A 72089-nucleotide genomic window follows, 5' to 3' on the forward strand; every position below is an offset into this window, starting at 1 on the left:
TGACAAAGAACACCTGAGAAAAATTTATAAACACTATACCAGCACTTCAAAAGGTTCTGAAAGACATTCTAGAAAAAGATTTTAAAAAAAAAGGATTACAACTTCATGAATCCCCCCAAAAATAAATACATTAGACAAGACAAGCAATTAAACATATAAGGAAAAACAAGTCAACATCAGGAAAATAACACAAGAATAAGTCAATAAGTATCAGTTATAACAATCAATGTTAATGACTTCAATTCACCAATCAAAAGAAACAGACTAGTAGAATAGATCAAGAAGCAAGATCCAACAATATGCTTCATAGAAGAAACATCTTTAATTCAAAAAGAAATTCATAAACTAAAAGTCAAAGGATGGAAAACAATAGTTCATATGACAAGAACCTGGAAAAAAAGCAGACAAATTGGATTTCAAACGAAGGCTGATTTAGAGAAACAAAGATCACTACATCCTTGTAAAGGGAATAATCCCAAAGGAAGAGATAACAGTCATAAATATATATGGACCAAATATTCGCCTAATGAACTATATAAAAGAGAAAAGGAAAGAGAAATGACAGTCCCACACAGAGACTAAGCTGAAAGTGAAACTTTAGCTCCAGGTCTTCAAGATTCTTTGTAACTTTAAGATCATTCTCCAGAGAATGATGTGCAGGGCTCTGTACTCTAACAAATTTCTGTGGAGATGGCTCTGCATCTTCCTTACTACTCAAGTCATGTCTCAGCTTTTCTTTGAATTATTTTTGACATTAAATGCAATTCTGTCTTTCCTATTGTCTTTTCTTTGCACAATAATCCATAATTATTCCCTCTGCTATTACCCATAAGGCCCTAAAATGTCTGCATATATAATGAATCAACCATTATCTTAGCAAGCTAGTTGTTGTTGGTTTCTTTGTACACAGATAAAGCTTTGGAAATCTGTCAAAGTCTTTAGGTTTCTATAATAGAATTTTAAGTATAGTGTCTTTTTTCCTCTCTGTGTTTAACATTGACCTCAGGCATTGGTGGCTTTTAAGTCTACCAAATTATTATCCAATTAACATTCTTAGAGCTATGTGAATGTCAGTCCTCAAAGACTGTGGTTTGTTTGTCCTGGGATCCTTGAGTTGCCCTCTTCCCATTTCTCTTGCACACTTAGTCAAGACTTTCACAGTTTCATGACTTTTGTTAACCTTCTAGATGTGATATTTCATGAAGCATCTCATGCATGGTCTGGAATTTTTAAAATTGTACTTGGCCACCTGCAACACTAACAGCAGCAGCTTTGTTTAGGGTGGCACATCACTCAGGAAAATTTCAGAGCGAGGTGAATTTAATCATACTGATAATACAGTAGGAAGCTATTTGTAAAAAAATATATTACCAGATAAATACCCAATGTGGATATCAGGGCGGATTAGTCCTGCATATCATTTTAAAAAAGAAAACTACTTTGTAATAGGAAAATTATTTTTATATCTCTGATCTCACCTGCTGTATTTCCCTTCCATTCTCTGATAATTTTATGCTCTTATATGAAGAGCAATTCCAAACTCCATTATTGTTCCACGCTCTGACATTCTCATAGAAAATGAGAAACTACCATTAACCTTCCCTCCTGCTCATAAAGTTCTAGAAGAGAATCAGACCAGAGAATCTTCTGACTTAGGGTAAATTTTTTATTTTTTTTTACATAAATCCTCTAGGCAGGAATAAGAAAGAAGTATTTCAGACCCAATTCCAAAAATGAGGCTTGGAATTGCTCCCTGTGAAGAATGGGGCAGCTGCCAATTAGCATACCCATAGGTCTTCTTAGTAAGCTAAGTAATATTTTCTTTAACAAGGTGACTGAACAAAGCACTTACCTATCACACATGAGCGTGATTCACCCAATAGGAGAATAAAAAGTGATAAAGATGGATAGACTATTATTTCTTAGAACCTCTTCATAAGGCACGAGGTTATAGCACTACAAGAGTGAACTAGACCATGCATTTAACCAAGTTCCCTTGTAGGTAAAGAAGGTGAGATCTAGAGAGTTTAAGAGAGGTAACTAACTATAAGATCATGTGGTTACTTAATGCCAGAGTCAGTATTAGAACTAAGAATCTTAACCACTTATTTAGGATTTTACTCGCACTGGGAAAAAAAAAAAAAAAACAAAAAAAAAAAAAAAAAAAAAACAAAAAACAACTCTAATTGACTCTTCGACCATTTTCATAGCTTAAAAATTTAAGATAGAGCTTTGCTGTATTTTAAATGCTTAATTATGCTTCAGATGTTACCCATATCTGCTCCAATTTGAAATGCTCGTATATGTCAGTGTAGACAGGCTCTTATAATTTTTTTTTCATTTTTGGTTAAATGTATTTATACTTCCAGGAGTGAAAGGGTAAAGTATTCTATGAATATCACAGAAAAAATAATTTGACTAAAATATAGTATGATAGAGTTTGAGATGTAGCTCAGTAATGTAGTGCTTGCCTAACATATATAAGGCCCTGGGTTCAAACCCCAAATATATACATATGATGTATATTAGGTTAAGTGGCAAAAAAATTGTACAATTTTCTAATTGTTTGGGTAATATATTTGTCAGTGTACATTTGCCAGTTTAGGAGATTATATCTGCAAATTCTAATAGTGTGTGAATTGGCCTTTGATGACAGACTCCAGAGACTGAATCAATTGGATTTTAGTAGCAGTAGGTACTGAGATGGTGTGTTAATAGGAACAGTAAAGTAGTACCTTTTTTAACAACATCCTCTCCTTTTAACTTAGTGCCAAATAAACACAAGTCCTGGGAAGAAGATTTAAGAGGAGAGAAAAAAAAAAAAAAAAGAAAGAAAAATCCCTAACAAATACCAGCAGTAACACATAAAGTTCATCAGGAGTGAAGGTATATCTCCACTACCAGATCCGCAAGAAATAAATGGGGCCCACTAACTTTTATAGTGCTTGCTGTAAAACGGACCACACAGGCTTTCTTTTCTGGAGTCTGTAAGTAGTATTTTAAAATCTATACAGGGCTTTAGCACCTATAATGACTTAGGATGTTCAAGGATAGCTAAAGGAAAAGGTACTCAGCATTTTCTACACACAAAGTTAAAAACAATTTCTTGACTGTGAGCTACTGTGACCCAAAGGACTGCTGCAGGCCCAAGCACCAGGGGTATTATTTTCTACTAGTCCATTATCTACATGAGCTTTTTATGATGTGGCTCATCAATTACCCCTATATAAATTCATCCTCCAGCCCTAATGATTGATATAACATTCCCCATCTTTGATAACATAATTTACAGTACTTCCTTTCATCTACAAATCTGCATAGGTTTTTTACTTGAGGTATGATCCTATATTACTTTAATTTTTCGGTGGTGTTCATTTCAAGAGCTACACCCCAGGATCACCCTTACATGACATCTCATTTTCCGTACAATATGTAAACACTATGGCAATCTGTTAGCCAACCTGATGAAAGGCAGTGTTCATAGAGAGGCCAAAGACCTGCTGCTGCTCTGAAGGGAAAGTCTCCCTTACCCTGTTCCTGTCCTCACCTACAATGGAGACAGTTTCTGAAATGGTTGTGTTCTGAATGCTACTGATACAAAACTAATTCTTATGTAGTTAAAATCTGATCAGCTGAAATTTGGTGGAGGCTTGTACAGCTGTACAACCTTTAGTTGTCTGAGAACAAGGCAAGGGTCCTAATGCTTAATTGGGTAGAAAAAAAACCCCACATGTTCTCTGTTCTGAATACCAAATTCCCACTATCATTGTATTATCCATCCATGTCCTGTGTCGTGATGGAAGTTTGACAGGAATATCAGGAGAACCGCACAGACTCTGTGCATGTGCAACAATTTATGTATACATCATTTTTAACCAGCTAACTTTAAAAATGTGTCTTTGAAGGCTGTAATTTGATTCTAGAACTTTTGCCATGAGAAATGCCAATGAAGTCACTGGAAGATATGCATATAAGACATATTTAAGTCCATATGAAACACTTAAACAGTAGAAGACTTTCAGGGCACCCAGTGAACAGCTTTTAACCAAAGGCTGCTGATGTCATGGAGCATTTTTGATAGCAAAACATGGAAATTAACAATAAATTACTTTTGAGTAGTAGGGGAAACTTTTTTTTTAACTTGTGCTTAGTCTGAAATTTGTGATGTTCCCAGGAACACCTTCAAAAGTTGCTATAGAAAATGAAAGACACTTTAATTTTATTTTTAAACATCAATAGAAAAACCTAACAAGTCAGAAATAGGAATCTAATTACATTTCCAGCACTAACATAATCCATATGTAGCAAATAGCCAAGGCCAAAGAGATTGGGAGATAAGGATTTTACATTCCAAATTCTGAACCTGGTTAGAACAGAGAGTAAGACAAAAGAATCCTACCTATCTCATATACTAGTAGAACAGAAGAAAATGGAGAAGCCTGTATGCACCAGTGTAAAAGAGAACTCATCCAAGTGGCACAGACTGATATGGAAACCATATGGTAACAGAAAACTAGTGTCCAGACTGAAACAGTGACAGAGACAGTCTCCATACCTATTGCTTACCTTGGATTTCGTAAGAAGAAACTGAGAAAACAAATAGAACTATAATATCACTACTACATAATATTACTTAGAGTATTTTTGTCTATTGCTATCTTTTCTTTCATGGTTTCATAAATGTATACAATTTATCCCATCAGTCTTCTTTTTTGCATCTCCACAACATATCCCCAAAAATATTTTCCAAAATTTAATCTAAACATTTTGAAAAAGAGAAACTACCAGTAACGATGGCACACACCAGTTATACTAGCATTCTGGAAGACTGAAGCAGTCAGGATCACAACTTCTTGCTTACCCAGAATTAGCAAGACCTTGTTTCAAAATAAAAAGGAGCTGAGGATGTAGCTCAGTACAAAGATCCTGGGTTCAGTCCCCAGGGTGCAGATAGATAGATAAACAGACAGACAGAAAAGAGGAGACAAAGTTCTATCAAAAGTTCCCAAATAGGGCTGAGGATTTAACTCAGCCGCATAAGCATCTGCCCAGCAAACCTGAGGTCGTGAGTTCGATCTCCAATACAAAACAAAACAAAAAAAGTTCTCAAATAATGTTTCCCGTCAACATATTTCTGTCAATCTGTCAATTTCCCATTGCTACAACCAAACATCAAAAGCATTGCAATTTAAAGGCAAAAAAAGTTTGTTTCTGTTCAGTTTTACAGTTGTCTGCTCCAAGGCAAAAATGGTATAGGGGAAGGACATGACTGCATAACTTATAGTCACCATGCTATTCAACTCATGGTGGCCAGCAAGCAGATACAGAGATGGAAGACACCAGGGACAAGAATATTCCCTTCCAGGTCAAGCCTCCAGTGGCCCACCTGTTCTAACCAGTCTCCATTTCCTAACAGCACATTCAGCTATGTACACATCAGTGGATTAACACAGATCACTGATGGGACGGCAGACCTATTCATCAAAAGCCAACATCTTAACACATGAGACTTTCAGGAGACATTTTGGATCTAACCATAAAACCATGTTAGCATGTTACATAAAACAATGTCTAGGGGCTGCCGACTTAGCTCAGTGACATAAGGTCATGAGTTCGATCGCTGGTAGAAAAACTAAAACAAAACAAAAATGATGTCTGGCTAAATCCTAGCCTTTTGTAGATGTATCTTTCATTATGCTTTTATACTGAGAATGTTAGCACATATATTAAAGCTATGTAAGCCATACTACATGGCCAAGTTGAATCTTAAAACCAAGTTGCACTGTTTTTGCATTTAAAGTGAGTATAATATTATCATTGTGATATTATTTTATTCACAAAAGGGAGCTGCAAATTTATTAGTTATAGAAACACAGATCATGGGAAGAGGACCTGTAGATGGGAGGTAATGAAGAGGCAGGCAGAGGTAGGGGAATTAAATGATTAAGATGTGATGTGCATATGTACCAATTCTCCAAGAATAACATAATTATTATATTAATTTTAAAAATCAGGAAAAGAAAACACAGATCAAGAATGTAATTCATTTTTCCTCTCCTAAGTGGGAAGAAATCCTGAAATTCTCTGAAAAAGTGCTTCTTCCATTTTGCAAAACTGTGTACTTATATGTAAAAGTATCACAAACTTGTACAATTGTGGCAACAAAAGAGCTCTCTTTTTCACCCACATTTACCATTTTACCACATTTTTACCTCTCTTTCCTTCTCTCTTTCTCTCCTGAAATATTTAAGAATAAATTTCACCTTGAATTTATACAACAGAAAATCATATTGTACCCCATAAATGTGTACAGTTATAACTTGTCAATCAAAACTAACAAAAAGATTACATTGTATACAACATGCCCCTTTACCACAGCAAAATTACTAAAATTAAACTTAACAGGAATATAATATTGTTTTCTAATATGTTGGTCATATTTAAACAGCATGAATTTTCCCAGTAATTCCTTTTGGCCATTTCTTATTTGTTCATGAATTGGATTTAGTTACATCCCTCTTTAATTTAAATGGTTATTTCACCATTCTGTGTCTTTCATGACAGGGAAATTTTTGAAGGGCATAAATCAATTATGATTTAATTTTATCAAAGGTTTCCTTGTGATCAAATTCAGGTTATACATTTTTTTCAAAAAATGTCAAGAAGCATATTAACAAAGTAGCATTGTTTTGTTTTGTTTTGTTTTGTTTTTTTTTTGGTCTAAGTACTATATCAGGAAGCACATAGCTCTATATTGATAAAATTTTCTCCTTTGTAATTCATAGGAAGTAAGTGGATTCATGCCTTGTATTTATATAAATAATTTATAAGTTCATCAAATTATACTATTAGCTATAGGATTTACTGATGAATTTGTTGAAATCAATTATTATAATAAAAATTGCAAAATGAAAATGGTGATTTTTGTTAAAATGCTATCATTCTCCTACATTTATTACTTGACATCCTACTATCAGGAAGAGTTTTCTTCTATCTCCTTTATATTTTTCATCAATTGATTATTAGTAAGTCTCATCAATTCTAGTATTTTTCTCTAGGCTATAACTCAGTACTCTCTTTACTCATTCTTTTTTTCTTTTTGTAACATGAGGGATTGAACTCATGACTTCATGCTTGTATCTGCTTACTCATTGAAGTAGAAAAACTTTCTCAAATGTGGCTCATGTGAACACTTTAAGCTAACTGTAGTTAACAATCTCTATGACAAAATTCTGATGTAATTTATAACCCAATGTTCTAAGGACCACTAATTTGATACTATAGCTATTGCCAGTATATGGGAGAGGAGGGAACATTTCTATTTTCAGTTACCCAAGTTTGGGTAATTCTTGGTTAAACAGAGACAAATAGATTTTTTTTTTTTTTTTTTTTTTTTTTTTTTTTTGGTACCAGGAATAGCACTCACAACCTCATGCTTAGCAGGCAAGCACATATGCCATGGAGCTAAATCCCCAACCCACATATAGGTTTATCATAGGAAATTTTGTAACAGAGCATTGATGGGACCAGTTCTTCAGAACATTCTTTATTAATGATAAATTCATTGAATCAGAAAGGAACTTAGAAAAAAAAAAAGTATTTAAGAACTGGGTATGGAGTTCCGGGAATGAAACATGTGTAAGTCGAACCCCAACACACATGGAAGATTTGCCATGTCACTCCAAGGTGGTAAGATCACGCACAGCATCCCAAATTACCAGAAGACACATGGGAGGTCCCCCACAGGCCTAACTGGGCTGCATCCAGAGACCTCCAAGCAGCTAGCATGGGCCTGAATTCAGTTCTGGGAGACAAATGCGCACCAATTGATTCCCAGCAAATGTGGAAATATTTGGAACATTGCTCCCACGTGGTAAGACCATGTCCAGTGTCCCAAATCACCAGAGAATACAAGGGAGGTCCCTGCGGGCCTAACTGGGCCACACCCAGCAATCCCTAAGCAGCTAGCAGTTGAGCAAAAGTGGACCAGGTGGTTCCCAGCACACAGGGGAAGCATTGGAACATCGCTCAAAACCCAGAAATATAGGAAAATGACAAAACAAATGACCAAAATGCAATCTTAAACTTCCAGGCTAACTCATGCAAACCTTAAAGACATGGAAACAGAAAAGAATGTAAGCCATGCACCAGAAATTCCTGAAATGATAACAACTGAAGTAAAGGAATAACTCCAGGCAGCTACAAAAGAACTCGTATCAGAAATAATCTTCCAGGTAAAAGAAGAAATGATAAATGTAATGAATGAAATGCTGAACACATCTAAAGAAGGCATAGTTAACAAATGAGACTAACAATGAAAAAAGATGAAAACTCTGAATGAACAACATAAGAAACCCCCAGAATGCATGAAACAGATTCAAATAGATATACAGAAAATCAAAAATTCCATCAAGTTGGCAAAATTGCTACAACAAAAGAATTTCAGACCTCAAAGACAAGATTGCAGCTAGTGAACAGGAAAGGAAACATCTTCTAAAAATGAGAAGAAATCAGGAAATAACAATCCAATAGTTGCAGGATAATGCAATAAAAAAACCATCGGGTTGCCAGGTATAAATGAAAATGGTGACAACACAAATGATATCAAGAGGCTGTTTACAGAAGTAATAGCTGAAAAATTCCCAAATATGAGAATAAAAACTGATACACAGATCAGTGAAACATATAGAACTCCAAATAAACATAATGAAGATAAAACTATATGCAGATATATAATAGTCAATATCCCAGAAATCTAACATAACAATAGAATATCAAAGGCAGCTTGAGAGAAGAGAAAGATAACTTATAAAGAAAGCCCATCAGAATCACATCTGACTTCTCAACATAATGAAGTCAGGAAGAGCTTGGAGTGAAGTATTTCAGATTCTAAAAGAAAATAGATTCCAACCCAGACTGATGTGCCCTGCAAAACTGTCCTTCAAAATGGATGGAGAAATAAGACATGACAAAAAAACAGCTGAATAACTTTATGACCACCAAATCAACCCTGCAAAGAATACTGAAAGACATTCTAGATACACATAGGAAAAACCGACTAAGCAAGGCGAACAATTAAATAGAGTGGAAAGGTAAAGAATTGAAAGCAGAAAGACAACATGTCAAAAGGAAGCCAATATATATCAGTTATAACCATTAATATAAATGGCTTCAATTCACCAATTTAAAGAAACAGCCTGGCAGAATGCACACATGTACTAAGCTAAAGTCTAAATGGATCAAAGATCTAAATATTAAAACAGAGACACTAAATCTGTTGAAAGAAAAAGTAGGTAGAAATCTTAAAAACACAGGGTTATGTAGAGAATTCATGAACAAGAATCAAACTGCATGGGAAATACTTCACAGAATTAATACCTGGGATCACATCCTATTAAAGAGTTTTGCATGTCATAAGAAATCTCCAGCATAGTGAAAAGAAAACCCACAAACTGGGAAAAAATCTTAGTGAACTGTCCCTCAGACAAAGGACTTCTGTCTAAAACATATAAAGAATTAAAAAAATCAGACCCCTGAAATTCAAGGACCCAATCCAAAAATGGGCATCTGAGATGAATACACAATTCTCAGATGAAGAAATACAAATGGAAAATAAATACATAACAAAATGTTCATTATCATTAGTCATTAGAGAAATGCAAATTAAAACAACACTGAGATTCCATCTCACTCTAGAAAAAATGGCCAGGATCAAGAAAATTACCAACAACGAATGCTGGACAGGCTATGGGGAAAAAGGAATTTTTCTGCACTTTTGGTGAGAATAAAGACTGGTGCAACCACTGTGGTGATCAGTCTGAAAGTTCCTCAAAAAGCTGGGATTGGAAGTCCTATTTGACCCAGCTATTCCACTTCTAGGTATATTCCCAGAAGAACTGAAAACATCATACCACAGTGATATATGTGCACCCATGTTTATAGTAGCACAATTTGTAGTAGCCAGATCTTGGAAACAACCTAAAGGCCCATCAACTGAGGAATGGATTAAAAAAAAAAAAAGTAGTATTTTTATACAATGGAGTACTACTCTGCTATAAACAATGATCATGTTGAGATATTTATAAGTAAGTGGATGCAACTCAAGACCATACTCATAAGTGAAGCAAATCAAACTCATATGTGTAAATACCATATAGTCTCCCTAGTGTAAGAAATGGTAAGAGTACATAAGTTATAAAAAACTCAACAAATATAGTGAAAAGATAAAAAAATGCTTAGAGGGGAAAATAATATCTCAGAGAAAATGAGGAAAAATAAAAGGAAGGGAAAAATTATATAAACCCACTTAAGATAACTAAGATGATTGTGCTACAAATTTTATAAGTTCTTTGAACAAAATAGTTAACATTCATAGGATTGGAACAATTGTACTTAAAATTGTATGGTGATCTGAGGAACTGTTGAAGATCATTATATAAAACATCAACCTCAGTTATGTTCCTACCATCTTGTTTTGAAGGCCTATATTGTCAGTGTTTTGGGCTTTTTGCTATTGTTATTTATTTGTCCTGTTTGTTTCATGTTTTTCTGGGAATTTGTTTTGTATTGTTTGGTTTGGTTTGGTTTGGCTTTTCCCTCTAATACAGAAAGGATAGATATATATGTAGAGAATCATGCATCAGTAGAACTTCTAAAAGTTTACGAGAATCTATTATATAATGCATGATGAATGGAACAGATACTTATAGAAAAAGAGACACTAAGGTACCCAGTGGTGACTCTGTAACATCATGCTGTGAAATCCAGCAATACTATTATTATTTGATCAGAGTGATTTTACTCTGTTCTGTATTGTTTAATTTCAGCATACATGAAGGTATGGACCGCTATTTTGAAGAGAACAAGAGACATTATGGAAGCCACTGTTGACCTCCCTATGGTCTGGTTTTAAAGACCTAAAATGCCTTCATCATGCTGTTCTGATCAGTCTAATATTATTTTGTTTTGTATGAACTCATTGTGTGTGAAGATATGGATAACTATTTAGAAGAAAACAAGAGCCAATATGATGCATAGTGAAGATCTCCTGTTGTCTTGCTTTGAAATCTGAGTCTCTTACATTGTTTTCTTCTGATCTGTTTTGTTCTGTTTAATTTTATCTTCTTTAAAATAAAATTTAAAAAAACTGAGTGTGGTGATATATGCCTGTACTATCAGCAGTCAGGAGGCTAAATAGGAGGGTTGCTGTGAACTGGAGGCCAGCCTAGGCTACAAAGTAAGTTCGAGTCCAGCCAGCCTGGACCTTCAAAGTGAGACTCTGCCTCAAAAAGACAAAAATAAAAGTAAATAAATAAAGTTGGGGTCAAGTTTTTTTTTTTTTGTTTTTTTTTTTTTTTGTCTTTTTCCTTTTTATCGGTACCAGGGATCGAACTCACGACTGCCTGCTTGCAAGGCAGGTGCTTATGCTGCTGAGCTAAATCCCCAGCCCCTGGGGTCAAGTTTTGATGTAGAGAGTGGAGGAAAAAATAAGAAATTTATTACAATTACTTATTACCCTTTGAATAAAGTTATATAATTTCTAGAGTTAATATTTCTGATAAGAATTGTCATAAAAGGTTTTTTACCAGTATCTGAAGTAAAGTCTATATCAATAATATCTACAGATATGACAACCAGCCAGATACGAAATTGAAACAGTGAACATTAGTTTGGTAAACTTACTTTCCTTAATGCTTGAACAGTGAATCTAGAACTCTAGGATACTTTAGAATTCCCTGGACCCTTGGCTGATGGATCATTCACGAACTCTACCTCCAGAGGGTCTAATTCTGTGTCCCTAGAACAAAGCTCAGTAAATTATACTTTCACCACAAAACTGAGTTGATTCTGGAGCAGACAGTCCCTGGCCACACACTGAGAAACAATATTCTGCAGAGGCACGCTTGTTGCCATCTAGTTTGCTGCATTAGTTTCCTAACTTACCACAAGGAATTATTGCGAAAAGAAACACAATGCAAAGAAAAGGAAAAAGAAAGGAAGTCAGCATAGCTTTAAATGAAACGTTTGAAAAAAGTTTAACTACAATTCAATCCAACTTCAGAAACTGTGTCTCATCCGTTAGTTCATTTCTATGTTGCTCTGGATACAGAAGACTCTGTTTTTTCATTTTTTATATCTACTGTCAGCTGTTCAAGGATAAATAATAACAATATATGGCATCTGTTATTTTTTTCAATGAAAGAGTTTCCTTCAGTTTTACTGAAGACACCAGTAAACGAGCATTCTTGTAGGTTTAGTTCTGAAAACACTGATCAAAAGAAAAACATGTTTCCTAGGATGCTTATATCTGAAAATAAAGATTCAGTAGTCTCTGTGAAACTTTAAGCAGGAGAAGAGAAAATACAGGGGATATATACACACATATATATGAAATCAAGACTACTCACTTCTCTTACTAAGTCTGTCTGAAGAAGAAGGAGGACTATAAAACAGAATATTCTTAGCTCTAGTAGTTCTGACTGAACACGGTAAAGCTTTTTCACACAGGAACGCAACTGTAATGCTCCTTTAACAGTATTCTTCACGAGCGAGTGTCTTTTGATGAATTTTAAGCATTGTTTGTTTTTCTTCCCTAAACAAAGAGGCCAAATGCAATGCCTGTATTTTGCTTTCTTTAGTGCCACTATTGTGCAAGGACTCACTCAGCAAGCTAGGGATGGAGTGTGTGGGTAGTGAATACAAAGAGGCAGCAGGATCCAAACGCAGTCTCCAAAAGAGGAGGCTGTCTCCACACTCCGCGTGACATGGAGCAAAACTGTCTTTTGTCAAAATTAAAAAGCCTGACCTGCAGATCTTTAGAGCAGAAAGAGATTTCCTGTGAAGGCGACATCTGGATTCTCCCCTTCCTCGTGCTATTTCTGCTGTTTGTACCACTGTGTCCTATATTCCCATTTCTTTGCCACAAATATCAAAATTCAAATCTGAAAATATTTTTTCCTGCCTTCCTATGATAAATAAGGAAGGGGAAATCTTATGACTTCTCCAGTGGATATACTCATCTTATTTTAAAAGGCTTACAGGCCCCCACTATTTCTTCCAGAAATTTTAATAAGCATATAGAAATAGCCAGCTGGCAAATCCTGGGAATATCCCTCCTCCCTGTTCATTTTATAGAAAGATCCTGTGGTCAGGAAATATAAAGCTTTCAACACATTGACCACAGCTAGGATTATAGTCTCATATGTTAGAGCTTTTTTCCCACTGTCTTTTTCTGGGTGTTGGCAATATCCAGCAGTCCCTCTTAAGGAGGTCGAGGTCACCTTCACCCTTCACACCAGGAAGAAGTTCAAGATTGACTACACTAATGAGGAAGTCTGGAATTGAGGCATTACATGTAAATCCATCAGTGTGATTAAAGTTAGCATGCACTCTGCATGTGCTTGGTAGTTTCAAAGGGCCTGGCTATTAAAATGGCTTCATATTTTTATATGTTTTGGCACCCTCATAAAAAGACTTAAGGAAACAGAATTTTTTCTCCGTTGCTACAGATGGACTAAGGCAAATTTATGCTAAGGAGCTATAAAACAATTTCAAACATCTTATGTTCCTTGATAAATCAAGTCAGTAGCTCTACGGAACACTTTTAAATGTGTAAAAACATATTAATAAGGTTATAAACAAGTCAAGGCAGATATTTGGTGTAAAACCTATTAAGTCACAAATAAACTAAAACATCATGTTTTTATTTAAAGAGAAAGAAAAAACAGGAAAAAAAGGGTAGAAACAATACAGAATTTCAGAAAAATAAACAGAAATCACCAGTCTATAAGTTACATAATGTCATCTTAGAAATAGTTGCTTGAGTTACAAAATTAAAATATACAAAGTGATATTCAAATACTGACACTGCAAACAGTTTTGCTCAACAATCCAAAAAGAACTTAGTAATATATTTATCAGTCCTACACACTTGTTTTTTATCTTGAAGAGGGTAAGATTAAACAGAACAAAACAAAAATGTCATTATTTTAGAGTGTTTTAAACTGGAATTTTTGATTTACCAAACATCTCACTAAGCAGAAATTTGGCTTTTGCTGTATCAATGGAGAAAAGACTTGCTGAAAAAAAAATGAACATAAAAATTACGTGGAAAGGATATAGACTATTCAGGAATAATATAGTATCGTTAGTGTCTTCAAGTACTTGAGGAATATTCTTTCCATGTAGAAAATTTAGAGTATAATTGCAAAGCAAGTATGTTTATATATTAAAGTATGCACTCTAAGAACTTCTAAAAGAAATCTTTAATTAAGGCAACTTTACTTCTTTTTTATACTTGAAATAGGAAAATCTGAGTACTTTTAGTACTGTATAATTTAAACTTCTCACAAATGTGTGCACATTTTTGTTTAGGTAATAAAAATTAATAAACATTTATAATGTATATTGTACTATAACACATAGGGCTAAGGCTTTTTCAAGTATTTTGGGAAGATAATATTTGTAATGGTTGTGTGAGGTGTATGAACACATATTTATATTATAATGTAAGTACGTCAGTACAAAATGATAGAAAAATCATTTTACTTACTAGCTCTGCTAAAGTTCTCAACTTAAGCCTAGATTTCCTTACCTATAAAATGAAGAAAGGTGGCCACGTGTGGTGGTGCATGCTTGTAATTCCAGCTACTGGGGAAGTTGAGAAGGGAAGATTTTGATTTTCAGGGCAGCTTGAATAGGTTAGCAAAAGCCTGTCTCACAAAATAAAGTGCTAACTCAGTGGTAAAGAAGGCCTGTCTAGTATGCCTGACACCTTAGATTCAATCCAGAGTACCAACAAACACAGACAACAAACAATCCAAACACAAAAAACAAGGGAGATACTTTTTCACCCATCTTACATATCAGACGTGTTAAAAGAAACAAATCACATAATGCTTTTCTCATCTAAGGAATCCTCACCTTTGATTTGGAAGGAAATTTTGATGAATATATCAACATATCACAGTAAAAATATCCAGATACGAGTTTCAAGTTCCATTATTATCTGAAAAGTATACTACATTCTGTGAAATAAAGCTGACTGTAATTGAAGCAAACTATGAACACTTACACATTTTATTTACCTTTTAGGTAGCACAGCAGAGAATTGAAACTATAAGATTTTTTAAAAATGTGTAGAAATCATCTAGATTTTAAAAATCTTTGTGATTGTGTGTGTGTGTGTGTGTGTGTGTGTGTGTGTGTGTAAGTGGATTTTCTGTGAATGTTTCACAGATGCACTGGATTCAAAAAACACAGGGTGGAAAAAAATAGAAAGAAAACAATATGCCCTTCCCCAAATCCTTGCTCTTGGCTCATCTCCTGTAATCCAGCCAAAAATTATATTGGAGACCAGTACACAGGAGACACTAACAGATATATTGTACTATGTTGATTCTTGGAGAGCTATTAGTTAATCATACTTTTATGGCTTGTGTGCCCCCAAAGTCTCACGCAGTCACAGGTGACTGTGGCTTTTTGGAGGTGGCAGGATCTACAGTGTGTGATGCTGGCATTAATTCATGGTGCAATGATGGAATTAAGGGTACAAGGACTAAAGTGTGAGTATAGCCTGAGAAATATGTAAGAATTAGAATGAGGGCTAGGGCCCCTGGGATCTCACTTGCATGTTGCCATCTGCCTGTCACATACTGCTTTTCCTCTGAGATGTCCCTCTTCCATGCCACCCTGCGTTGGAGCCAGTTGATTATGGACTGAAACCTCTCCAACTGTAAGCCAAAATAAACCTTTCCTTCTTCAACTATGAGTATAGCATGATTTGTCTCAGTAATGAAAAAAGTAGCTAAGATACATACCTAGACTTACAAATGCAGAAACAATACCCTTGTCCTCAAGGGAAAAAATACCATAAATTTAACAAAGTAAAGGACTAGATCTATATTTACTAATGAATCCCTAGATACTAGAATGTCATAACTATTCAGTAAGAATATGTGAAGGGGGCATTTGTTGAACGAATTAGCAGCCACTATGCATTAGTAAATTTACGACTGCTGTAACAAAATTTTCAGCATCAGCAATGTAAAGGATGAAAGGATTAATTTGGTTCACACTTTCAGAAAGTTCAGCCCATGTGTGGCTAGCTGACTGCAAGGCAGAAACAGGATGGGAGAAGAGCCTGAAGGAGGAAAGCCAGTCAATACACAGCAGCTAGGAAACAGACAAGGAACAAGAATATATCTGCCCAGGTCACGCCTCACAGGCCCACCTATTCTGACCTGGCCTTACCACTAACAACAAATTCAAGTATGTATGGATGCATCCACTGATGAATAAGCACCCCCAAATCCACTCACTTTCTAAAAGCTCCACTCTGAACATATGAAACTTTTGGAGGATGTTTTAGATCTGAACCATAACATTCTGCCCCAGCCCCCAAAAGTTCCATGTTTATCCTATTGTAGAAAATGTATTTTGTCTACTACAAAGAAATGCCGAAGTCTTGACAGTTTGTAAATGTAAGAGTTTAACGTCTCTTCTGATACTCGAGTCAAACTTTTAGCTATGTGCACTTATAAAAGATAAAAAGTTAAATATTTTTACATATAACAAGTGGACAGTTTATTTTATAAAAGAGGAATAGGAAGATAGAAGGAATGGTGCCAAAGCCAGATTAAAAACCAAGCATCAAGTCCTGTAACTGGGTTTAGCACCAGGCGGCTTGTGCTGAGATGTGAATCCCAAAGGACTCAAACAACCCTACTCCTCTAGTCTGTCTGTTGCAGCCAACACGGCCTCTCTTTCGGGCAGGCTCAGTTCACTATTGGTGGTTTCTCTCCATACATGTTCCATATTTCTGGCATCTCCAACGTCTCGGGAGTCTCCACTGCACCTTTAGCCTTATTCTGACAGCTTCACTCATTACCCTCTCAAGGGCACACTGTCTGATCCCCGAGGCATTCCTTTGAAATGGGAATAGAAACTTTCATGATCCTGCAATTCTTGCATTCTCAATGCCTGAAAAACAAGCGTGGATGACAAGGTCTGAACTGACAGCAAATTCAGCAGCAACCAACCCTTCAGTGACAGCGATTGCAGCAGTCTCTGAGAGTCTAGATGGCTGAACATGGAGGGACACTTTACTAGGCAGTCCTGAGAAAGTAGAGTGACCTCAAGGTCTCTTCTCAAAATAGTCTTTTAAAGAAGCTTACCTTTTCACACTTATAAACCTAGGATGGGTAGGCTTTAGGTAATTTGTAAGATGTGGCCAAACCATTCTTCATATTCTCCCAGAACAAAATGCTTAAAGTGTTTTTTGTTTTGTTTTGTTTTGTTTTGTTTTGTATTGTTTTGTTTTGTTGGTACTGAGAATTGAATCCAATACCTCCCCATAAGATAAATCCCCATCTTCTTTCTTGCATTTTATTCTGAGATGGGGTTTCCTTAAGTTGTTGAGTTGCCCAGGCTGGGCTTGAACTTCTAGTTCTCCTGATTCAGTTTCCAATGTCCGGCCTTTACAAGCATGTACCATCATGCCTAGCTTGGCTTGTTTTTAACAGCACCAATCTATTCAGAATATACCTTGGCCCCAACTCTACATATGCTTCCTTTCTGGCCAAGATATAAAATTTGTATAACATTCTGTTCTACTTCTTGCTCCTGATTCTTACTATGGATCTAACTAAAAATAGCCAGAAATACTCATGTCACACCCCGAAGGCTGGAGTGCCTTAAAATTTCCTCTACCAGATTAACTATTCTCCCCTCTTTACATTCAGCCTCACATGAAGTTTTAGGACATGAGCAAAAACATAGACAAATTCTTTGCTGTAATACATATGGCCTCTAGTCAGTTTCTAAGAGAGTCCTCATCCCACTGAAACCTCAGGAGTCTGGTCTTTATTGTATGTATTTTTATCAATTGTCTGTAATCTTCTGAGCTCTGCCCAGGATCACCTATCAAGTTCTGCTTATAATAGTCTAGGGCTTCTGCAGCCTGCATTTCCAAACCACCTTTACAAGCTAGTTCCAGAATCAGGTACAGTCAGAGCAATGACCTTATTCTTGGCACCAATTTTCTGTATTAGTCATTTGCCCATTGCTGGGACACAAAAACCCAACATCTGCATTTTTCTTTTACTTTTTAAGACAGGATCTCACTATGCATTTCAGGCTGGCCTTGAGCCCTTGAGCTCACTTTGTACCCCAAGCTGGTCTCAAACTTGCAATGATCTTCTTGCCTCAGCCTCCCAAGCTGGGTTTATAAGTATGTGCCACAACCCTCTGTTTAACATCAGTAATTTAAATGAAGAGAAGTTTAATTTGACTCATGGCTTCAGAGGATTTAGTCCATGATCTGCCAGCTCTAAGGCAGCAACAGCATGGCAGAGGCGACTGGCAGAAGAAAGTTGATTTACCCATGGCATCCAGGAAACACAGAGAGAAGGAAACATCTATAGACAAAAATGACTTACCTCCATGTGACTTACCTCCTTCAACAGGACTCCCTAAAAGTACATTCAGCTATGAACTCACCAGTTGATTAATTCATTTATGAGTCCACAACAGAGCCATGATCCAAGCAGCTTTCAAAAGTCCTACCTGTAAAAACATGAGATTTTTAATAGATATTTTATAACTAACCATAAAATATTAAGTTTTGTGCTTTACATAGGTTGACTAAGAACCCGTCTCATATAGACAGACTTATATAGAAATATAGAATAACAAAGTACCCATTACATAACAAATATTCTGAGAATAGAAACAAGGTTTTATTATCCCAATTGCAAATCAAAATCATGTAAGGGCCAGTAATAGTGCTGTATATCTATAATCTCAGAACTGTGGTAAGCTAAGACAAGAGGATTGCAAGTTTAAACCCAGCCTGGGCAACTTAGGGACGTCCTTTCTCAAAAATTAAAAAAAAAAAAAATAAAGGGAATGGGGACATAGCTCACAAAGGCCTGGATTTAATACTCTGTATCTCAAAAACAAACACAAACAAACAAAAATGTATGTGGAGATCTTCTGAAGAAATACCCAATGTTTCACATCAAATAAATCAGATGATGGAACAATGTGGACACACTAGTATTTTTAATTCTTACTGTGCAACTCTAATGTGTTAAAATCATAGGTGCAAAAGTTCACAAGTATAATTATACCATAAGAGAAAGACGTTAGAAAAGAAAATTTCTATATTACCTTTTGGTTCTGTTCATGCCTATAATTCATGAAACTCAGAAAAGTTCTAATTTTCCCCTTCCAAATTTCCAGTATAGTGCTTCTTCTCCAGGGATAATGATGTTGTTCTTTTTATTCACTACTATTTCCAGTCTATTGAAGTTCTAAATTCCAAGGATTTAAAGCAGCATCAGAGAGGCTTAAGAGTCCTAGATCACACTGTACTGGGGGAAAAGATCCAGTATCTCAACCTGAAGCAAGACTGAAAGAAAAGGGGGAAAAATTGTGGCTCTTAAGTAGATTAATTAGTTCATATTATCTAAATTTCCTTCATTGATGGAATTCTTCGTATGTGTTCGTATTCAAGAATGTATTTTTTTCATGATTTAATGAGAATTAGCATGATATGAGAAGTCCAGGCATTATTTTTGTCAGGTTTCACACTCCTAGTTATGCCATTTCACATTTATTTATGATCAGCAAACAATTTAGTTTACTTTCTTGGAAAAGGAATCCGTTTCGTCGTTATCTTATAACCCTGACATTCCAACCCTAGTCAAGCTGGGCAGACAAATTCCATCCTCTCCTTAATAATGCCAAAACTGTTATACCAATATCTGTTTTTTAAATATTTATTTCAAGGCCTGAAGGTGTACCTCAGTGGTATAAACTGCTTACCTAGCATTTGCAAGACCATGAATTCCACCTCACTATACAAACAACAGTATCACCGAAGCAAAATACTTCAATCTTAGATAGAATTTTCATGTTATCTTCACAAAAAACTATTGAAATATGTGTAAATATATTATGCTAATATCTAAAGTTAAAACCTAGGCCCTAAGACTCAATGTGGAATAGCACTTTGGAACTACAGTTCACATGCAATTGTATCCAAAGTACTGTGCATACGGTTAGACATGTCACTCTCTCAAAAGCTGAACAATGCAGAGGACAAGAAGGAAACATGAAGAGAGCACTTCTAGGCAGGCATGGTGGCCCATACCTGAAATCTCAGCACTCAGGGAGACTGCAGCAGGAGGACAGCCACTTCAAGCCCAGTGTGGGCAATTTAGACACTCAGAAAAACCCTGTTTCAAAATAAGAGAAAGAAATAAGAAAAGCACTAAGAATATATATAGCTCTGTGTGAGAGCATCCAAGTTGAGCAAAAACATTTCATTTTCTGAGCTAAGGAAAAGCTAAGCCGCTCCCTAGTGTTTCTAATCTTTGCTTATATATGCCAACATTAAAAATCACTTGGGGTGGGACCAGAGATGTAGCTCAGAGGCAGAGCTGATGTCTAGCATGTGGAAGGTCCAGTACCACAAAAATAAATAAGTAAATATCACTTGAAACTAGGTGCCGTGGTGTATACCTCTAATCCCAACACTATGGAAGGCTGAGGCATGAGGACTTCAAGTTCTGTCCCAGCCTGGGCAATTTAGCAATTTAATAATGACTCTATGGAAAACAATGACCCTATGGGGGAAAAAAGAGATTTTTAAAGACTAAGGATGTTGCTTGGTGCAAAGGTCTTGGAATTCATTCCTAGTACCATTTTTTAAAAATTACCACCACCACTTTTGTCACTCTTAGCATCCAGGTAGTTCTGTTTGGATAAACAGTGAAGAATGAATAGATAGATAGATAGATAGATAGATAGATAGATAGATAGATAGATAGATAGATAATCTTTGGGAAATAAATCCAAGACCTCTGCACTGACCTATATCCCTACACTTTTTTGTTCTGAGATAGACTCTTCCAAAGTCATTAAATTGCTGAGACTGAGAGCTCCAACTTGCAGTCTTCCTGCCTCCAGCTCCAGAATGCTGGGATCACAGGTCTGCTTCACCACATCCAACTTACACATTACTTGTGATGAGAATAAGAAGCCTATAGGAATTTTATTGGTCTCCAGAAACTTTTTACTGCACAACTACTGCTGGTCTAAATGTATGTCACTAAGTAGAACTCTGTGTGCATAAAATAAACAGGTTGCTAGGTGGTAGAAGCCAACTTACAAAGGTCCTAATATCACTGCTAGCTTCCTTCATACTTATTCAAGTATCACGTAAATTAATGGATTAAAAAGACATGACCAGACTAACAGGACAGGTTATTCCTAAAGTCAGCATACTTTTAAATACCCCATCAGTGGATGTAACAAGTATATTCAAATAGATTCAATTCAACTGCACACTTAAAGACCTAACCAAAGCCTGGGAGAATTTATGACCACTACAGTATTCCCTGTGTAAACAGGAGAGTGCAAACTGCTCCCTCCATCCATTTATATTTTATAGGTCCTTTTCTGATACTGATACATTTAATATACTCTACATGATCTGTAAACCCCTTCTTATATGTCCTGTGTAGCCATATGCTCTCAGACCCCACTATATGTCTGGAAATTGGAATAGATGCAGTTGGAGATTTAGCTCAGCAGCACAGCACCTGCCTGGCAAGCAAGAGATTGTAAGTTCGATCCCTGGTGAAAAAAAAAAAAAAGGAATACAACAAGCATCTAGCTGGCATCATGAATTATATTATTAAACCAATGCAGGGTATAGATGATGGCAGGTCCAAAGGAGAATTAAAGTCACCCCCACTTTCCCCCAAGCCAAGAAGGGCCACAAAGGACTTAAGTGATTATAAGGTTAGAAATGACGTTTTCAAGTTCCCATCTGGAGGCATGTTTGTTTCTTGCTGTGTAAGTTTGCTCCTGAGATCTTCAATGGCCTGTTTTGAAAGGGTGCTACTGAAACAAATGCTTCTGTCTTAAGGACTTAAAAAAAAATCATTGAAAACAATGTAGGGATATAAATGTCTGTGCCCACAGCCACGATAAAAAATGCAAAGTCTGGGCCACCTTGCCTTTAATTTTCTAACTGCTGTTTTGTAAGGCTGTGTCATGCTTCTCAGTTCAAACACGCTTGGGCTCTTTATTATTCATGGACCTTTTTCTCAGTCAGTGGTGTTGAATAATAAAACAGCCCAGGATCAAATGGGCCAATTCTCCACGCCTGACACCAACTGCTACTGTTCGCTGGGCTCTGCCAAGCGTTGCCTCTGATAATGAGTGGGATTTGGTTAAACAGTAAATTAATGAATAATGAAATATCCAGGTTGATCAGTTAGAGAGCACGCTTGCTTTGCCCTGGGCTAAATGCTTGGGGCAGAAATTACTCTCAAATGGCACTTGCCTGGCTGCTGGTCTGGATAACTATTTTACAGCCTATTGCTTGACAGAATGCTGGGGAGGGGGAGTCAGTGGGGAAGAGGAAAGGAAGGACAGAGTTATTAACAGCAAAAGAAGGGAGAGAGGAAAAATAACCTAGTTATCACCTTGTAGGTTTCCAAACTGCATGTGTAAGAACAAAGTCACAAATATGATCTGGAGAAGTCATAGTTCCAAAATTCCCAACACATGTTTAACATCAAGGAAAAATGATGAGTGAAAACAGTCTTCTGTGTGTGCCTGTGCACATATGTGATTAAATGTAGTGCCATTCAACTGCAAATTCATGTTTCTATGTAACATTAGAGTGACGACCTACATGAAAGTCACCCAGTAGTCAGGTGATGGAAAATTTCTCTCCTCATCTTAAGGTTTCATCCTCTGGTTCTTAGAACTCTCCTCTACAAATTTTAGAACATTACACATAACATGACTTTTCTAAAGAACTTGTCATAAGAAAAAAAGATGTCACTGTAACTGGGACTCTGCAAAATATCTAAGTATAGAGACAGAGATATAGACTAAAGAGATTTTGCCACTTTTAAATCTTATATTAACTTCTCTCAAGAATTTTCACTGTTATGTAGTTTGATGCACGCATATGCACATAATCTTGCTCTGCAAGATCAGAGATGTATCCTCTACAAGAAATAAGCTTCAGAGCATTAAAAAGTCACTGTAGAGTGCCACAAGGACATCCTGTACTGAGAAAATGTGTTATTTCTATCTTGACATTTGTTTTGGACATAAATTTCTCTAATTGGCTATCTCTGGAATATCTTATTCTTTCAGATCTTTGACCCTTTCAATTGAGCTCAAGATTAGTCAACTTCGAAATTTTACAGGTTGAAAGGAGAAACACTTCTCAATAAAGAAGAAGTTGTTTCTTTTTACTTCACTTGTTTGGGTTTGGTTTGATTTTATGTGGAAAAGAAAGAAAGGGTCTGCATAAAATTGGCAGGAGGGTAATAATATACTCAAAACCCTAATTTAGCAGTCTTCCCCACTTGACGTAAACACAGAACAAGACTGGAGAAAGATGGACACAACCTTACACTCTTCCTGAAGATGTGACAAATGTATGTGATTTTTAAGTGCCCGTGGACTAATAAAGATGAAGAAAAGAGCAATAGCAGTTACCTATAGAGTATGTGTACATAATTCCACTGCATTCCTTAGGGCTTGGGAAGTGGCAACACTCAGTGAATGTTATTCCTCTGTCTTCCTACGACGCAGTCTCATCAACAAAGTTTTAACCTCTCTGCACTGGCATGCAATCCCTCTTTCAAGAAAAAAAAAACAATATTAAAATGATCTAATTGTCTTTATTATTTTCAGACACTAGTCACCAAACACAGATGTTCACTACTGAGAATTAAAGAGTGTGGGGAAAGGTCACAGGGACCCAGGTCAGCTTGGCCCCATGGTCTTGACTGGCCCTTATCATTGTAGAAGAAAAAATATTTAGATTGAATATAAAAGTGAATAAATCAGGGCTGGAGATTTAGCTCAGTGGCACAAGCACTTGCCTGGCAAGTGCGAGGTCATGAGTTCAATCTCTGGTACAAAAAAAAAAAAAAAAAGTGAATAAATCACTTAATGGTTCCACTATGATGGTAAAGTTCATGCTTATGGTAATAAAAAATAAAAATAAAAAGATTTTTCCTCCTTAACACGTCAGACCTTCTCAGCAAAGAAAATTCACATTGGTAAGCATTACTCTGCTGTGGCAGGTTGTGGTTTAGTCTGGACATTGGAGTTTCCATATCATGATACTGGGTATGTGCTGCTGGAGCAGTAAACAATCCTGACTACAATCTCAAAAGTTCTCTCACCTAGTCACTTGGCGAAATCATTTATCAGGAATGGTATACTTACACAAAATTCATCCAGGTCTAAGATTGATCTTTGATCTTGAAAGTTAGCACTGGCATAGGTGGGGGTGATGAGGCCTAGCCAGTAGAGCACTACGGTTTGATTAGGCTTGATGTTTATTTTCTTTGTACTGGCTTGGATTTTCCCAGACACTTTGCACTGCCCTTACCTGTCCTTTTTCGCGGTAGTAGAAACTACCTAAAGTCCCTATCTCCCCACAAACTGGATTTACCGGTCTCATTCTTTGTCCAAGTGAACAGCCATCCTCTTCTCCGAAATCAGACTCCCTGACCTTTTTTGAAGATCTAAATGTCAGCTTCTACATCAGGACCTCCAGGTTCACACGGTGAGTGTCGAGGCTCACTGCTCTGGCTGGATTGGCCATGCCAGTCTCCATCATAGACCAGCAGATTTGGGAGGTTTGCACTGACTGCAGTCTCATTTACACAGAAGCTCCTCTTCCCAAGCCTCTGGACCCCACTGCTCAGGTCCCAGTTTCTCTGCATCCGCCCTTTGATAAATGTTGGCATAACTTTGGACATTTGGTTGTTGAAGGAGACAAGCCTTACACCCACCCACCACCGCTTATTCTACATATATCAAGGCCATGCCCTCCTCCCAGTTAAATAAACGGCTCGGCTCGGTGAACATGCAAAGGCTAATGACATCTGACAGCCACATCCTTGAAACATTTGCTAATATCTTGGGGAACCGGCACGGCTGGGACGTTAACTGGTCGAGTTGCAGATGACTGCCAGAGCTGCCCTTCATGAGGCCTGGCAAGTCACGCTTTGATAAGTCTACTGGCCATTATGGGGCTTTTCAAAACATTCAAAGAGCGTTTTTATGCAGAAGCCTCTCCGGCTCTGGCCTGAATCATCTCCAGAAGGCTGCAGCTCTGCCCAGAAAAAGTAAAGTAGAGTGGGCAGAAGCCAACAGGTTTTGAACGAGTGGGCGAAAAACAGCCCCCTGACCTTGCTAGCCTGTGACCTGCGTGAAACGAGCTGAACTTGTGCGAGAACACTACTCGCTCGACCTAAGCATAAACTTCTTAGAAAATAAAACAAAAAGGGGAAAAAAAGGCTGCCCACTTTGAGTCATTTGCGAATCCAGCGCCCTCTCCCCTAGCGCGCTCAGCACAAGCCCCGGCGGGGCGCAGGCGCCGGGGCAGAGGCGAAGGGTCGGGTTGAGCCCTGGGCGCCGAGGCTGGTGCGCAAGTGCGCGTGCGTGGGCGTCGGCGCGTGCGCGCTCCCGACCCGCTGCCCGGCAACCGCGGCGCGCGCCTGGGTGCGGGCGGTGGGCGCCGCGCGGGGCTGCGCGTGCGGCCTGAGAGCGGGCGCGGCGGACGCCGCCCTGGGGGACATCCCTGCGCGCTTTCCGAGCCTCCTGCTTGCTGTGGAGGCCGCGTCCTGGAAACCACGGGAAAAGCCAGCGGGCTTGCGCGAATTATGACCTTGGGAAGAGGCCTGGAGGAGCCCAGACCCGCGACGGGACGGGAAAGGCGTTTGACTGATTCTGTCGCGGGGAAACCCGTGGGCTTATTTATGAGGCTTGACTCGAAAGCACTGACTGCCAGAGAAGTGAAAAAGGAGCTCACCCCAAGCTATGAGAGAAGCTGCAGTCTCGAGAATGATGTTTATGACGATATAAATCAACGCGCGGCTTGTGATGGGGAATATGAAGAGTGCGAGTTTGGGAGAGAAACAAGGAAACAAAATCCAGAAGGAAAAATGTGTTTTCACCTTCCTTTTCTTATCCCATCCCTCCCCCTTCGCGAAGTCTTTCCTTGGGGCGGGAGGGAAGGAGTGAAAACACTTTGTCATGGGGAGGGTCCACCAGAGTCTTCCCCAAGTTTACTTGAGGATCCTTAGAGGGCCAGGGAATATATGTAAATAAACAAACTTGGAAGATTTATGGGAAAGAATTCAATTTTATAGGACTGTATTTATAGAGTCAACGCTGGCTCACTTATAAATACATTAATGGAAAGCTAAAATTAATGGACTTGTGAGCTGCACGTTTAATTTCTGAGACTTCAACATGACATATAACCTCCCAGAAAGCTGAAGCCAGGAAGGCAGCTCGCTCTGTGAACCTTAGGTGCCCTCAAGAAGGGCCACTCCTATAAGGCCAGCAGCTCTCTGATGGTTCCTACTTCTGAGGGCCCCATGGAGCTGTGGCTTGCAAATGAAAAAAAAAGAATGTGGCCTCCTTTAAAAAAAAATCTTGTCTTCTTCTCAGCATTATTTTTAGTCAAGCCATCCTGGGCTGTGAGGGGGCTTCTGGGGCACTGTAAAACTAACACCTAGTCAGGCAATCAGCTGGTGGGCAGGGGCAGCTCCATCAGCGGGTCCAAGCTGGTTGCTGGCTGGTCACTCTATCATGTTAACGCCTTACAAGGCCGTGACAACAGGGCTGGAGAGCTGTGACCAGCATCCAGCGACCTTTTGCTGGGCAAGGATATCCAGACCCTTTTTGATTCCTCTTCCATTCTTCTTCAGGTCTTTTCTACAATTTTTCCCTCCACAGTTTAGCTCCTTGAGGACCTCGGGTTTTATGTGGTGAAGGTGATTGCCTTACCTTCTTGCCAAATGATGGTGAGGGATGCCTGGTGCCTGGAGTTTACCAGTGAAATAATACATTACTTGTCTCTGTCCAGGAGTGGTGTTAATGGTCTGTACGAAAACTTGCAAAGGATATGGAAATCACCCACAACTACCTGTGTATAGTTCCAGTGATAACCAAACCTACACCCTGCAAAACAAATGGAAAGGAAACGCAGTGTAATACAACTGAGCCAAAAACTAAGGCATACATAGTACATATTTCCTTTATGCCAACTGACTCAGACATAATCACACTCCCTTTGGGTTTTTTTTTTTTTTCCTGTCCTTGCCACTGTTTTTCTAATTCTTTTTTGTTTTGCTTTCCTTTGACTTCATTCTTTATAATTCTAGCCATGATACCTTCCCTTTTTAAATTAATAAGAATAGAAGGGGGAAATCTCACATAAAAAAGCTTTTTGGTCCTTCTGTCTTTACTGATAAGTCCAAATGGAAAAAATTGACCTGAAAACCAGAAAATGTATATAGGGCACATAATGTAATTAACTGAGCACCAGCTGTACTCTAAGCACTTTCAGGTAATCAGATCATCAAGATGTATTTTTATTGTATTTAAATATGGATGTATGCTGCTGATTCTGTTTTTATAAGTAAACTTGTTAGTGTTGGTGAAGGGAGCAACGATTCAGAGGTGTATCTTTGACAGATGAATGCCGTGAGGATCAAAAGAAGAAATGACTTGTCCAAATTATAAAACATCATAGATGACTTTGCTTTCCTGGTCTTAGAAAAGATACCCTATTCTTGGAGTAAAGTACAGATTGAGGTGTTTAGGCACCACGGTTTATCAGGGACAGGGTGAAGCCCATTAACCCAAATAAAACTTGACTTCTCTAAGCTGCCTTTCAGCCTAAAATAAGAGCTTTTTAAAATATATGCAACTAGCTGGGTGTGCTGGCACAGGCCTGTAATCCTGGCACTCAGGAGGCTGAGGCAAGAGGATCTTTGCAAGTTCCAAGGCAGCCTGGCTACAAAGGGAGCTCAAGGCCATCTTGAACTGCATAGTGAGACCCTGTCTTGAAAGAAAGAAAGAAAGAAAGAAAGAAAGAAAGAAAGAAAGAAAGAAAGAAAAGAAAGCGGAGTTATGCAACTTATTTATCTTCCTGATCAAGGGAATATCCCTCACTTATTTGTGAAATGTCTTGTATTACTGATAAAGTCGGGGTCAGATTCATTCCTGAAGGTCTAGTTAACTTATCCAAATCCCAGGTAGTAAAGTGCAGGACCCCAGGCCAATCCTGTAGATTCCTTTCCTACACCATCTGCTTCTAGAAACACCTTATCAGTGTTTCTCACAACATCAGCAGTAAGAGGACAAGGTCCATCATATTTGATTTGGACCCAGAACCCTTTAGTTACCTGGAAGTAAATTAGAGTTCTCATCAAAGGGCAAAAGAAACCAAAAGATGCAGTTAACGTGAACTTTCATTACAAATCTGTGTAGGCATAGGAGACAAGACTTGTAATTTAAAAAAAAATAAAAAAGCACTTCTAGGAAAACAAGTGCTCCTTTGTCTGATAAACAAAATTTATTGTATTTCTGCTATAAGAAAAAAAACACAGTATGCTTCAGTGAGGGGGTAAAAGGAAAAAAACCTCTTGCTATGTGTCTTTTCTATCTATACAGTTCAACTATATCCATATTTAAGAAAGTGAATATGGAAACACAACAAAAACACAACAATCTTTTTATTTATGTAAATCAGATCAACACTGGACAATAAACCAATTTCTACCCAATACCATAACAGCTTGTCTATAAAGAACAGAAAAATTCAGATAGGATTCTACCTAGGGTCAAGCGGTTTTATTTTTAACCACCCATTCACAGAGGTATAGATTCACAGATAAATAATCCCAAACTACTTGCTCGCCATATTTACACATTCCCTTTAAATTAAGCATAAATAAATATATACAAACTTAACATGGATAGCCTACAGAGCTCTTCTCATGAAGAGACAATAGACTGATATTTCTCCATTGTGTGGCAAAAGCAATGTTAGTGAATTAGAGATCAACCCAAAAGAGGAGTAGATTTTGGAATTTTAAGAAGGATGGAGTTCATTCCATTAAAAAAAAAAACTAATTTCAATATTTCTCTTTTTATGTCAATGATTTAATATACATCATCAAAGGAGGGAGAACACTTTTGGGCTGTTGAGGCAACATCAGATGGTTTAGGGTTATCGTTTCCTTTCCACATAACATATTGCAAGGACAGGATGTCAGATGCGATGACGAATTTTCTATGAACACTCTAACTAGGAATGCGTTGTACTGGAGCGACACTGTGTACATAAATTCAGAGTTTCAGGTTTTCCATTGGACCAAAGTTTTCATAGGATATGAAATAATTACTTGAGAAAAAGAGTGGTTTCCTTGGCCAAAGAAAACAAAAGTCAAGTCTTTGAAAGCCTCTGCCATTCTTTAGGTGGGGGTGGAGAAAGCTAAGGATGTGAGGCCAGGAAAAAGGAAAGAAACCGCCAGATAATTCGGAAGAGGGAAGAAAGTTACTTCCCACGTGGAGAGGGGAGAAGTGAAAGATCCCTTCCAGACAGAAAGCTCACCCAGGACATCCTATGGCCTTTCCCTTGAGATCTTCTCTGTAGCTGTACACAGAACTGGATAGCCAGTGGCCTGGAGAGGATTGGAACCGCCAGAAGAACTTGCAGAGTGGCAAAGGCGCGTGTAGCGCTGGCAGGGTTAGACTCCTTCCTTCTATCCTGAGACCCTATTTGGCTTGGGACCAGGCCTTTGGGAGGAGGCAGCCGGCGGGGTTAAAACGTCTGGCAGGGTGGGGCAAGAGCGAGCGCAACTCACCTGTTTGGTTTGAAAACAAAGCTCAAAGGGTCTTGCCTTAAACATTTTCCTTGACTTAAAAGGCAACTCTTGTGTTAATCCTACTGTTTATTGATTTATAAGCCCAAGGAAACCAAACCTTTTAATAACTCAATTATCAGATAAACGTAGTGGTCCTAGCAGACGGAAAGCAGGAGGGTGGGGAATCCCACTCGGAGGAGTAAAGGAGGAAGGGGAGGGCAGAGGGCCACTGTGCGCAGCTGGCTGCAAGGTGAGGAGGCGCACACCGGCTGGGACTAGATTACCGCCAGGAGGAGGACGGGGCAAGAAGGGAGTCTGCATGGCCAGCTAGGACCACTCTTATCCATCTCCCTCCAAGGAGCACGAGCTTGGAGACAATTTCCATCCTGACCGAGAGGACAAGGGGAAAGTTTCTGATTCCTTGGGCATTTCTAGGCCACTCTTCCCGTGGGAGCAGGCGCTCGGAGTGACCGAGGGGAGCAAAGGGCGAGCACAGCCCTCGGACCCCTCCCGCCTGCAGCCCTCGGGGCGCCGCCCCTTTACCTACTGGAGCACGGGGCTTTCTCGGTTGACCTTAGCCTTTAGGGTGAGACCGAGAGCGCGAAGGGCCCATGCGACCGGCGGCCCCTGCAGTGGCTGATTCTATGTCCTCAACATGACTGGGCGCGAGTGGCCCACAGCTCTCAGGACCTGCACAGTAAGAGCAAGGCGCGTCCATCGCGTCTCTCGCAGGTCACACGCGTGGGACGCGTTGCCCTGCAAGGAAAGGAGACGATGGTTTTCAGTGTGGTTCTTCCTGGCCCTCTGTAATCCGAACTCATCTAACGCAAGCGTCCAGGCTCTCGGACCAGGTGTGGGCTTCTCAACTGGGCAGAGACAAGGGCTACACTATCCATGTCTTGATCCCGGCCTTTGCACTCTTCTGAACACGTCTAGGGCTGTGCCCTGCACACCCACAGGCCTGAGGAGCTAAAGGTAGAAGAGGAGCTTTATTTGGGCCCTGTAGTCACCTGAAACCGGATCTCTAACAACCACTCCCCTCCTCCCCGCCCCCAGCAGAGCTCTCAGCAGGTTCCTAAAACCCAACCCTCCCCTTCACCCCAGGGCAGAATGGGGGAGGTGCAAAAATGAGAGACCAGGCGATGTAAATTGGTCCTGTCCATAAATTCTGCAGAACAACTGAATAGTCAGCAAGGTATGTTGCAGAGATCTTGCATATTTTTTTTAAAGAGGTGCTTACCTGCACTAAATTTAGAGACCTGTCTCACCAGCGCTACCTCAGGGGATTTCTCACTGCTCTTGGGAACCTTTGACAACGGAATCCAGATTTTATTTCATGATAACACTAAGATGGAGCCCCAGAAAGGATCTGGGCTACCAGAAGTGAGAAATATTAGATGCACAAAACTTTATCCACTGGGAATAATCACAATGGTAAAATTCAAAGCTGAACTACATTTTTTGCCTTTGACTATGCGTTATTTTATCATTATACGCCAAAACAAGTGCACATCTGGGCAGGGAAAGTGGCTCGTTCATAAAGCATCTTGCAATAAAGCAGTTGTAGAAGCATCAGTTTGTGTCACCCTTTTCCCCACCTCACTAGAAAAGCTGCCCCCTATTAAAACAGCAATCAACAAAGAGCCTGGGGAAATTGAATCTATTTTAAGTGAGAACAATACTGTTAGAATATGGGGTTCCAAGAACTCCTACTCTTTTCCCCTAAAATTCACTTTTCATGGCCCTATCCCCACTGGGATTCTGACGTTAACGATGTTAGCAAGTAGACTCAAAGCTGCTTCCATCACATTGGCCACTTTCTCTATTATTCCCTTTGAGCTTCTTTAAAGAAGTGCACCTGCAGAATTCTGACACACAAGCTTTGATTTTAAAAGGATTGGATTTTTTTTTTTCTCAGTACCTTATAGATTGTGTAGAAAGCCCAAGTCCTCTTTGAAGAAGCTCATAAACCATGCGGGCAGAGCTTTGGAAAACAGAAGAGAATGAAATAGTACATACCCCTCCAAAGGGACTACATACTAATCAACATATTCATACTGTGTTTCGTTTTGGTTTGGTTTGGTTTTTACTATAGTTCTTAAAACCGGTGGATGACACAAATTTTGTAACAAATGCAAGATTCTCTGTATGCAGATGCTGGCAAGGCTGATAACTAATAACATTTCGGAAAAGAATGGATGATGAGTCTGAATCAGGTTACTGGTCCGGATTTTCCGCAGCCAAAGGAGCCTTTGCCCAGCCAATGGCACCCAAAACTGTGCCCCCACCCAGCAGACCCTCCCTACTTTGCAAACCGCCAAGGAAATAGGCACGGTGAGTTAGAAACATAGGCTGGGCTGGGGAACCAAAGGGACTAAAACCAAGCCAAAGGGCTAATCATACTCATTTGCATCCCGGAGATTCCCAGAACAGTATCAGGAAGGAGGGGAACCATAGAAAAGGATAATGAAGAGTGGGGACTGCGACAGTTTCCTAAAAAAATGTTAAAAATTAAAAGTTCGTGTGTCTCAGTCAACCAGCTTTCAAAGCACTGACAACGTTTCTCCGATTTTCTTCCAATAAGTTAGCGTTTTCTCATGTTTAGTCTTATGTTTGTTTTCCAAAGGGGGAAATCATAGTTTTCTTTTATTATCAGTATTACTAAGCTCGAAAGAACCGAAGTGGAAAATCCGGAAGGTGGTCTCCAAGTGTATCTTGAAATAGACACAGAGAACCGATATTGTTGCTCCGCTGTATGCCTCAGGACTTTTTTTAAAAAAGTTATTTAACTTTCTTTTTTAAAATTGTGATTGTATGTGTATTCTACCTAATATAATTCTTCCAAAGCCAATCCAATATTTTAAAGCTAAAATTATTTTTTTGTTTATTTTCCTTTTGTATTTAAAACATTTTCCTTCTTTTTTAAACTTTTTTTTTTTTTTTTTTTCATTTCCTGTGTTTCTCCTCCTTGTCGCCAGTTTTACTACCTGGGCCTTCCCCAGACGTGTGCCTGTTAGTGGTGGTGTTGTTCAAGAACATCTTGTCCATGCCTTTGAGCGCCTCGGTGAGATAGTTCTGCAGGGCCGTGAGCGCCGCGCAAATGGCTGGGGCGCCAAAGCCGTGCGTGATGAGGCTGAAGTGCGTGAGGCAGCTCTGGATCCCCGGCTCCAGGATGGGACTGGGCCGGCTGTTCCCGATGGGTGTCCGGTCCTGAGCCAGCAGATCCGTAAATTCTTTACAAAGTTGCCTGCGATGGTGTGGGGAAGAACAGAAAATCACTGTGCATCGTTGTCATTGGCATTAGTAAGGAGACTCTGAAACAAGCCCAGAGGCGCCCGGTTGCTGCAGAGGGCGGCTAATGTAGGCGATTCCGCTCTGTTTCCTTGCCTTTCCTAGCTCACTCCCTTGCAGAGCAGCTGGGACTGGAAGGAAAGTGGGGGTGGGGTAGAAGGTGCCCCTTCCAATCCCAAACTCTGCCTTTTTATTTTTTTTTAATTTTTTTCTTTCAGTCTTTCCATTGCAAGACCACATAGGTTCTGCTCTGGGAAATTCACTAGGCTTTCGCTTTTGATTTCAAATATTCTACAATTGTGAGCACCTACCTGGCATTCCTTTGAGTCCTTTTCCCCTCCTCTGTGCTGCCTCTCCTGCTTCTTGGTGATCAGACACAAAAAGCCCTGAAAGATTTAGGCCCTGGGCCACAAGCCTGTCCCTGGCACTGAAGCAGATTGCTGGAGCCTTGCATGGCCCAAGGCAAGAAACTGTTTATTCTAGGACAGAATGCTGATTCCATTCAAAGCAAAAACCTGTTTACCTGCAGTATGTGGAAAGAGAAAGATTTTCTTCTTTCTTAAGAAAAAAAAATTGCTCCACTCTCTATTTTGCAAACATGGACTAATAAAAATCTGAAAAGATTCTCATATAGTTTAACTAAAATCTAAAGGTAAACTTTTAAGACACTAGGGAGACCAGATTTTTATTTGTTGAAGGTTTTAATTTCTGCAAGGCCCCTACAATTTAGAGAGATCCAGCCTAAGAAATCCTGTGTGCCTAACTCTGGATTGAGCTTATTTGACAAATTTTTAATATAAGAAATGAATGGAGGGCTTTAACCCTGCCTGTCAAATGGTTCAGTTCTGCTGGCACCCCAAAGGCCACAGCATCTCACGGATTGCCAGACTTCTGTCTGCTTGCTTCCACCTGGCCTGGGCATCTGAAGATTCTAAAAGAAGCAAATCCAGGGCAGTGCAGCTCTTGAGTAGACACCCATGAAACAGCCTAAGAGACTTGGCAACACTTGGTCTGGCCAACAGGTAAGCAGGGCTGGTTACAGTGCTTGAAGGACTCTGGGGTGCCCTTTCCCCAGGTGGGCCTGCTTTGGCCAGGGTAAACAAATGAGGAATGCCTCTTCCCTTACCCCTAGCAGCAGCAGTAGGATTGTTGCTTGTAAGACTGGTGGGTGGGTAGAGAACATTAACTCTCTTTCTCCTGTTTCCTGTCTCCATTCAAAATGTTCCATATAACTAGGAAGAAGCAAGCAGCTGTTCTGACCTCAGTGGGACAGTTCTTCATCAGGAGCCACCTCAGAATCACCAATGAGGGCTCAGAGATACACTCCCAAACCCTGACCCCCATCAATTTCAATTCAGAGGGTTAGGGGAGAGGTCTGTGCATAAAGGTCTTAAGAAAGCTCCCTAGATGACTCTGCTACTCCCAAATTGCAAAGTACTGGCTTAAGAAAAGCAAGACTCAGGTAGTCAGGAGCATCCTTAGGGAACTACAGAGGCTTTTGCAGAATCCTATTATCTGACTTACACACTTTGGTTTTATTTTTATTTTCCCCTAAAGTATCCTTCCTCCTTTATAAGGCACAACAGGTCTCCCAATCCCAGACACCAAGGCAGCGGGTCAGAGAGCAAGCTACTGACAAAGATCTGTTGTATTACTAGTGGTACATCAGAGGGAAGCCATAAAAATGGGTAGGTGCCAGGTTTTGATCACTGGGAAAGATGGTTAAACTCTTTCCTTAAGTTTGTACTCATTACCAAAGTGCCAAAAAGGAAATTCTGTAGTGAGAAGAACAAATGCTTAGAGTCAAACATTTTAAATCTTCAAAGCCCAAACCAGAGTCTGTAAGCAATTAAAGTTCTGGGACATTAATATTTTTTGACCCTGCGGAAAGGGGCAATCAAATTCCAATCACGTCTCAAAAACATCTGGACAAATTTGAGCAAATGATTTTTCAGCCTTCCATATATTTCTTTAAATTACGCTGTCAAACGAACAAACCGCGTCCTGGAGCACTAAATAAATGAGAGCCCCTGTTTAGGCCCAGCCCGCAAGAGAAACGTGCGGGTGCACGCCGTGCCGCCCACTGCAGGCCTGAGCCGGCCATAAAACACCAACAATATGACACCCAAGCCAAAGACAGGAGTAAATCAAATAAATAGAAAACCCACTGTAAAAGTTCAAATGAGCTCTAGACCTAAATTTAGCCAGAGATTTACTATTTTCCCCTCTGGAGTTGCAGTAAATTTTATGAGTCTATGGAAGATGACAAACAGCAACGTTGGAAACTGACTAATTAGAGCTGTGGGTAAAGATGGGTGCAGGTGGGTGACACATAGACACCTGGGCAAGCACACCTGACTGTATAGAGATGGTAGGGAGACAGATGTGAAACCCAGGCAGTAATACACACCTTCCAGGCTGGTCCTTTTCTGAGGACCAGCTTGTCAAAGGTCTGCCCAACTTCCCTGGGATTGTAGAAAAGAGCTATAAAAAGTCTTCATTCAGTTTAATAAAGCCAGAGGTGGCAAAGGAGGACAGATAGGCATATAGCCCATGGATTCTGCATCCTGGAGGAAATCTGGGTGGCTTCCTAGTCCTGGCTACACTGGCTGCACGCTACTAGCAAACCACAAAAAGGAACATCTCTCTTTCTCACAGAGGATTCTGCACTGCTTCAATCCACCCATCTTCCACCTTCTCTCCAGTGGGTGGCCCAGCAGGATGGGAACCAGGGATAGAGACCTAGGACTTGAGATACTCACTTGGTTGCCAGCAACATATTCTTTCGAGAGTGCAGGTCACTAGGATCCGTGTGCTGCCGATTCAAATACTCAGAGACAGCTTTAGCTGGAAACTCTGTTTCACAAATATACCCAAAATCTCGAGCTAGGTGGACAGCTTCTCCTGAAAAGAAAGCAGCAAAGAATTAGCACCCAGCTCCTGAACATCTCAGGGCAGCAGTCATACTGGAGCAACTCTGTCAGGATTTCCAGCAGAACCAAGTGTTGGGGGCAAAGGCAAACATGAGACACATACTAACAATAAAGAAGATTATGAATCTTTAATTAAAGTCATGAGGCAAACTTTACTCCTGCTGTTCTTTCCAGCCTCTCCTTGAGCCAAGTCCTACCTAGGCAATCCCAGGAATAGCTAGCTATGAAGTTTTCTACAATGGGAAAGGTGGGACAAATAGATTCCAGAACCTACTTACAACTGAACCTAGACATTTGGCAACCCAGATACCATCTTCTTTTTAAAGCATGGGTTAAAGCTGCTTTAAATAAAATCTAAAAGTCACTACTTTCTCTCTATAATTGTATTAGGAAAAATCTCCTATTAATAACTAACACATATAAGCAAATCCATTTAACTAATGTCCACAGATATTTATAAATATGTAAATTGTGTATGGAATGAACATTTCTATTCAGCAATGAGAACCGTTCCTGTCACCTTTCCTATTAGCTAGCTTTCAAGTCTCTGTCATCATCCTCCTACTTGAAGAGTTTCTATTGCACAAAGACGCAGGTTCCGAAAAATGGGCATGGAAGGTATTCCAGAGCCCCTTTCAAATAAAGCATTATTACCTGTTAAAGCACAGCCTTAGAGGTTTTAGGAAAGATAGCAAACATGAAAAAGAGATATGTTGAATTATCCCATAGCTACATTATTTTTCAGGAGCATGACTTACTTTTAATCATCATTATCATAATACCAACAAAAGACTTCAGGCATGGTGTTAAAAGGATTCATAAAGCTGAAAATGCCCACCAAATAATGGAATTTCATTGGGATTCCTAGCGTCCTCTTTTCTCCACCAGAATCCCCTGTCTTGGGCTAAGATTACCTTGACTGTTTTTCAAAATGAAGATTGTGACATTAGCAATTCCCTGAAGGGCAAAATGTGAAACCCCCAGGCTCAAAATCGACTGCTAATAAGCGTGATCTGGAAATTTGGTGGCTACTGCCTCTAGAGAGTAAGTTTGGGCCAAACAACTTTGCCTTTAAAATGGTAAAGTGCAAACAAAGTATCTAACTGTGGTGACACGGTTGCTGGTTAAATATCCCGAAAAACCCTCCTCCAAAAACCAATTCCCTACAGGAGTGTCATAATGTCATATCTACTTAAAAGAAGAAGAAGAGGAGGAAGAAGGAAGAGGAGGAGGGAAAAAGCAGAACTGACAAAGTAGACTCTAGAGAAAAAATCTTTATCTTTCTCCATCAGGACCATCTGGCAGTACTTTCTGTTTCCCATTCCACAAATTCCACTACAGATATTCTTGTACCCGAGTATGCCGATGATCTTATTTATGACATGAAATAAATATCATTCCCTAGCCCAAAGCTATAAGCAAATTAGGTGATTGTTACAATTATGACCATTTAATCTGCAAATGATGAACCTACATTGAGGGTCATACTTAACTCCCCTTCATGTTTTCTGATCACTTCTTCCCAATTTTCTCTTATGCTTTGCTGGCCTTACTAAATTGTCAATAATTCAGAAAGTCCCAGGTAATCAGCAACAGATAAGGCTGTGGGAGTGACACGAGTTTTAAAATGGTCATTACAGACCACGAATGCAACATGTTTTATAGTAAGAACAACTCAGAGGTAATCCCTAGGAAGGAAGGGAAACAGATGATTGCTGACACACTCTTTTTTCAAGAGTTCATACAGTGGGTTTTTCCAATGCTCTGTGGCAACATAGGTGATCTTTGCCTCATCTGGAGACTTCACTTGCTCATGTTTCAGAGTCTTGAAGACCTTATATTGTGAGTCCCGTGGCCTCTCTGCAACCACTGGCTCCCTCTAAGTAAAAAGAACTTCGAATTTCTCTCAAGCAGTCGCTTGACATCAACTCATAAGGAAGGGCACAAAAACTGCAATGATTTCCAGTTAATCGTGAAACATGGAAAATGTCAGCCTCCAGCCAACAGTTAAGCTCAGCCACACATCTTGCTTACCTTCCACCAAGGAGGTGAGTAACGTGACGTTCGCTGCCTTGCGCCTGCCCGCGGGTAAATTCAAACCGATTTTTTCTAGCCTTTCTCGCAAGGATCTCCCCCCATTTTTCGATTTGGCTCTGAAATCGCAAGAATTAACATTCTGATTAACCTCAGAGTATTCCTGAAACAAAGTTTAGACTTAGCAATCTAAAGCCCAGTGGAGCTTGAAGAGGTTTTAACTTGAGGTTAGCACTTTTCCCCCTTCATTTTGGTTATTTGCTGATAGTTTGCTGAGGTTTGCTTAATTTCTGCAATACAGCACATTAAAAAATTGAACTTTCTTTTTTTATCTTGTGAGAAAAAAATGATAGCAGATGGGAATAATTAAGATGTAGCGTGTGAGTCCTGAAAAGGTAAAAATCACACGAGCATTTGTGTGTATGTGTGTGTGCGCTCTCTCTCTCTCTCTCTCTCTCTCTCTCTCTCTCTCTCTCTCTCTCTCTCTCTCTCTCTCTCTCTCTGGCACGTGCACGCACTCCTAGGTTGTCAAGGAGCCGATGAAGAGAACAGAAACCCAGCACAAACAACTCTGCTGGAAAGGAGGGCCCTTCTTTGGTTCAGAAAGGAAGAGGCACTTCAGAAAAACAGGTAGATCTTAACGGGGAAAGGTCAAGAGTTGCTATGTATAATGCAGTTGTTTTGGGAGAAGAGGAAAGAGTAAGATATGTAACTAATGACAATCATCATCATATCAGTAAGACTAACAAGACCGTGAGTGGCTATATGATAAGCACTTTCTACTAGGGCTATCTTATTTAATCACTTAACAAAGTTCACACACAGGTGCTCAGGGAGTGACTGGGGATTTCTCCACTTTCAAGTGCAAATAACTGGTTTGAAAGCTGAGACTTAATAGGGCAAAACAAGTGATTTTATAATAAAAAGGTTCCTAGGTCACACCCACTTCCATAATATCTCCCAAGGCTCTCCTTGCACGTGCTATAAGGAAATACTGTAACCTCTCATGCTGTTCTCAGGCTGTCACTTTTAGGAAAGAAAGGGACTTTCAGCCTCTAACTTTATTTTGCTTTTGTTAGGTTTGTTTGGTTTTTTGGATCTAGGGATTGAACCAGAACCTTTGCCCAGCCATACCTTTGTTATTTTTACTTTCTTTCTTTCTTTCTTTATTTTGGTCTTTTTTCCTTTTTATCGGTACCGGGGATCGAACTCACGACTGCCTGCTTGCATTTGCAAGGCAGGCACTTATGCCGCTGAGCTAAATCCCCAGCCCCCAGCCTCTAAAATGGATTAACTTGGATAGTTTTTCCTCCGAGTCACTTTCATATCAGTGACAGTACTAAAGGATTCTGATGTTGGCAGGGACTTTGGGGAGAATTTAAATCTTTTTTTTTTTTTTTTTTTTTTTTTTTGGACTGGGGATCCAATTTACGACCTTGTGATTACCAGGCAAGTAGTGAGCCACTGAATTAAATCTCCAGCCTGAGAATTTAAATCTTAAAAAAGCCACCTCTTCCTCCATTTCCATGAGGAAGAGTCAGTGTATAGGCTTGACTTTTGGGAAACACTTAAGTGACTCCAACTAATAATTTTATTTCTTCACTGGTGTAATTGTTATTAGTGGCTGTGTCATCGAAGGGTTATGGAAATCCAGAAAAGTTTTCTTTTCTGGAGCACAGTGCAGCACTGGGTCCTCACACCAATTTAGCCATCACCACTTGTATTTTTAAATATACAGTAAACTAAAGAAACATCAGAGATTACAGGAAAGGCATGTAAGGAGTTGCTCTGTGGAACTTGTTTTAGACGACTGTGTGAGTGTGTGTGTGTGTGTGTGTGTGTGTGTAGGTTCAAGGTTGCACCCTTAGAAGTCTCTGCATATTGGAGGGAGCCGGTACCAGGTAGAAAACAGCAAAGTTAAAGGTTCCTAGGGCCGAACGCCTGCATCGCGTCAGGAGACACGGTCAGGGCTGCGTGGCTCTCAGTAGCTCTGCACAAGCTCTCCGCGCTTCCCGTTGCTAGGCAACTGCATGGAGCTTTGCGACCCTTTGGGGTCTTTTTCCACCCCAAATGGCAGGGAGGCGGAAACCCTTACCTTCTGAGGACACCACCGAGCAGAGACGCGTTGAGGCATTCCGGGGGCGATAGCCGTCTCTGAACCTCTCCCACCGTTACTTTGTACTTTGAGGTTGAACTGAGCAGGGACAAACGACCCGGGACCGAGCAAAATACCTCGCCGGTGTTGACCGACATGCCTCCCAAGAAGCCATCTTTATTCATCATTAGAGAAGTCACAGATTTAGGTGGAACTGGAACTAGAGAAATAGAAAAAAATGTGCCATAAAGGTGACCGAGTTTCAGTCTTGGTGACCAGCTGAGAGGCTGTCAATGCATGACTGCTGCGCAGACTCCCAGAGGAAAACTGGGGCGCTTGTTCCAGCGGGCTGCGGTGCATTCAGAGCGCTGTGAGCAAACACGGAGAAGCCCGCACCCCGCTGGAAACTTACTCCAGGTGTGTCGTGGACGCCTACATGTCACTTGCTGCACCATCGATTGTCACACGTTAAAAAACAAAACAAACAAACAAGAACATCAACACTCAACCCCAGAGCTTGGTTTGTGGTATAAAACTGAGCGAACCCTGCTTTCTGATGTGCTAGCTCTACAATCTTAGAGACACCTCATTAAATTCTGAATCTCAGTTTCCTCATCTGTCACCTGAGGATAACAGTGCCTGTCACATTCGTGCTGGAGTCAAAGGCGATTATCACCATTCCGTATGCAAAAATGGCACTATAATCAATGGTCATTGAAAAACTTTCTTCCTGCTGTTACTGGACGCAAATCTATAATGAAGAAGACAGAGGGCGGGGCTCAGCAGGTGTCATGTTACAGATAAGTAACACGGCTGACCTGGGCAGTTAGGCCCAAAGAAGCAGCTTATCTCTTTAAAATGAGCTGAATGCTTTCCTGTGTAACAGCAAGAACAGAATAACTTAGAAATGAACTCAACTGCTCATCTCCAGTGAAAACAATTCTGCGTCGACATGAATTTTGTTTACAAATTAAAGCACCGGCTGGCGACTGTTAGGCCTGCTTATGATTTACAACAGGTGCGCTGATCAATCAGCGGATCACTCTAATTCACGTGAGCAGCAGTCTTGCCTGCCCCAGTTGTTTCATTTCGGCAAGTAATTGATAACAAATCGCACTCAAGGTATGTTTTATGCAGAAGTTAATAAGACCTGACAGCTGGTTGCCACTGCTACCCTGGTACATTCAGCCTCTCAGCCTGTATTTCTGTTTAATTGTGTTTCAGTGTCATCTGCACGTCAGGAAGAGGCTGAGCTCAGTGGTACCAGAAGGCTGCCAGGGGAACAGTAAATAATCAACCTTCCAGGTCCCTGGCAGTCTTGCTCTTAGCTTTCTAAGCTGCTCCTGTCCATTTGCTTTCAGTAGGCTCAGAAGCCACTGGACAGACAGCTTCTGATTCAGTTTGCTCCAACCCAGTGTTGGTCTCCGAAGCTAGCTTCTTCCCTTGGGATTTGAGGCCTGCTTGTCTTAATACTATACACATTTACTACTTTAGGAAATTGACTGAAACATGTATCTAATGTGAAAAGGGAAGCTTCCACCCCTGTCTTTTGAATAAAGACTGTCTCGTCTTTTAACTCAATACCAAAAATATAGCTTCTTTCTACCATCTGAGATCTAGAATTTCATCTCAAACAAGACATATAACCTCCCTTGTATGGATTTCTGTAACAGTTTAGTCTATTATAAATTCCCAACATTCAGGCCTCTGTGATCAAAAGCTTCTAAAAGCCAGGTAGGTGCCCAACATTTTATTTACTGAATTACATTTGGCTCTATTCAAATACTTTGTAGAAAAGAACTTTTCCAGAGACTAAATGGGTCAGTAATGGATTTCCTTTTTACTATTTCTTGGTATATATGTTAGAGTTCATCATGCCAAAAATTTTGTCCCAGATGGATGTAAATGTTAGAGGTAACAGGAAGGACTTCTGTACTGAGCTTGGCTGGGAGTGGGGGCTGTCAGAAGAGGCTTGCAATGTGATTTCCTTCACAGTATCTTTAGTGAGGCTACTTCCTAGATGAGAATCAAGCGATTAAAACTTGAAATTATTCTTGAGTTATTATTGAAGCCTATAAAGTCATTGAATGGAAGAGGACGACACTGTCATTTAACTTGTATCATATTTATTTTAATCTATTATATTTTTCACAGCATCTCCTATTCTATAGTTCAACTTCATATTCAAAGCCTATAAACAAACAATTTATAGTCATGAGACCAGCATTAGGTACATTTCCAAGAAATATTTCCCATAAAACATAGACAGCCCTTTTTAGTTTTAACAGGATGAGAACTACAGGAATAAATTGTAGAAAATCTCATTTTTAATACTCAGCTATATTTTATCTTTAAATATTACTTAAAATTTTTAGCAGCAAAAAAGTCTCCACTGAACTGAAAATATGAAGTTCAGTTCCCGCTTCCTAGATTGGATGACCAAATATAGGAATTTTACCTGTCCCTCAAGTCCCACATGCCAAATCTCTTGAAAAGCTTGGCCTTTAGAGACCCTTTATGATGCACCCTCTAATTTCACTATTGTTAATTGCCTGATTTACCTGAGAAGAGCAGTTTCCTTTGGGGAATGTGTATTGCTCCAGCCCCTGGGCTGTATTGTACTTCCTGTATTACACATTATCACCTATGTACCCCCAATCAAGTCAGACCCTATCAGCACACTGTCTTGGGGGAAATTCTTTCCCCTCCAAATCACAGACAACATGAGTAAATGTGATTCACATTATATTTCCATTTTCTAATTTAAGTAACAAAATCATGTCCCCCCATTCTGTGTTGTATCCTCAGCTTCTAAATATCTCTCCTACCTGGCTTAGTACTGGTCCCCTGGACTAGACACTACATATTTCTTGTTCCAGTGTTCATTTAGGTCTGTACTCTGATTCTCTACCTTCCCCTCCACTCTCACACCTGTTTAGCTCAGCTGATTAACGCTGTATTTTATTTCCTTTGTCTTTTCCCTTCTGCTTTTTTTCCAGCTTATCAATAATCCCAGAGAGCAACAGGGACCGGTTGATTTGTTAGTAATTATAAGCACACTGTTCCTGTTCACTGGAACCCAGAGATGACTGAGATAGGTTTAAAGCAACAGCAGGAAATGGTAAGGAAATGGAGCATAGCAGAACCCAGCATGAACCTTTCTGTTCTTTATATGTTTACAATTTTCTGTGCATATATTAAAAGTGGATTTCCCCTCTTTGATTCTCACTTGGGTGGCACTACCAACTTCTGAATGCAACACCTACATAATTCACTACTCTCTGTTTTTCACTGCATTATGCTAGTAAGAAAAAAGCAAGTTTAAAAACAAACAAATATTTCTTTACAGTGAGTAAAGTTTCAAAAGAGACAATGATTAAAGAATATTATTCATTAGTGGACAGTATAGAGCTAAAGTGTTAACAGAATAGCTTTTAATGTCTACTTTGACCATCAATGACAAAATCTGCTGGTAGAAAAAAAAAGATAGAAATAAACCTATTTTATACATTGATATGATGAGGCTCTCTGATGATGCACTGAGTCTGATTTAGATATGTGAACTGAATGGGGAAAAGGCATGAAGTTTAACATTGATTTAGACTGGCTACTAAAAGTGAAGTCATGACTTGCTACCAGCAAAGAAGTCTTTCCTCCTATTTACATCATTCCTCATCTTTCAAAGGCTAAATTGTACAGTAAATGCATAAATAAGAGCACTGAAATTGTGGAAAGACAAAAGAATTCCCACAAAGAAGGGAATAATAAAAAATTGCAAATGTTCAGGGTTACCTTCTAAGGACAGAGTCAAGGAAGCTAAAAAGTGAGATGGCTCTCATCACTTAGTGTGTGGGACCTTAATGAATCACTTATCATTTTCCTGTCTCCACACTTGGAGGGTTTCTGCACTTAGGAAGCTGGAAAACAATGTTTAACCTTTAGTTTTAGAGCTCTGTGAACTCTGATCATTCCCTGGAAGAATAGAATTTATCTCAGAGTCTGTAGTTGATACATAACAATTAGCGTCCAAGTCAGCTGGAGAATTGCAAATGTCTTCCTTTAAGAGGAAACCTAAATCTTTATGAAACTCAGAGAGACACTTGGTATTTCTTACCTTCTACACCAAAAGAATCTCAAATGAACCCATTGGAACGGAAATTTGGAAATGTCTTTATCCCCTTTCCCCAAGAAAATCCAAATCAAGCAATATGTGTAGAGAAAGAGCCAGAACTGATGGCAAAAAAAGTGGGAGAGAATGAAGGTTGAACTGAAATTAACCAAACAGGATATCCCTAAGACCAATAAAAATGCCCCACAGTTACAACACTTGAACCTTGGACTCCAGCCACACTAGTCTTTCCAAGAAATCTTAGCATATTTTCTGCTGTCTAAGGTGTCAAACCAACTGCATATTGGCCTGTGATTGCATCAAAAACTTTTTATTAAAGTTTAGGTAAGCCTTTTTTGCTTAGGCTATATGGTGGTATGGATGATCATTTATATTAGCTGGGCACCCCCTCCCAGATTCCTAATCTTAATGGTACTGAGAGTTAAGAATGATTTTTTAATGTCTTGTTGGATTTTTAGACTGTTAATGTACCGAATCCTTCTCATTATTACTTTATTGATTGCTCATTGACCAGCCCCCTTCAAATCGTATTAACCACCCTCTGCCGGTTTAGATTAGGAGAGTTTAAAAAAGCACCTTTCATTACTCCCCCCCCCCCCGCGCACACACGCCTGCCATGGAGTTGAGACTAGGCAGCTTAATGGGAACTCTAATGGGGCAGCTAAGAAGAGAAGGGCCACGGTCCCTGCCGATTGCATTAATAGCTCAAAGGGGGCCAATACAGAAAATTAGCCTTAAACGAGCTCTGGAGATCTTCAAATGAAAGAGCCATTTATCACGCTGGCTACCTTCACTCCACTCGTTTGCTCTCTCTACTGGGAACAACTCATTTCCTCTTAACTAAATTACTTCAGAAATGTCAGCTAAGCCCAGATAGCAAACATAACATGAGAAGGAGCATGTAATCTATGGGGTGATATCAATATGGATGAAAAATCAGACTGGCTGAATTTTAGGAGGTCCCTATGTATAATGAGTGAGAGACAGAGAGAGACAGAGACACAGAGAGACAGAAACAGAGAGAATATGAATATGAGAGATCGATTAGGATGCCCAAGTCTTCAGGCTTCATAAATGTAGAAGCAGAGCTAGAGAGAGATTCAAACCTTAACCAATTTCTGGCCTTTTATTAATGAGGCAGATTTTTTTAAAAACTTCTGTCTAACACAAATAATAAATAAAAAAGAAAATAAATTAAGCAACTAAGTTCTGTGCCAGTTGTTCAAATTTAGAATAACCAGAAAACATTCTCACTACTTTTACAAAATTAATTTCATAGAGAACCCCTCATGGGGAGGGGCACTGGCAAAGACAGGACACCCAGCCGGGAAGAGGTAACTAAGTGAACATATAGCTTTATTTTAAGTGGTTCATGGTGAGTTAGAAAGAATAAATCAAGTACTTATTCTCATTTTTGCCTAAGGCTCCTTAAAGATAAAAATATATTAGGATCTTTTCTCCATGTAATAAAACAAATATCAAATAATGGAATTGACCTTAACATTTGCATTCATATCATGTCCCCTGAATCAATTAAAGTGACAAGGTGTTACTTAATATTTTAAGATATATACTTCTCTGAAAAGCTTTTGGGGACATTAAAATTACTCCAGCATTTCCAAAAACAGAACCTGCAACTTCAGTCATTATTCTCCAATTTTTATTCCCACAGATAACCTTATCTGTAAATATTTGCTATGTAAATAATCACCTGTTTTGCTGACAAACATATGCAAGTCCTGCAACCAAACTATCCTACATCTAAGAATATTTTCAGCTTCATTTTGCTAGGAAGGCTAAATTTCAAGTATTTTACTGGCCTGCCTACTAATAACATTTCTGATTGGTTATCTGTTGGGCATGTCCCACTGCCAGCCCCAAATGATGTTGCTAGGATACGAGCCTTGAGCTAAGTGGTTTGAGCTTTCCATTGAAAGCAGAGGGAACACAAAACAAAACGAAAAAGCAGAGGAGAAGCTCCTCCCTCACCTCACTCCAATCAACCAGCAATTAAACAGAAGACCCAAGAGGAAACAGTGAAAGTGGCTGTCAGCACAGCTCCAAGTTTCTTCACGTGAATACCTTAGCAAACCCAAAAGTTGGGATTGAAAACCAAGAAGGTACTGTCTAAAGGTGAGATAGAGAGATGTTCAGAACAGTATTTAAAATAAATAATTTTCTTCAAATCTCACAGTCCTTTAGCCTATTCACTCTGAAGCCAAGCCACATCATTTCAAATACTGCTCAACCTGCCCACCTTTCAAAGCTCCTCATGCCTTCATTAAAGAAGAAAATTTAGAATATCCCACCATTCCGCAGTTCCACAATCCTCTTGTCCCAATTTGAATCTGGATGGCTTACTTTCCAAAGCATCTTTTTTCTTTTCATTCTTTTTGTCAATGTCAAGTGGCTCACGCAAATCCTAAATGACTGAAGCTGGGGATTGTTGACATCAAACATAGGCATAGGCTTTCTCCAGCATCCAGAAGAAAGGGTTACAGTAGTTAAAATTATGTTTTCAAACACCAGTTCCTGTGATAATTAAAGATTGCAGTGTTTACACATTCAAGCTCCTAAATTTGTGGCATGTGAGTGACATTCAGGCCTTTTGGCAGCCACACTAATCGCCAGGCATTCTCTCAGTGATTGTCAGAGAAGAGAAAAAAATTAAGCAGCTGCAATATGCCTGAAATGAGTTATTGTAATTACATTTAATTAGTTTAATTAGTTAATTATTTTGCTTACAGCTGTACAAGAGACTGCAAACATTTGTTAATATCACATGCCCTTTAACAGTATGGGGTGATTCCACAGCCACACTAAATCATGAGTGTGAATGCAGGAAGATTTAGATTCGTGCATAGGCTGTCTCGGCTTCTCAGGATGCACACATTTAGCTACACATTTGGCTCAGCTACAAATAATAATAAAAAAGAAACAACTCACAAAACATACAGAAGGGAAAACAAAATTACTTCCAAAAAATCAAAACAAAAGCAAGGAAAAGGGAAGCTGCCTCAATGACATACGTTAGCTTAGTAGAGTTTACTTATCAATGAAATAATTGAGGCACATTTTTGAAACCAGTGTTTCCCAGCTAATGCCACACGTGAGGAGAGTTCATCTAAGACACATCTAGAATGACTACCAGATTCATTATAGGGAAAATGGCAATTGTTTGTGCCCTTCTTTTTCTCTCATCTGGGTTTCTAATCGCAGGTTTTCACTCCCTATTACCCCATTTCCTTGTTCCTGAAATGCCCTTTTATCTTAGTCTGACAGCCACTGCACTGGGGTTGTAAACAACTACTTATAAATATCAAATTCCTCCAAAGTGAAAGCTCATGATAAACACATTAAAGCACAGGAAAACTTCGCTTACTTTTGGGAGGAAAAATCCATACCTTTTTTAATGACAGACTGGTCCAATAGATTCATGCCGCTGTTATTGGCATCTTCAACTGACTGTGAATATAAAAACATCACTATTCAAATTGACTGGATATTAAAGAATTGCACACATAAATCATGTCATCCTATCCTGGAGTTTCTGTTATTTCCATTTATATTAATTCACAAAGAGAGGTTTCATTATTATCATTATTACCTCCAAATCGACATAGAAATGAAATTCACCCAAATTATAAATTCTTCCAGTGGAAGAAAAGGGAAAAGGAAACTATGAGAGACATCTGGGATTCAATATTGGTTAGTTGTTATATAAAACATCAACATTACACAGATATATGAGCTTTTATATTATTTACTTTTATGAATTGGGCAAGTTTGGCAACAGCTGAAAGATTTTCGCCCATATTAGTTAAGAGCAATTTTTGTCTTCCATTCTAACCCGGTCCATTGTAACCCCAGAGCCATTTTACAAATACATAACGGTTTACATTATGGGATTTTAATTAAAGCCTGAGCAATTTGGAATGAAATGCAAACAGCAACACGTAGAAACGTTTGCAAGGCTCCAGACTGCGCGCCCACTGGACTCGGAGCTGCGAACTGCACGGCCAGGATCTGTGGAGGAGCTGCCTCGAGAGCTCCCCCTCCCAGCCCTGCTGATGCTGCTTCCCAGCAAGGAGCACACCTGTTTGGAAGGCAGCGAGTACAGACACAGACACACAGACACACGCAGGCACACGAACAAACACAACAACCACCAGGATCCTCCCCGCCCGCACCCAGGGAATCGCGGGGAACCTGGGTCTTCTGTGTCAGTGTCATCTCGAGAGGGAAAGTTTGACCTCAGCATCGGCAGCGCTCCTGAGCGCAAAGGGCTGTGGGGTTTCTTCCTGTCCTAGGTACTTGAACAGAGTTCTACTGGCCCTGTACTCCAGGGTGTCCAAACGCAGCTGCCCTGCCATCCCTGCCTCCACCCCAGCGAGAGTCAGCGCTAGGCCTTTCTGAAACCCGCAGGGCTTCCTTGACCCTCAGGAACTTAGGTTGGCACCAATCTGACCCCTCGCTGCGGAGCAATCCGAGGAAAGGGGCTGGAGAGCGCGGTGCTGGCTGGCAGACTCGCCCACCCACTCCTGCAGCGCCCCGGACAGGGTGCGCGCCCACCCCTCCCCGAGGAGCCCAGCTGGGACCCGGGCGGATCTAACCACCAAGGAACGCGCTAGTTTGATCCCTTTTAGCAGTGACCCATCTGCTCTCAGGAAGGTGAGCAAAACTGTCTCGGGGAGAACTGTTTTCCGTGTGGCAAGATGCAGCGCAAATCTGAATAAATAGTAAAGAGCTTTTTAAAAAAATATTTCCTAGCACTCAGCCGTCACCTCCCGGGGCGCCACGCAGCGCACACACCGCACGCCCCCGCTTCGCCCCTTCCGGGCTGCAGCGGCGGGACCCACGCGGGACCGCGTCCGCACCGCGGACCTGGCGCACCGGGCCGGACGGGTCCACACCTCGCCCGCATGCTGGAACGTGAATATGTGTACACGCCTCATCAGCGACGTGGGGTAGTTGTGGTAGTTAATGAGAAGGCTCTTGTCTGATTTTCTATCTAATTACGGCCGCCTGCTGGGTTTTTGTACAGGATATTCACGCAGCATGCTGGCGCTTAATCGTCACAGGGAGGATCGTAAAGATTTAATTAGGACTGCATGCGGAAGCGCGGAAAAACAACTCAGACTCGTAATTACTAGACTTCTTTAGTTAAAAGTGATACCAGGGGTTGCTTTAAGACACAAGGGTGTGTTTGAGTGTGAGTGTGTGTGCCTGCACGTGTGCGTGTGTGTGTGTGTGTGCGCGCGCGTTTGGAGGAGGTTGACTTAGCATATTTATAGGTTTACAGTCCTGGGTGGTAGAGGGATTGTAAAGGTGGGTGGACAGCAAAGACGGGTGGATGGAGAGGTAGACGAACAACTAAACGCATCCTGAGCTAGGTGTCATCGCACTTGGTTTTTCTGCCTTTTCTATAGCCCGTTTTTCTTAGTTTTTAAACACTGTCCCTCAACCCCCGCCACACACACGCACACACAATGGGTGAAATGTACCATACCAGGAACCCAAACAGCGATTTGCTAGTTTAATAGCCCCTGTGAGTAAATTGAAATAGAAATTGACAGGGTTTTATAGTTTCATTTAAAAAATATTAGAAGCATTTGGTTAATTAGCTCTCCTTCTCCTCTCTCGCGTGGCGGTGGCCCTGCATGTGTGCCTCTGGCTCGCCCCCAACCCTTGACCCACCAGCCTGGGCAGCACCCTCAGGGGCTGACTGGTCTGTGGCTGCAGTATTCGGAACGCACCCCAGACCCTGGAGACTGAACAAGTGCCTTTGAGTCCAGGCCAAGGCACTCTCCTGTCCCTTTTAATGACTGGACAGGTGCAGCCAACTCGTCTGAACCCTCGCTGCAGGGAATGTGAAAACCCCCAACCAGCTTGTGTAACTTTAGCCCCTGCATTCCAGATCCCTAATTTGGAAACAGATTTTCTAGACAGACAGAGCAGGCGAATCAGTCTCTGGGTTTGGGTGTCTGGTCCTACACACATTCTCTCCTCTCTTTGTCACTTTCCCTGTACCCTGTCAACCTCATTCTGGCCTCAGGAGGTCTGTCATTGAGAGGGACACAGGGACCTTACCTGCCCCAGTTCTTTCCCTCCTAGGACAAGCACCGGGTGTATCTCTTACAGCCCTTTGCACTGAGGGTCTGCTGAGGTCCCACAAGCCTCCCCACCTCGCCGGGCCATGGGCTGGGATAAAGCTGGAGGAGGAACAGGGAAGCAATTGGATGGGCACAAGATGTGAGGAGGCCTTGGCCTGCTACGTTTCTGTTCTCTACTGCTCTCTGTACCGGAGTACTGCACTCAGCCTCAGTTTTCTGTTCTAGACCTTTTCTGATATTTTGGTAATGGTGATGTCCAGACAATTCTGTCATTAGAATACCAAACAAACAAAAAACAAAACAAAAACAATAACTGAACCCAAAGCAACCTGCTGCCTCTTTAGAAGGAGGAATTCCTGAATTTAAGGGTCTGAGCCCTTTGGAGGCATGCAGGGCAGTGGTGACAAGGCCAGTGTTAGCCACACCAACAGTAATGGTGATGAGCTGGTCCACTCTCATTTTCCAGCATTTTGAACCCTACTCAGAAAGGTTAATTTAAAAGCTTTCCCCCTGAGATACATACTACCCAAATGTATTAGGATAACTATTTAATATTCTCCTTTCTCATATGATGTTTCGAAATGTGTAGTATCTCCAAACAGGGACAATCTCAGTTGAAACAAAAAAATCACCACTCATTACTAGGGGTAAATTCAACCACAAATCAGGTGATATCATTTTCAAAAAATAACTAATAAGGGAACTTCTTTTAAAACAATAAAGTGACTCCTAGACCACAGACAGACAGTATTTGACTCTGTCATTACATTTTAAATGTTTAAAAACATATTTTCTTTTCAGCAAGATAAAGAAGAATGATTTGTGCATCCGTTTTACATTTGATTTTTCTTTACTTCACAAGTCTGTCTCAATGATGCATGATATCTACAACTGTGCCAATGAGATCGAAGTGTCAATTAAACACTAGTCAGGCATATTTATCTTTTGCTGGAAACTATTTAAATTAGAGGGGAAAGAGACCTGCTCAGAATTACTCAAACAGTTTTTAGGAATCATTTCTTTGATGTTCCTTTGTTTAAATTAACCAACGATTCTCAACCAAATCAGGCTCCATTGTGTCGGTTGCAGATGGGATAGTGGGTGGGTAAGGGGAGTGTTTTGAGCCTTTTGTTTTAAGAAATAAACACGTGATGCCTCTTCAGCTGGGCTGGTGGCAGTGGAGAGAGTATTGCTGGGAGGAGGGGTGGACCGAAGAAGGAAGGTGCAGAATATTACTCCACTATCATTCAATAGACCAAAAAGTGAAAAGAATTTCAAAATGGTATCTGTGCTCATGGACTCACAAACTGAATTGCGGCCTTCTAGGTCTGGCCCTTACAAGTATTTCATCTGCAGGTAGTGACTGTCTTGGAAAGGCTCTTTGGTGATTGGAACATTAAGAGCAAGACAAACAAACACAGCTCACCACTTTCTTCCAGTGTGCATAGTCATGCTTAGCAAAACCTCTCAAATCTGGCAGGAACGAACCACTGGAGCACACCGAGGGCCTGTGCCTTGGTACTAGAGTCCTGGTCTCCAGGTAGCCAAGGATTCCCCTGCCAGTTCGTGGAACTAAGCCCTGTGTGATGTGTGTGGGTGACTGTGTATCTGTGCAGGCCTGTGCATGCTGGGGGTTACTAAGCCTGGGAACACAAAGTAATAGAGAATAGGAGTGAGATAGCTGAGGGACAACAAAAAATGCTAGCCTTGATTCTAATGATCATAATGTATCAAATGTTTCTTATTTTTCTCCTTTATGATTTAATTTTAGATTCTGGGTTTCACAATTGGACCTCCAGAAATCACCCCTGCAGACTCATATACACTTTAGACAAACATGTAATTCCTGTCCCACTGGTCCTGATTTAAAAGATGAGAATAACTTTTCTCCAAGGAGTAAAGCTGCCTTTCCCCAACCCTGGGGGAGCATTCCTTGGTTATCCTCCTTTTAATTTATGGTTACCTGGACATCTTCCATGCCGGGGTGGCCAAGGCCGTGCAAGGAGAGGCTGTCGCCCATGCCCGCGTCCAGGCCGTGGTGGGCCGAATGAAGCAGCACGTCGGGCCGGCGGACCGAGTGGTAGTCCCTCCGGGGGTCCAGGCCTGAGAGCTGGGGCAAAGCTGCCCGAGGTTGAGGAAGCAGGGAGCCAGCTTCGGAGCCCACTTCTTGCCGCTGCCGTTGCCCCCAGGGGTGCTGCTGGGGTTGGTGCAGTGGATTCAGGGAGTAGGGGTCGTTGACGTGAGAGTAGGGGTCTTGGCTCTGGTGGTAGGGGAGCGGCTGGTAGGGGGGCGGGAAGTAGGGCGGCTGGAAGTCCGAGGACGGGGTGTGGGACAGCGGCGGGGCACTCGAGTAGGGTCCTTGGGACACGGAGCCCAGCTGAGAGAGCCTTGAGCTGTGACTCGGGACGCCATCGTGCCGGTCCTGGGAGAAGAGAGAGGGAAAGAGACAGAGGAGAGAGAGAGAGAGAGAGAGAGAGAGAGAGAGAGAGAGAGAGAGAGAGAGAGAGAGAGAGAGAACACAAATGGAGAAGCCCGGCTTACTTACACCCTTCCCGGGACAGAAAGAGTCTAAAACTCAGACCCCAGATTGACCCAGGGCCACATAATTTCAGCAAATCCAAACGGGGAAAAGGAGACTCACCCACAGAACTGAGCCTTCTTTGGGGAGTACAAAGCAAGCAAAAATGGGCAAAGAAACTTTGTGTGTGGATCAGATACCAAATACCCTAGGAGCTTTACTCATGGCGTTTTAGCTCTTTTTCTCTAACTCTTCCTGGGGTCCAAAGCACAACAAATAAAACTTCACAGTATCTGCTGTGCTTCAATCCTTGCTAAAATCCAACCTGTGCCTTCCCTGATCAGGAGTGCCTTTCCTAACCTGGTGGTTTTAGGCTTAGGCGCTCCAGGGGAGCTGCCTGATTTGAGGTCTCCATCACCCCTCTCTCCCAAGAAAAAATTAAATAACTTAAATAGTGTTTGGAATAAATCTGTTTCAAAATCATATCCTAAGTCCATGTTCAATTGAGTTGTGGTTTGCAGGAGTTATTTCTAAGCTTGCTTTTCTGTATCAAATGCTATTATACTTCAGGGTGTGAAAATGAAGGACCTGAGTTTGGGAGGAGGAAAAGCCCCAGACAACTTATTGTTGGTCCTCTCTGGAGTGTGACCAAGTGAGAGGAGGAGAAGGGGGAGGTGTGTGTTGGGGGTGTTTTAGTTTCTCCCTCTCCTCTGTGGAAGTGCCACGGTAGTCTCCATGGTTCTTTTTGCCGAAATAGTCACCTAAATTTCCAAACTGCACTGACAAGTACAAAGTTTTCCAGTTCAGCCTCCCCCCTCTCCCAGCTGACTCATGGAGCTCAGACGGAGAACACACAATACAGAGAGAAGCAGCTGCAGCCTCGTCCAATTATGGTGCTAAATTACCAAGCCAAAGGCGCTCAAAGAAAGACACACAGAGTGAGACACACACACAGAGATGCAGAGACAGAGAGACAGTGGAGAGAGAGCATGCAATTCTGGTACAATGCGAATCCAAACTCACCATGGATGAATAGGTGTGGACTAACATCTGGAAAAAAAAGCCTGGTTACTGCTCAAAATCAAACAATGATTTAAAAAAATTCAAGGAGTCCAGCAGAGAAGAGAGCTGGACACAGGAGCCGAGCTTGAGGTGTTTCCAGGACAAGCCATCAAAAAAAAAAAAAAAAAATACCCCCCTCCAACAAGATTGGCGACGCCTGTCACACACAGGCAGAACTGTTCATCTATCTCCTGGTGTCTTTTTGGCCTCTTTTCTTCTTTCGTTCTTCGGGGCTCCAGATACAGTCCTCTTCCACCCGAAGCTGGGCTCAGACTGCTTGGGCGCCCCTTCCTCCCTCAGCTTGCCTACACCGCCTCATAATAATTGATATTCATGACTATTAATATTACACGAGTACTTTAAAGGGAGAATGGAGGACAAATGGAGCGTGAAGCAGCGGCGAGCGCAGAGCTCCCCACTATTGTAAGTGACGTTCATTCAGTGGAGAATTACTAGATGTAATCAGACGAGGGGGCTGGCAGAGGCAGGCTGGGGAGAAAGTTTAGCAGGAGAGAGGCAGAACTTCAATTAACTGAGCCGGGACACGCGTAAAGCAGCCTCTGCTCCTCGGACCAGGCAGTGACAGAGCCGCACCGGGGTTTGCACAGAATGTAGGTGCCCTCCTGTGTGCAGGGAGACTTTCCCAGTGGGAGGAAGGGATTGCCCTGAATGCTTTGTGTGCAGATTACAAAACAAAATAAAAAGGCATGGCCTTGTCATTTGGAGGGGAGAGGAAAGTGAATTGGTGGGGCCGGCTGTTTCCAGTGACGTGTGCAGACTTTTTGCTGAACATGGAAGGCTATGCTCAGTTTTTAAAGGAAAGAGAGGAGATGGGGCTCCTGTTCCCGAGCAGCCTCTCCTCACAGTGCTCGCAGTAGGCGATTTTTACCTCGATTTAGAATACACGCCATCAGTCTCCAAGTCCTCTCCACTTATCCTTTTCAGCAAAGCCGGGGGCAACAGAAAACCTTTTTGGGTGTTTCAGAACCCGTTTAACTGGCCTGACTGCCATTTCTGTTAAAGTTCAACCTTAGTCCAGACTCAAATAGGCTGCTTCCATCTCGCTGCGGGTTCTCCGGGTTTTTGAGCAGAAAATGTAGGCAGCCGGCCACAGCTTCAGCGACCCCCCCCCCGTTTTGTCCCGCTCCCTTTCCTCTCCTCTCTTCCCGTCCCCACTTCTCTGCTCCCCCTTTTTTCCTCCCTCTCTGCTTCCCTCTCTTTCTCTCTCCTTTCCGGTTTACCGTTTGTTTTCCATAATGAAAGAACGAGGGCCGCGCTGATCACCCTCTCCGAGGGCACCTAGAGCTGTCTACACCGGGGCCCCTGCACTCGGGGCGCTCCCATTCTTTGGGGGGTTCCTGTCCCCTTCGTTCCCGGCGTCCCGCTTGTCCAGGAAAGAGAAGGAGGCAGAAGCGAACACCCCCGCAGGCGCGGCTCCGCGGTGCAGAGCGCAGCCCCGGAGGGCGCGGAGCCCGCCGGGCTCCCCTTCCTTCCCTGCTCCCCTCCGCTCTCTCCTCGGTCTGCCCCGTCCGCCTCTGCCTCCCCGCAGCCTGCTGCAGCTGGGCTCCGTCCTGCAGGCTGGCTCGGCCGCCCGAGAGGCGCTCCGGGCCGGGCCGCGGTCCGGGCGTCCTCGGGGCGGCGGGCGCGTTGCTCCCCGGAGCCCAGCGCCCCCTTGGCGGCGCCCGGCTCTGCCCCGCGGCTGGCCTGGAGCCGGCTGCCCGTCCTCCCTCCTCGCCAGCTTTTCTCCTCGCAGCGTCCTGCTGGCCCGTCCGGTCCGCCAACCCCTTTCCTAGCTCCGCTGCGCCCTCTGAATCCCGCTCTGGCCCTCCGGGGCTCCCTGCCTCCCCGGCCTCCCCGACGTCCCCGTCGAGCTTCGCCTCCCTCCTTCCCCTCGCCCTCCCGGGGGTCCCCTGAGCGCCGCGCCGGAGCGGGGTCCCGGGCCGGCAGCAGCCGCCCGCCCGCGTGGCCAGGGCCGCCAGGGCACCGTGGCCCGCCCGTGTCGCCCGCGGGTGTCGCCCGGGCCGCGAGGGTCCCGCGAGTGCAGGGAGGCGGCCGGGGCGGGACACCCGGCTCAGCATCGCCTGCGCCCGGAGACCGCGCTCTGCCGGGGCCGCTGACCCGAGAAGCCCCAGAAAGCGAGACAACAAAATAGCTGCGCTCCGCTGCCCTAACCCCGGGCTGGGCTCGCCACCCACCCGGCCCTGTGCCTGGCTCCCTCGGACTCCCCGGGCTCCGCCGGAATGCGTTTGCTACTATTTCACAGATGTGATTGAAAATAAAAATTAAAAAGTCCCCGTCTGTTACAAAGGAAGCCTGAAAACCCAATTCTCTCCCGTGCTCAAAACGAGGAGAGCCCCTGTGGTTAGCAGAATCCCTGTTTTTCCCTGATTGTCTACCTACAGTAGCAACGCATTCCCCCTTTATCGCCTAAACAGGGAGGAGGAGAAGAAGGACCGCAAAATAAAAGAAAAAAAAAAAATCTCTCCAATTAAAGTTGCCAGATTTCCCCTTTAAAGTCCTTTTTCAGAATTGTGAAGTCTCCCCACAGCCAGCTTTTCTAAAAGTTACAAGAAGCTGAGAAAACCAACCAGCAATCTACAAGTAAATAGTTTAAAAATATATATCAGTTGGGACGTCCAGAAGCTCAAATTCTCTATCTGCAAAGCTCTAAAATGCATCTGGGGTGTGGGCTCACCTCATAGATATCTTCGTACTTGACATTCTCCACGAGCTTCCAGAGCATGATGGCAGCCTGGTCTCTAGGAGGTGAGTGCATTCATGTGAGGAGCAGATGTCTGGCTTCTCAGGACTCCGCTGTCTGTAATGATCCATCTATAATTGGAAATGGGGAATACACACCAAATCCGACGCTCCTCTCCCATCGCAACTTATATCTGTTGTCTCAAACAATAGGCTGGAGAAGTAAGCCTCAGCAGAGAGAAAAACATTATTGCACACACAGGAGTTAGATGCAACCCACAGACATATATATGTTATAAAAATCATAAACACATATTTTCACGGAGATACCCACACTTGGTTATATAAGCACTTCTGGGTCACACAGAACCTACAGACTCTAAACGTGCATTTAAAAGAGATAGCTGTTCAGGGTGATTAATATGAATACATACATTTAAAACCCTCTATATTGAAAAATGATGAATCATTGTAGCCACTAACTAAAGTCTTTAACAATTTACAATGGGAAGCTACAGACCATCAGCCCCTAATTTTTAATGTAGATTTTCAAGGGGAGATCATCCTTGATATTTTAAAACACGAATTTTCAATTAACATGTACTCAGGAAAAAGTTATTTTGAAAACAGGAGTCAGTGATTTTAAGGGCTATCTTTCGCAGTTGATAGCTTTGTAACTTTTGGGGGAAAACTTTTACCTATGTCAGTGTAGAATAAAGAGCTAGCCACCACAGTGACTATTTCCAATATTTTAGTGATTTTACTCAACACATTTGGAAGCTTAAATATTGTAGAACACCTCCATCTATATAGCTTGTTGCTCTAGGGGCTGTTTGTGTTTTAAACGGATTCCATGAGCCATTTCTCTTGGCTGGAGTCTCCATTTTATGAAGTTTTCTCAGATGTTGCAGGCAACATGTGCACACATCCAGTGTTCATTTTGAGCCTTCTTCACCGAGGCTGGGTCGTTTTTTGTTTGTGTCTGCTGTCTATAACTCTCAGTGCTTTTAATCAGGGAGACTCAAGAAATGGTCACCTGAATCTCTGAGACGGTTTAAATGGAATATGCTTCAAAGAGATAGTAACAACACATTCTTAGGACACACGTTTTTCTTCAGAATATTTTTCTTGAAAGAGTCATTTATATAGTTTATTTTAGGAAAGCATTTAGCATGAAGAACGAAGTTAACCAAACCTTACAAATAAGCTCTCCCTGAGACGCAGGGCTGTGAATCTCATCAGGCAGTGAGGATTCACTGCTTCTCTTTCCCCATCCCTCTGTTTGTTTCTTCCTTTCAGGGTGCGGAAGGCTCCCCACAGCCGCAAGGAGGGCGCCTAGGAAGATCTTTGCCCTTGAGGCAGAAAATAAATGACAAGAGGGAATGAGGGGGGTTGGGGCAATTTAGGGTGGAAGTTATTAAACCTGATAAGAGGGAATCTGTGGAGCACACTGTCTTTAAATCAGTGCTCTGCGCGCTGTGTTGGAGCCGGGACCCAGGTCCTGGAGCAGAGGGCTCAGGGCCACTCCAGCGGCCCTATTCGGAGACCGAGCAGATGCTTCGCATAGTGCACAGCAAACAATGCTGCTGATTCTTCAGGTCACTTTACCATAAGTCACATGGCAAGAACACAAAGGTGCTTCAGGAAGAACTTCGTATAAGCCCTTTCTTGATTTCTAGTTCTCTCCCCTTTTTTGTTTTGTATCTTGTTATTCTTTCATTCTTCCCTCACTCTGTCCCTCCCTCCTTCCTCCTTCCTCCTCTCTTTTAATTTTCTATCTTAAATCACACAGAATCTAAACAGGTTTCCCACTAGAAGCATCCCCCCTCCCCAGCTAGTTAGGAGACGAGGACAGTCTTCCTGATCTCGTGGTGTGGTGAGACTTGAAAACGATTCTACACCCTCCTTCTAGAGCTGAAATCAGTCGGCTCAATATTTTGGAAGATCGCATGCTTGGAAATTCAGATTCTCCAGACACGTATTTATTAATGTGAATAGTTGTCTTCTTTTCAAATCAACCACTCTTTTATCACAATTATCTCAATATCATCTTAACCCAAATAAACATTTGCAAAAACTTATTCTCTAAGGGCTGTTAATATATTTTATCATCTTTTAACATATCATTGATTAATATGAAATGAGCACTAAGTCTTAATTAAAGAACTGAGAGGGATAATATTTTGTGTAAAACTATTTTAAAAATATATAATATGTCAATATAAACAATTTATAAACATGTATATATATCACTTCAATTTTTTATATGCAATTTTATTTCCTGCTAGTATTAGGTGTTTTAAAAAGTAGAAATGCCTTAAATGTTTTGCTAAAAATTACCAAAATTCTTTTGGAAAAATTAGAAATCCATCTGGTTTTATGAGGCATAAGACACAAAGCTAAAAAATATGCACACATATACAATATAGAGAAGTACCCCAAAATGCATAATGATAATAAAAATTCTACTAAATTTTTCGTTGTGGGCATTATTCAAAAATCCTAGAAATTTCAAGGAAAACAGTTCCCTGGTAGCGTCCCATCATTGAACGGGCAACAGCGCCCTCTGTCGGAATTTTATATTAGCAACTTGAACAGCTGCTCAGTTTCGTTTAGTGCAATTTTGAGGGCGGAGGTTTTGAAAACGGTTTATTGCTTTGTGTTTTGCAAGTTCACTCTTATTACAGCTGATGATTTTAGAAATGATTGTTTTAACATCTAACATGTTCAAACTCCCCCCTCAAATCCCCATAAATAAAAGCAACCTCTCCTGAGAATAATTTTTGCTAACTTGAGCCTGTTTTTCCTGCTCTCCCATTATATTGCATTTCTCTTATGAGGACGCCTGCAAGAACTCAATAAAGGCAAACGCGAAGGCGAAACAGGTCTAGGTTTCCCAGGGCGAGAAGTCAGACGTGCGTTTTGGTCGCCGTCCGTTTCCCTTTGAGCGTGTTCTTTTTCAGGTTAGGGACACGCTCACCGGGGAGAGCGCGCTTCAGACACCCTGGTGGTTACACACTCTTTTCCTCTTCCACCTATACTCACTTTAGCTTTTGGGCGAAAGAGAGAGTTAATAACACTCTCTCCTTTTCTCATCCTCAAATCAAGGAAATACTGTCCAATAAATGTAGCAGCTAACGAAACGCGCTTAGCGTGGAGCCCTCTGCTGGCAGTTTTAGGCGTAGGCTTAGGACTTTTGAAAACCCCAAATACTATTCTGGTTTAGCACTCCAGTGTGGACTTTATTTAAAAATCTATTTATGACTAATCTGAAGTTACTTCACTTCCTTCTGTTACTGCCCCCTCCCTGGCTCTATAGAGATACGTCCCTTTCCAGATGGACCACCTTTTCACTGTCTGCTACTGTCTCTCTGTGTTTCTCTCCTCCACTTTCCCCAAACACAAAAACAATAAAGAGAAGCTGAAGCTAAGAAGTATATTACTGGGGAGTTAGCTCAGTGTCATAAGTCCCCGCCTTGCAAGCATGCGGTCGTGAGTTTGATCCCCAGTACCAAAAAAACAAAACAAAACAAAACAAACAAACAAGCAAAAAAAAAAAAAAACAGAAGTAGGATTATTGTGTCATGCAAGGACCGTGACCCATCTCATTGGAGGTGGTGGGGAAAGCTACATAGTAACCAGAAGCTCAGTGTAGTGAGCTGTGAAATGGGAATGATTGTGATGAGAATAACACTTGTAAAAAGTCTATGTGATACTGTTTGTTAGCATCTTTGTAAACAAATGTATTTCGTGCCATCTGATTATTAAGACGAGGGGATGTCCACCAGCTAGGCACCTGCAGGAGTGTTACCGAATGGAGACAGAGCCCCAGTTTAGATCTTCTGACATGTACCTGAGCATTTTCCCAGCTCATGGTGCTGCTTTCCTACTTCTTTTTATGAAATTTGGGCGACAGTGTTTTGGGGTAATTTGGAATTGTTAGCATTTGCATTGGATTCAGGCATAGGCAAGCAGGGAGAGAGAGGAAAGCTCTGACTCGCTGACCCAGCATACTCCGAATCTGTCCAGCTGTCTACCCACCTATCAGAAGCATCAGAGCTGGTGGATGAAATATGACAGCTTCGCTTTATTGTGACAGTTTGACTCCTTATTTTCTCATCGTGCTTGCTCCTTGAAGTTTTTGTGAGACTCTATATTTTGGGAAACTTTGTTACATGTCATAACACCAGTATTTTTAAGAATTACTGGTGAGGGCCATGTGTACAGCTCAGCAGCATAAGCGCCAGCTTTGCAAGCTCAGGGTCCCGAGTTTGATTCCCGTACCACACAAGCTTGGATGATTTGTGAATAAGGGGAAAGACAGGAAGAGCCAATATTTTCACAATAACGTTTAAAAAAAAATTAAATGTGAATAGAATTATCTCTATATTCTCTCTAATATTCAGTGTTTCAGGGAAAAACAGAAAAGGAAGTGTTTCCTGTTTTAACCATTATAATGAATCTATGATACATTTGTGAATTTATAATGCATTAATGAGTTGAGATGATTTGTGAACATTAAAACACTGTGAAAACTTGTTTTTTTTTTTTTTCAAATTTTTGGGAGTAGTAGAGATTTTTAAAAGTATTTTAGACTTTCTGAATTCCATAGGCTTTTATGTTAATTGAGGGGATGTAAAGTGGCCAAAGGGAAAGTTTTCAAATCTCTATCTCTTGTTAATAAAGGGGCCAGGGAAGGTCCAGTGGAGCTTGGAATTAATGAGGTAGCAGGCTTACAATGGTTGCCAGTATCAATGGCATTTCACATGCAAAATGTGAGGGGTGTGTGTCTCTTCTGCCATGACTAATGCAGGGGCAGGTGCTCTATCATGGATATTCCATGTTATTTTATTAAAAGAAGCAATCGTGAAAGGTGAGAACACTAAACAATTTTGTTTCAAAATGTAACCAATAGACCAGTACATATCTGTAAGGAAAAAAATTTGCAAATAAAGACTTGGAAAGATGTAGACCAGAAATATAACCTTTAAAGCATGAATAAACACATACGATGTATAACATCATAGCTGAAATATACCGTAAATATAAGGGACACTGGGAGAAATTAGCATTGCATTGGAACTTCTTGCTAAAATTCACATTTATGCATATTGTTAAAAATAGAGAATGAGAGGCTGGGGATTTAGCTCAGTGGCTTAAGCACCTGCCTGGCAAGTGCTAGGTCATGAGTTCAAAACCTGGCACCAAAAAAAAAAAAATAGAGAGAATGATGTTCATTTTATAATTTTTTTTAGCCTAGAACAGTTTCTTTTTTCAGTTATGAGCTAATGTCCCTTGGGCATGTTCTTTAACTTTTCTGGATCTCAGTTTTCTTATCTATAAAGTGAAAATTTTGCCAGGTTGGTATCCATACTTTACTCTTAGATATAAACTTTCAGGAGTATTTTTAGAAATTAAACTTATGAAATTATCAAGTAGTAATTAATAAAAAATAAAACTATTCCTTTCTGAACATGTAACAAAGTAAGCAAATTTCAGGACCTGAAAACTGGAGAGAGGCTTTTAGAAGAATTAGCTCCAATCTTTTGCTAAATACTGATCACAAAATCTTTAGTGACTTGATTTTGAAGGAAGTAAATAAAGACAGGATAAGAATGGAGTGCTCTGGTAGGTTTGGGCTGATAAAACAAAATACCCGGCAGGTCTGTTAGTTGTGCTTGTTAGATGTGTTGCCACTGGGGCAGAATGGGGGAAATTTAATTTCTTAATTTTATATGCAGTGCTTCTAATCATTTTTCTTCTTTTCCTTTCTTTCTCCTTTCTGTGTGTTTACAATCAATCTACATTCCTAAGTACATCCACACCCTTCCTTCCAACCAGCCCAGTGCCTTACATTATAAACAGTAGAAATTTACTGCCCATAGTTCCAATGGCTGCAAGAATGATTAGGGTGACTGCAGAGTCTATGTTTAGTGAGGTCCCTTTCCCTGTAGAGTGTACCATGTGTCCCCAGAAAATAGAAGGGCAGAAGGGCAATGAAACTCCTTTGGAACTCTTTTAAAAGGACACTAATCTCATGGGGCCTACTTACTTCTCTAAGGCCCCACCTTTTAGTATCAGCCTATTAGTAGTCACATTTCAACACTGGAATTTTACAGGACAGAAACATTTGAATCCTGCGATATAGTTTGAAGGAAGAGGACTTTATTTTACCAGTTGTAGTTAAGGGTACTTTAAAATAATTAAAGCATCTAAGTTTTTTACGTGATTTTAATTTTTTTATTCTAAATAGAACAAAACAAAACAGAACAGAACAAAGCAGATCAGAATAAAACAATGCAAGCAATACAAGATTTCAAAACAAGACAACAGGAGATCAACAGTGGCTACCATAATGTCTCTTATTCTCTTCAAAATAGCTGTCCATATCTTCACACATATTGAAATTAAATAATGCAAAACAGACTAAAACCAATCAAAACAAATAATAAAATATTACTGGACGTCACAGCTAGATGATAGGAAATCAGCAATGGCTACCATAATATCTCTTTTTCTTCAAAGTAGTTGTTCATAATATCACATATAACAGAATCAATTCTTGTAAACTCTTTAGGAGAAGTTCTAGGTGTGTATAAACCTATCCATGTACATCTGACCTTTCTGTATTAGAGGAAAAACCAAAACAAAACAAATTTTAGGAAAATGAGAAACAAAAGAGACAAATAACAAAGAGCCCAAAACAATGACAATGTAGGTCCTCAAAACAAGGGGTGGGAACATAACTAAGACTGTTATTTTGCATGTTTATCTTCAAAAGAGTTTCTCAGATTACCAGATATAAACATGCAAAACTGATCCAACCCTATGACTCTTAACTGTTTTGTTCCAAGAACTAATAGAATTAGTAGTACAATCATCATAGCTGTCTTGTGTGTATATACAAATTTATACTTTTTTTTCCCCTTCCTTCCTTTCTCCTTTTCCCTGAGTTAATTTTTCTCCTTTATCTTTTCACAATATTTATTTAAGATTTAGGATCTTATTTACTCTTTCAGTTTCTTATACTAGGGAGATAATATGTATTTACATATGCAAGTCTGATTTATTTCACTTGTGAGTATGTTCTCAAGTCACATCCATTTACTTATAAAAGCCTCAGTGTGTTCATTCTTTATAGCTGAGTGATACTCCATTGTATAAAAATACCACATCTGCTATGGATTAAAAATGGATGGTCAACAAGAGCAGCAGAATTAAATCAGCATGGTCCTGAGCATAGATGTTCCCCTGAGGACAGTTGCCAAAGTAAACAGAGACGTGGAGAAGAAGAAAGGCATTGAGGCATTTTGGGTTTCATTGAATGTTGCTGTTTGAGCCGTTGGTTTTCCTGGAGGAGCTCTGGTCCTAACACTGAGCATTGCTTCCTGGCCCTGGAGGGGAAGACGTGTGCTGTTTAATCTCCAGGACAAACTTAGCATGCTGGCTTCCTGGCATACACTTGACTGTGCTTATTGAGGAGGAGCTTGGGACCTTCGTGTCGCTGAGGATGGCTGTGGTGCTTTTCAGGACAGCCCTGGTCTTTATTATGAGCATGACTTCCCGGATCCTGGATAGAACCCTCAATCTACCAGCACAGCTCCCTCACCCCACTGGCATAGACTTTCTAGCTTGCACTGCTGACCTCTGGGCCTTCCCAGCATGGATGCATAAAACAGACTGCTGTGAGTCCTTTTCGTGGGCTCTAGACTTCCAGATGGACTCATGGGAGGCATTGTCATGGGCTCTGGGTTTTCATCTGGACTCATGCGGGACATTGCTATGGGATCCAGGCCCTTGGCTGAATATTCTATGTCTTTGGTGTTGTGGATAGATTTCCTACACTTTCTTGTGTTAACTCTGGGTGACCATCATAAAATAATATTATAAATTCCATGTTCTGATTCTAATTGTTCTCACAACTCCTGACTAAAACAACATCTTTTTTTTATCCATTCCTCAGTTGATGGACATTTAGGTTCTTTCCAAGATCTGGCTATTACAAATTGTGCTGCTATAAACATGGGTGCAAATGTATCACTGTGGGATGAGGTCTTCAATTCTTCTGGGAATATGCCTAGAAGTGGAATAGCTGGGTCAAATAGGACTTCTAGTTCCAGCTTTTTGAGGAATCTCCAGATAACCACCACAGTGGTTGTACAAGTCTGCACTCACACCAACAATGCAGGAGAGTTCCTTTTCCCCCACAGCCTCTCCAGCATTTGTTACTGGAGGTTTTCTTGATCCTGGCCATCCTTTCTGGAGTGAGATGGAATCTCAGTGTTGTTTTAATTTGCAATTCTCTGATGACCAATGATGCTGACCATTTTTCATGTATTTATTTGCCATTTGTATTTCTTCATCTGAGAAGTATATATTCATTTCAGATGCCCATTTTTGGACTGAGTCTTTGAATTTCAGGTGTCTGACTTTTTTTAATTCTTTATATGTTCTAGACAGAAATCCTTTATCTGAGGGAAAGTTGACTAAGAATTTTTCCAAGCTTGTGGATTTTCTTTTCACTATGTTGGAGATTTCTTTTGACATGCAAAATCTTCTTAGTAAAATGAGATCCCAGTTACTGGTTCTAGAAAGTATTTCTCCTGCAGTTTTATTTTTGTTCATGAATTCTCTGCTGATCTCTATGTCTTCAAGATTTTTATTTACTTTGTTTTCCAGGATTTAGTGTTTCTGTTTTAGTATCTAGATCTTTGATCCATTTTGACCTTAGTTTAGTGCATGGTAATAGCCATGAGTCTAGTTTTAGTTTTTGGCATATGGGAAGCCAGTTTTTCCAGCACCACTTATTAAAGAGATGATCTTTCTTCCGGTGAACATGTTTGGCCCCTTTGTTAAAGATAAGGTGGCTAAGTGTGTTTGTAGTTGTGGTTGTATCTTCTAATCTATTCCATTGATCTTCAGGTCTGTTTTTGTTCCAGTACCATGCTGATTTTATCACAGTAGCTTTGTAATATAACTTTAAGTCAGAGATTGTGATACCTCCTGCCTTGACTTTCTTGCGCAGAATCACCTTTGCTCTTCTAGGTCTAAGTATCTAAGTTTTAAAACATTATATTTACTGTATTAAAAGAGTTTGTACTTGTGATCTTGAAACTGTGGCCAGTAACATTTAATAAAGCATGCAGAATAGAAGCACTTGCTATTAGCAAAGGCCAGGAAACACTTCTTTTTTTTTTTTTTTTTCCAAAATGGAGAAGTAGATGACTCTAGAAACTTAAAATGAGTAATTTCCCCCCAGAAAATGGCAAATTTAAGTTGACAATGGACAACCAATCATGAATTCTAGGGAAGAGCGGAGTTCTTTAAGTACTGTTCCATGTGTTTTCCATTTTGTTCTAGAGTTACTAATGCTGAGTGTTGGAGACAGCATGTCTGGGACTCACAGGTGTTTCAAAGGTATGTCACTACCTTCCCTGTCTGGATTTACTGATGCCATGGTACTTGAAACATTCCTAACTTTTGAAGAAGGACAGGAGCTTTGGAATAGGATAGGCATGTGTAAGCTCTAGATTTGCCACTTACCTTCTGTAAGTGTAAGAAAATTACTTAACCTCCCTGAGCCTGGGTCTATTTTCATGAAATTTATTTCCTGTTATAAAATGTATACATGGCACTGACTGCATAAGGTAATGAGGTAATGATGATTAGAAGAGGTAATATATATATATATATATATATATAATTCTTTTATTGTTCTCTAATATAGCAAACAAATCACTTAGCAGGCTAAGTATACTGTTTGCACTTCAAATTTATACTTATTTGTGTAATTTTCCCAGATAAGTGGATTGATTAACAAAAACCAATTTAAGTCAGTAGTTCCAATTGCTAGTTGGCCCTAGAATGATGCTTCTAATCTTTTTCTTTGTAATATTGCAAAAAAATTTTGACTTGAAAGAATACTTAGAAAATATGTCCATTGTTTTTTTAGGTTTATACAGTGAGGTAAATAGTCACTACACTGGATTATAGAAAGAGGATTTAAGGAACAAGTCCAAAAAGTCATAATTTAACAAAGTTAAGAATAATAAAAATACAAGCATTTGAAGGGGGCTCATAGAGGAAGACAGGAGAAGACCCACAGTTTTACACTACTTAGACTTTTTGTGGTTTCTGAATCAAAGCAGCCACATATGCATAATACTCAACAAACTGAGACTGATAAAACCATGTTGATTGACATTTTGGGTTGAATTAGTAAGCCTGGTTTAGATGCAGATAAATTGTGATCTTTCATTTCTCTACTCTGATCAAAATGTATTTCAGACATTTTGTCTAGCAAAGATATACTAATTTGAAGACTATCCTTAATAAAACAAAGAAAGTAACCAGACAAAAGAAAGCCTAAAAAGTCATCCCAAGGGAGAAAAAGTTGAAAAAGTGGAATGGAAGCTTGAGAATCTAAAGAGAAAAAGATGGCATTGTCTTTTCTAGTTAGATAGTGCTAGCATTTAGTGAATTGGCTGGTCTAAATGTGCTCAAAGTAATTTAGTGAATAATTCTATATTGTTGTAAAGATACAGCATAAGTTCAATAGCAAGATGTTACTACGAAGACAATTTAACTCCACAAAATAATTTGAAGTCCTGCAGAATCTTTTGTGGTGAACTGCCAGTCCCCACTAGATGCCAGCAGAGCCTGGACAACCTCTGTGAGAAATGGGGGAAGCTGGGCAGGCTGCACGTAGCCCTGGGCAGTGGCCCTTTGTAGCACCAAGCTGCTGAGATTCTCTGTACTTGCTCAGATTGAACTGCCTTGTGAGTTTAGTAGATTACTTATTGTTAAGCACTGGCATTGAGTGATACATGTGGGAGACTCTATTACATGTGTATGTGTGTATTATCTGATTGGAGAATTGCACATATTTATTGAGGCCATGTTCCATGTAATGCATGTGTTATCTGATTTATATTAGTAGAAACAACATCACACTAACTACATTAAATGACTTCATTGATCTGTCATCATGTTTTTGCTTCAGACATTATCACTTTTTTTTCCATATTTAATAGGATTTCTGTGGGTGGCTCTGCAGAATGAAGAAAGGAAAATTAATTATTTTAGCACATGGATGAAGGTCTTTAAAATTTTCATTTGTTGTCATCCTTGAGTGACATTTATTTGATCTTTGAAAGAAATAAATACTTTGCTAACGATTTATCCAGTGAAAACATTCAACACCAGATTTTCTTTGATTGTTTCAAAAACTTTAAGTCATTTAAATAAGTACCCAATTAATAAAGATGTGATCTTTTCCAAGTCTTAATTGCAGTGGAATATGTAGATTCTTTATAAAATGTTTACTTGTGTTTGTAAGTTAAGAATATTCTTTTCCTGCTATGTTGTAAAATATTTTTATTAGCCCAATCATCATGTTTTTGAAAAGGTAAAAAAAAAATTAAGACCCAACTCATCATGAGCATTAATTTTTTAATTATTTCTTATTTTTTCCTTGAGAATTTCAATCAATATATGAAATATGAAGTTTCCAGCATGAAAGCTATCTAAAACCACCTAAGGAGTTAAATCCTTAAATCCAAAGAGTTAGGTCATATTTTCAGCATCTGATGTACATGTGGGATCTATTCTTTTAATAAATGTTTCTCATGCCCAATTTTGCATTTGTAAAGGAAATGGAATATTCTTAGATAAGAAGTGTTTGAGATGTTGACCATGAAACTATATTAAGTGATAATTTAGTTTCTAAGTTAAACTCATGTAATCTACTATGTCATATCCAGTGCTTAGATGCTCTAGATGTAACAAATTTTACCCTTTTTGCAGGAGTTTTTTAAAAAAGTAATTATCAGGATTTGCGATTAGTAAATGTAATGCTTGCATGTGTATGTGAAGCTACTTGTTCATATTGATCTCCAATGTGGAGGACCAAATGGATGATTATCTTTGAACAAACAGAAATTATCTCCACTTTGACTAAACCTGGTTCTATCTTCATGTACTGATATGACCAGAGCTGGCTAGGCCATTTCCTTTTCCCTTCAATTGGCTCTAAGCAATGCAAATAGGGATAGCAGTGGTAGTGATGTATAATCAGTCACTATTTCCCCACCCTGCCCTGTGACTTCCCAAACCACAGTTGAACTGGAAGGGATAAAGAACTGTTTTCAGGCTGTCAACTGGAATCAATCCTCAAGATAAGAGACTACGAATTCCCAGGGCAGAAAAGTTTGTGTATCAGAACTAAAGCACCAGTCCCCAAAACATTAAATGTTACCTCAGTTGTGCTATGCAGATTAGTCTTTCTGCATATCCTTCTCTCTGCATATTGCAGCGGTGCTTTGAGCTCCCCTGGTAGTGCAACGCATAATACTCACGTATTTCCCACCATTTTCACAGTCACTCATCCTCAGACCACTCCCTTCTTCATGAATTAGTAAAATCAGGGTTGGGCCCTGAGATAAAGCCTTTTTCCAATGAACCTTGATCTTGGCTAGATACAGGACCCCTTGCGCCCCATAACTGTAAATATGCTTTCTCATCTTGGGTTGCTCTGGAAGTGGAAGACTGGAATTAACTTGCTAGAATTCCAGTAATGTTTCCATGGGATTACAAACATAAACCTCCTAGACTGAGATAACGTCCAAGAAGGGCTCACTATGCTCCGAGATTCCAAATTCTATATGTTTAAGGAGAAACTGTTTTATATTCTATTAGTGTGACTTTCTCATTATGGAATTTTACCCTAAGCATGTCCAAGTATCAGGTTATGCACTTGCCAGTTAATTCCTGTTACTAGGCCTACATCTTTTGCACATTTGTTTTTTTGACTCTTGGTCCAAGAAATGCAAACTGCATTGGATTGGGAACTGACAATAAGACTAAGCCTGACCCAGATTCAAATATACTACCTAGCTTTGCTTGATCTTTTTACTTTCTTTGTTCTCATAGTCTGAGACCTGAATTTTGTGACCAAATGTTTCTGCATGTTGAATGACATCTTTTCCTCTCCCTTCTTTACGTTCTTCCTTTATTACTACTATGTTGTAGTTTGAACCCAGGGTTGCTCTACTCCTGAACTACATTCCCAGCCTTTTTATTTTTTATTTCAAGATACAGTCTCCCTAAATTTCTTAGGATGGCTTTGAACTTGCAGTTTTTCTGCCTTAACTTCCAAAGGAGCTGGGATTACAGGCATGCACTATTTGTGACCAGCTTTCTAAGCTCTTGTTTCTAAACTTTCTGAGCTCTTGTTTTTTAAAAATATAACTCATAGAAAAAGTTGGATCAGGTAGGACACTAGTCAGCTACTTCTAAACAACTCTCTTTTTCTTCAATAGAAGATAGAAGAATATACTCTAGTATCACCTTCTTACATTTGAGAGTAAATAGATTTATATCTTATATGAAATCATCAATAACAAACACTTCAGTTAGCAATTTGTGGGCTTAGCGTGGAGGAAAGATGCAAAAAATTATCATTCTTATCTCTCTGCTTTCCTCTATATTTACTTTCTTTAGACTGAGTAGATTCTATGTACTTTGATAATAATAATAATAATAATAATAATAATAAGTAAAGTTAAGTACTTTTAACGCAAAATGGCATAGGGTAACTATTTTCGTTTCATAAGTGAGCCAGGAGGATAAAAGAAACTGGTCCAAAGCAAGATCAAAACTTAGAAGGGCAAACATTAAATCTTGCAGTTTTATGCTCAGAATCTAGGGCAGTTGAAGTAAGTCGTGGACTCCGAAGGGCTTAGCTAGCTCCACCCCATGGTGTTTCTGCTTCTGACCTACATGGCCTCTTAATTAGGATGCCTCCACTCACTGCCTGCAGGGTATTTTTTCACAGGTGATCCATATCTTTGGCATCTCCGACTCTTCCCCCACACCTTTGGCTTTACTCTCCCAGTTTTACACATGTCCCTGTCAGGGCACACTGCCCGGCCTCCCAGGGCTTCTTTTGAAATTTGAGTAGAAGCCTCCCTGACCCCCAATTGCTTGCATTTTACATGTCTGAAAAAGCAGCACTGCATGGATGATGCCAATCTCTGCTGCCCACTCAAGCAGTATCCTCATTTCCTTGGGCCACAGCCATTAAGTGTCTGATTAGCAGACAGCAGTGAAATAAACATCAGGGAACCAATATTTTTTGTTTGTTTGTTTTTGTTTTTTTATGAGGTCCTTCTTAGACAAGCATTGCAGAGTTTATTTTCCAGACTGAAAACTACACTTTTATACCCTTGAGCCTATGACAGTTGGGGTCTGATCACTATGTTAAACATCTTTAAGTCATCTTAAAAATTTTTTTTCCTTGGGTTCTTATTAATGTTAATATTTTTAGCAACCAAGTTCTTCTAGACCCCACCTTTATAGTTGTTTTCTGGCCATCACCAACGTTTTTAAAATTATTTGTTTTTGGCAATGATTTTTATTGGGAAAATGGCCAAAAAGACCCATGCCACAGCCTGAAAGTTGGGTTGCTTTGAAAATTTCTCTGCCAAATTATTTGTTCATCATAACTAACCTTAGTCTCCTGCAAAGTTTCAGGATATGGGAAAAATCAAACCAGATTTTCTGACACAGTGTACTACACAGGTCTCTTTCCTCTCATCAATATATTCTTTGTTGCCAAGTAAAACCTCCTGAGCCTGGCTGTCACTGTCTGCTTTCCTGTAAGCATTTTGGTCATCTGAGCTCCAATCCAACTTACCCATCCAGTTTGGCTTTAGGATTCTAGGTTTTTTTGTGGGGGCATTTTCAAATCTTTTCAAAATCTTCCTACAAACCATTTCCAAAGACTTCTAAACCACATAGTCAATTACGGTCACAGTGATGATCAACCCCTGGTAGCAAATTTTGTATTAGTCAATTTTTTGTATCTGGAACAATTTTTTGTATCTGAATTTGTATTTGCAGCCTAAAGAACAAAAAGTTTGTTTTGGCTCATAATTTTTAGAGGATTCAGTCCCTATTTTGTTGGCTCCAAGCATAAACAGTGTGGTGGAAGGGCCTGTGGGAGATAATACCTCATTCCATTGAAGCCAAGAAGTACAGAGTGAAGTGAAGAGCTGGAAATGCCTCCAGTGACCAACATCCAACCAAGGCCTACCAGTTGCCAGTAAAATAGGCTGCTGAACACATCAGTGGTAGATACCATGATGAATGCAGAGCCCTCATGCTCTATTCACCTTCTAAGCACATGAGATTTATAGTATTTTAGATCCAAACAAGAATCAATTTCTTTTGAAATTTGAATGGAAGCCTTCATGACCCCAAAATGGGTCAGCGGTTTTTGTACAATAGCAAAATCATTGCACATTATTAAAGACAGTCAAAAAAGTAGAAGAATAAAAGAGGAAGAGAAAAATAAAATCAAAGTAAGGAAGGAAAGATGAATAAGCAAATAAAGTATAAAAGTTGAAAGAAAAGAAAGAAAACCTATACAGCATGAAATAATCCATTAACTCTCTATTCAGCCCTCAACATGGAGGGAGGATCTTGATTTCTGGAAGATA

The 72089-nt window shown here is 40.4% G+C and overlaps 1 protein-coding gene across 2 annotated transcripts; it reads right to left on the reverse strand.

Annotated features, from left to right (window-relative positions):
* Positions 1-28562: 28562 nt before the first annotated feature.
* Tfap2b (transcription factor AP-2 beta) lies at positions 28563-56852 on the reverse strand. Of its 2 annotated transcripts, XM_063233117.1 has the most exons (9): positions 56585-56852; positions 52273-52731; positions 47601-47661; positions 40068-40287; positions 37973-38091; positions 35768-35909; positions 32702-32961; positions 31636-31698; positions 28563-30470 (listed from the first exon to the last, which is right to left on the reverse strand). In XM_063233117.1, the coding sequence occupies exons 1-8, from the start codon at positions 56663-56665 to the stop codon at positions 31637-31639; spliced, it is 1404 nt and encodes a 467-aa protein (XP_063089187.1). In that variant the 5' UTR covers positions 56666-56852; the 3' UTR covers positions 28563-30470; position 31636. The 2 variants fall into 2 exon arrangements, with proteins under 2 accessions (XP_063089187.1, XP_063089188.1); XM_063233118.1 differs by lacking the exon at positions 56585-56852 and adding an exon at positions 53851-55027 and having other exon boundaries at positions 28563-31698.
* Between the last annotated feature and the right edge of the window lie 15237 nt (positions 56853-72089).

The sequence above is a fragment of the Cavia porcellus genome, unplaced genomic scaffold (genome assembly GCF_034190915.1).
Source record: "Cavia porcellus strain 051 isolate PalLab524CR breed Dunkin Hartley unplaced genomic scaffold, mCavPor4.1 scaffold_22, whole genome shotgun sequence".
Taxonomy (NCBI): domain Eukaryota; kingdom Metazoa; phylum Chordata; class Mammalia; order Rodentia; family Caviidae; genus Cavia; species Cavia porcellus.

Excerpts from the sequence above, each read along its gene's own strand:
- Tfap2b (XM_063233117.1), bottom strand. The coding sequence starts at position 56,665 with ATGCACTCACCTCCTAGAGACCAGGCTGCCATCATGCTCTGGAAGCTC. Across the intron at positions 47,662-52,272 it reads CCGGCATGGAAGATGTCCAG|TCAGTTGAAGATGCCAATAA; the intron begins GTAACCATAAAT and ends TTATATTCACAG. Across the intron at positions 40,288-47,600 it reads CCAGTCTGTCATTAAAAAAG|TTCCAGTTCCACCTAAATCT; the intron begins GTATGGATTTTT and ends CTATTTCTCTAG.